The sequence below is a fragment of the Doryrhamphus excisus genome, linkage group LG13 (genome assembly GCF_037039965.1).
Source record: "Doryrhamphus excisus strain RoL-2023G ecotype Guam linkage group LG13, RoL_Dexc_Guam_v1.1, whole genome shotgun sequence".
In the NCBI taxonomy this organism is placed as follows: Eukaryota; Metazoa; Chordata; class Actinopteri; order Syngnathiformes; family Syngnathidae; genus Doryrhamphus; species Doryrhamphus excisus.
Window position 1 is genome coordinate 1,069,704 of NC_136369.1, and position 62,761 is coordinate 1,132,464.

Sequence of the window (62,761 nt, forward strand, 5' to 3'; positions counted from 1 at the left end):
GAGTGGGCGGGTGGGAAATGTACGAGGGATTCAGTGTGAAGACAAGCAGCCTGCCCCCCCCCCCCCCCCCCCCCCCCCACACACACACACACTTTCCGCCTTTTTAATTGCTCTAGATCATCTTGCAGGAATATTTAGGAAGAATGCTGCCCTCAACTTGGATTTGGTCTTCCTAGGGTGTGATGGACGGAACGCCAACGACTGACTGGCCCGGAGAACTAAAAGGGAAGATGAGTGACGGCACGGCGACTACCAATGATGACACACCCAAAATGGACGCGCTAGTGCAGCAGGCGGGTGGGCAAGCACGCATGTGCTCCTTTTTTCTCCTTCCGTACTTTTCCCCCAGCTCACTCGTAGACAAGCATTGACTTTCCGAGGAAGGGGATTTGCGTACTGATTGTCCCAAAAAACATGGCGGACACCAAAACCTTACCAGCCACCTGAAACGCCGGCGGTGCGGCCTTTTCAAGTGCTAGCGGTTAGCCAGAGACCTCCGTAGCCGTCGTGTCCCCGAGTACGGTGCACCCTGCTGGGCCACGCCAGGAGACTCCTCCCACTGTATGCCAGTTCCTCATTCCGACATTTTTATCTTTACTCGTGTAAAATGTCTGCTCATTTCTACTGTTAGCCTTTTATTTTGCTTGTCAAATGATATTTCTCCAACGTGCAGCATAAACTAAACTAACTAAACTTAAAAAGGTCCAATTAAAAAGCAGCCCTGGGCCTTTCGGACACCCCCCCCCCCCCATCCCGGTGTAGCCAATGGGTGAAGGGATGAGTATTGGGCAAAACAAAGCTTTGTTCTAAATAACTCATTAAAAATGACCTAAACATTGGTGGCCAATTCTCACTTCCTCCCCAGCAAATATAATAAAAGTGCATCATAATAAATGGGAATATTATGCAAAAATGTTTCCATTTCAGATGCTGAATTCAGACTAATAAAACCGTTAAAGGTGTGATACAAATACTGGAAACCATAACTGTTTTTTAGATTTAAGTCTGGTTTGTCCTCATCAAATATTTCGACATTACTTTGAGTACATCACTACCACCAGGAGAACCAGGGTCTAGAGGGGGAGGAGCCACCTGCTGTGGCCCACCAAGGTGCACCGTATTCGGGCACACGCTCCAAGTGGAGCATGGAGGTCTCTGGCAAACCTTTTGCACATTTCAAACACCACGACGCTGGCGTCTCAGGTGGCTGATAGGGTTGTCTGTTACACTTGATGACCCCCCCCCCCCTTCTTCAGAGCTTTAGTACAACTAATATGCAAAATGTCTTCCTCGGAATGGGAATGCTAACTAGTGAGGTCAATGCAAAAAAGGAGGGCTTGATTTGCTCACCTGCACAGTACAGGTCATCCCACCTCATTGGGGCATTAAAAATAAAAACTAATTGGAGGGAGTGATGAGATTTACGATGCGGTGATCTTTTCAAAGATCATTTAGTGAAATGCTGCAGTGGATTTGATGAACGAGGTTCCTCCAAAAACGTTTTTCCTGATTTATTAACAAGTTTATTTTTCCCAGTGCTGACAGCTTTGCTACATACTTTGGTTGGTACAGTGGGACATTTCCTTTTCTGTGGAAAAGGCCAACATTGTCAGGAGGAGCACAGTGTAAAAAAACTAACAAAAACCCCCAGTTTGATTCCTTTCAGCCTTCATGTCAAGTTGAGCAACAGCAGTTTTCGTTTGGCGTCTCCAAAGTCTCCCAGTTTCCACATTCCAGGGATATTGGTAAGACACCAAAGGGCAGAATGTTTCCCATGTCGGCCAGTAGTTCACTAAAGTCTTAAAGTCAGCTAAAGAGCACTTAGTCCTGACGTGCGCGCTCGCCTCGCTGCAGCGCTCCCGATCCCAACTGAGGTCCAAGGGTTGCGCAACATGAAACGCCCCCAGTCTCCAAAAACCAAAAAGGGGGACAGCTAGCACAGACAGAGCAGGACACAGTTTTAAAAATCTTCTCTAGATGATAGGACATTTACAACCATCTTGTCTCTTGGATCCGTGATCCGTGATCCGGGTCCGACGGCCGCACATCGGCCGTGATCATCTGGCACCGCACAAAGACAAGCGGCCGTTTCATTGGTGCTCAACGTACCAAAGTCCAGCCCGCTTCGAGGAAAGAAAAAACACTTGTCATCAAGGATTTGCTCTCCCGCTCACACGTGATCTACGAGAGCGGCAACCAATCAGCACGAGCCAACCCGGGACATGAAAATATATATATTTATAATATATATAAAATGTCTTTATTTAATCCCATATGTACACTTTTCACAAGACGTGTGTGGAGCACAGTCCGTGGGGGGTGAAGCACTGCTTCATGGGTAACGCTCAAATATGCGCAAAAATACCAAGAAAAATGTCAAAAATGACCAAAACCAGAACCCCCAATGTAGAAAAAAAGACAGAAATCAGCCTTCGTAGACGGATCCAGGGGGGCTGGGGGTGGACCCCAGTAGGGGTGTTCCCCAGTAGATGCATCCGGGGGTGGACCCCAGTAGGGATGTCCCCAGTAGACGCATCCAGGGTGGACCCCAGTATGGGTGTCCCCAGTAGTCGTATCCTGGGGTGTACAGCAGTTTGAGTTACCAGCTTTGCAGGCAGATGGCAGGGCGAGCGCCAGCAGAAGAGCCGAAGCGGAGCGAGGACTCCGGTCTAGTAGATGACCTCGTAGACGGTGGCCTTCTTGTCGCCGGACCCCGTCACGATGTATTTGTCATCCGCCGAGATGTCGCAGCTGAGGACCGAGGACGACTCCTTGGACTGGACAAAGAGAAGACGGCAGGACGTCACCATCCTTCATTCGTGTGCTCCAGTATCAGGCCAGGAGATTTCAGCTGACATGTCAAATCATGTGCAGTGGTGCCTCGGTTAACATCCGCCCCGGTTAGCACATTTGCCTCCGGTAAACTTTGCCTTGGTTTGCGTTCAACCTGCTTGTTTGGCATCCAAATTTGACACAGTTTTGGAAACATTTGCTTTGGTTAAAGTCTGTTTTGGTTTGAGTCGGACCTTGTGGAAGGGGTTGATGATGTTAACCAAGGCACAGCTGCTAAATCTGATGCATTGTTGGAAGTGAATACCTGGAATATGCTGGCACCATACGGAGTCCTCCATGCGTTCAGGAGATTGTCTTTCCCTGTGCTCACAAACCATTTGCCTGCAAGTACATCATGAATGTCTTGAGATTATAATCCACATTCTCAGCACGCAATCTGGTTTGGGCGTCTTCCAGAAGAACAATATGACTAATAAGACTAGCAAGGCCACAAGGACCTGATACTGCATACATGATGGGTCATGTTGTTTCCAGCCAATTATTCAGATCAGCTTGACATTAATTACCCAAACGACTGATGATGCTTGACTGCTGCTGTAATGGACGGCAGCAAGATCCCAGAAGAAGCATCGTGTCAATAAACCAGCTTTGTAATGGCTGAAACACCAAGTTGGTGGTCTTCCAGCAGATATGAAGAATTTGGGGTGGAGCTTGCAGTCTCTCACTCTCTCTCTCTCTCTCAATCCGAGTATCCAAGACTCAGTCTCTTTCAGTACCAGTCTCCCAGTCTCCCAGTAAATTCTACTACAATAGCGCCCTACATTTCCCCAAATGGTGAAAAAGTAATTGGCATGATGAAAAATTGGCAAAATGAAAATATTAGACCCATGGCTTGCCCCCACTTGAGTGTGGAAAAGAGGAAGAGCGTCGATGTTGCGGATGTCCGGTGGGATGGAGCGCTAAACTTTGGAAGTCGGCTGAAAGCTCTCCAAGCCATGGTGCCGAGGCGCGAAGGTGGGACGGCGAGGTGGACAGAGAAGATTGGAGAGAGAGGGGAGGTGGGGGGGGCAAGATGGTGGATGCCTTTGAATGTTTACAGCAGGAGTCCAGGTTTAAGCCCTAAACTTGGCTCATGGCCTTACTGAACACAGGAGAAAGGAGGGGGGCCATGTGGGGGCTACATGTGGATTACGCCTGAATTATCAGGAGTAAACTATTAGCATTTTGCTGGATGAGATGTTTTCTCCTGAAAAGCAGAAAGCTCGGTGGCGAGTGTGGAGGGATCTGCTGTACTGTAAAGTATAACCCCCCCCACCACAATACTGCAGCCGCGTGATGGCGGTCTGTCTTAGCACAGCCCAGCAAATCAAGCTAACGTGTCTCCAACAGTAAGAGAAGTTTTGGTACCACAGTAGGCGAACTTGAGTGAGAGGACGCAGCTTTCGTGCAGATGGAGCTGGTACTTGTCAGGCTTGGTGTGGTGCAGCACCTCCACGTTGCTGCTCTCCATGCCCACAGCCAGCCATTCTCCCGTGGGACAGTAGCCCAGGGAGAAGATCTGAAAGGAGGACAAAGTAGCGGATGATTAGCCGGTGAAGATCCTTGATCAGTTTGCAATCTGGAAGAAAAGACAAACTTTTTCAAGTCCTGCATGGACGACATGTCAACAAGCGTCAACGTTAACAACTTAGGACTCGCCCCACGTTCAAGGAAAAGCACACTTTTTGGCAATTTTACCATCATCCACTATCCTTATGTGACACATGAATGCATGTTTTTCTCATGTGTGTCATTCAAATGTAAAAAAAGCTAAAAAGAGGCAGCTAAGGATGCACGTAATGGGACGCACCCACTGATAAAACATCCAAAATGGCCACCAACGTTCCGTTTCCACGTGACCTGCCTATGAGCCAAGCTCCAGCAACATTGCCGTTGTTGTTCTTAACGTTGTTCCACCCAAGAAGTACGTGACTGGCGTAGTGACGCCTCGCCACGCCACGCTAGCCGCTAGCATCTCTGACACGGGTAAGTGTCCTCCATGACCGGAAGGCTGGTCTCTACCTGGGAGGTAAAGTCGTGTTGCTGGAGCTGCCGTCCTTCTCTCAAATCCCAGGAGCGGACCGTGTTGTCCAACCCCCCGGTCCAGAGCTTGGTCCCATCGTGGGAGATGTCGATACAGCTGGCTCCATCTGTGTGGCCCTGGAACTGCCTGGAATAAGACCACCATTCTTAGAAGACGTCCAAGAGCCTTGTATGGACACCCTTGTATGGGGGTTCTGACCTGACGAGGGTCTGATTATGGAGGTCCCACACGGCGATGTTTCCATCCGAGCAGCAGGAGAAGCAGACCTTGGCGTCGGGGCTGATGGCCAGTGCGTAGCAGGCCGGGGCGGAGGAGGTGAGCTCCGCCTTGATGCGTGGCGTCTGTGATGCCAGGTCCCAGATGGTCAGCGTGCTGGCCTCGCCGCCCACGATCAGGGTCCGGCCGTCCGGCAACAGCTTGCAAGAACGGATGTAATTGTCTCTGTTCTGGAGCACAACCACAACCAGGCCGTCAGCATTTCAGCAGTACCACAAAGCAGTACTAGCAGTACTACTACCCTGGGCAGTAATGTGTCATACAGAGTCGTAGTAGTACTGCATATAAGGCATGGCTACTGATTGATCCAGAATAGTAGTAGTACTGCATATAAGGCATGGCTACTGATTGATCCAGAATAGTAGTAGTACTGCATATAAGGCATGGCTACTGATTGATCCAGAATAGTAGTAGTACTGCATATAAGGCATGGCTACTGATTGATCCAGAATAGTAGTAGTACTGCATATAAGGCATGGCTACTGATTGATCCAGAATAGTAGTACTACTGTATATAAGGTATCACTACTGCCTGGAAGACAGTAATGTGTCATACAGAGTCGTAGTAGTACTGCATATAAGGCATGGCTACTGATTGATCCAAAGTAGTAGTAGTAGTACTGCATATAAGGCATGGCTACTGATTGCTCCAGAGTAGTAGTAGTACTGCATATAAGGCATGGCTACTGATTGATCCAGAGTAGTAGTAGTAGTAGTAGTAGTAGTACTGCATATAAGGCATGGCTACTGATTAATCCAGAGTAGTAGTAGTAGTGCATATAAGGCATGGCTACTGATTGCTCCATAGTAGTAGTAGTAGTAGTAGTAGTGCATATAAGGCATGGCTACTGATTGCTCCATAGTAGTAGTAGTAGTAGTAGTAGTGCATGTAAGGCATGGCTACTGATTGATCCAGAGTAGTAGTAGTAGTAGTAGTAGTGCATATAAGGCATGGCTACTGATTGATCCGTAGTAGTAGTAGTAGTAGCAGTAGTGCATATAAGGCATGGCTACTGATTGATCCAGAGTAGTAGTAGTAGTAGTAGTAGTAGTGCATATAAGGCATGGCTACTGATTGATCCTTAGTAGTAGTAGTAGTAGTAGTAGTAGTGGCAGTAGTGCATATAAGGCATGGCTACTGATTGATCCAGAGTAGTAGTAGTAGTAGTAGTAGTAGTGCATATAAGGCATGGCTACTGATTGATCCTTAGTAGTAGTAGTAGTAGTAGTAGTAGTGGCAGTAGTGCATATAAGGCATGGCTACTGATTGATCCAGAGTAGTAGTAGTAGTAGTAGCAGTAGTGCATATAAGGCATGGCTACTGATTGATCCAGAGTAGTAGTAGTAGTAGTAGTAGTAGTAGTAGTAGTGCATATAAGGCATGGCTACTGATTGATCCAGAGTAGTAGTAGTAGTAGTGCATATAAGGCATGGCTACTGATTGCTCCATAGTAGTAGTAGTAGTAGTAGTAGTGCATATAAGGCATGGCTACTGATTGATCCAGAGTAGTAGTAGTAGTAGTGCATATAAGGCATGGCTACTGATTGATCCAGAGTAGTAGTAGTAGTAGTAGTAGTAGTGCATATAAGGCATGGCTACTGATTGATCCAGAGTAGTAGTAGTAGTAGTGCATATAAGGCATGGCTACTGATTGATCCAGAGTAGTAGTAGTAGTAGTAGTAGTAGTGCATATAAGGCATGGCTACTGATTGATCCAGAGTAGTAGTAGTAGTAGTAGTAGTGCATATAAGGCATGGCTACTGATTGCTCCATAGTAGTAGTAGTAGTAGTAGTAGTAGTAGTGCATATAAGGCATGGCTACTGATTGATCCAGAGTAGTAGTAGTAGTAGTAGTAGTAGTAGTAGTGCATATAAGGCATGGCTACTGATTGCTCCATAGTAGTAGTAGTAGTAGTAGTAGTGCATATAAGGCATGGCTACTGATTGATCCAGAGTAGTAGTAGTAGTAGTAGTAGTAGTAGTAGTAGTAGTAGTAGTAGTGCATATAAGGCATGGCTACTGATTGATCCAGAGTAGTAGTAGTAGTAGTAGTAGTAGTACATATAAGGCATGGCTACTGCCTGGTGGATGGTCAGCGGATGGTCAGCGGATGGTCAGCGGATAGCCGCTAATTACCAGACAGTCCAGTTGGGACACGGGACTCTTGCTGCCCGGTTGGCTGATGTCCCAGATCTTCACGCAGCCTTTGCCGCCCGTGTAGACGTGGCGTGTGGGATTGCTGATGGTGACGGCGCACACGACTTCCCCGTGGCTCAGCGTGTTGATCTGGCGAGCGTGGCGAGGGATGCCTGGGCCAATCAGTGCGTCTGGAGGGAAGGGCACGGGCTGCATCTGACCGTCGGCACTCACATGAAAAGAATAAGCCCTGCGGGGGGGGGGGGGGGGGGGGGGGTTGGAGATGAACGTGAGGAAGATGGAGGTCTGTTGTATCAGTATACGTCCTGAAAGCTCAACCACTCACGGTTTTCCTCCTGAAATGGAAGTGAGGCTGGCTGGCAGGCCTGGAGCTCTCATGTGGGGGTGGGGGTCAAACCCCGCCTGCATGACAAAAGAAACACGGAAACCAAACCATTGGAATGTTATGAAAGTGAAATTGGAAATGAAACGTTTAAAGGCAGCAGCATGGATTCTACCACACGTCCTCTTGGAGATGTGATGAGATACCACCACACGTCCTCTTGGAGATGTGATGAGATACCACCACACGTCCTCTTGGAGATGTGATGAGATACCACCACACGTCCTCTTGGAGATGTGATGAGATACCACCACACGTCCTCATGGAGATGTGATGAGATACCACCACACGTCCTCTTGGAGATGTGATGAGATACCACCACACGTCCTCATGGAGATGTGATGAGATACCACCACACGTCCTCTTGGAGATGTGATGAGATACCACCACACGTCCTCTTGGAGATGTGATGAGATACCACCACACGTCCTCTTGGAGATGTGATGAGATACCACCACATCTTGCTTGCTAACACCAATGAAAACCTGGGATTTTCAAACATGAGATTTGTGGGAAGAGGCTTTTTCAAGCCTTTGGAATTCCAACCAGCAAACATCAAAGTCATGGCATTGAATACTTGGGGGCCTCCAAGTGGTCTGCAGCCACAGCTGATGGAAGAGCCATGAGCTCCAAGTCCACACGTAGAAGATGTGAAACAGACATCTAGCACAAATACCAAAGTATATTGAAGCTGAAATATTTACGATGGGTGAGCGTCCGTAAGCGGCGGCCGCGGCGGCCGCACTCATCTGGGGTGAAATGAGGCCAGGGTAGACGCCCGGACTGGTCAGGGAGCCGTTCATTTCATGATGGCCCATCATGGCGAAGGGGGCGGCGTAGGAACCCGCAATGGACAGGGGTGTGCGGAGGGCAGGGGCGGCTGGACGGGACAGAAGATCATTTCAGTCATTCACATCGGCTCCTTTTTCACGCTTGTCTATGTAACGTATGTCTATGTGGCACATCGCTGGGTCAAACCTTTCAACGCCCCCCCCCCCGGAAAGCTCTACTGTACATAAACATGACACCTCCAGGCCACGAGGAAGACCACCAGCTAGTTTGTTGTTATGTAAACGACGTTTGCACCCGAGTGTTTGGTACCTAAGGCTTCCACCATTCCGGGCGGTTTTCCCATGGTCAGAGGCCTGAGTCCAGGCGTGGTGCTGGTTCCTGGTGTGGGGGCCTCGTTCCTGGGCGTGGGGGTGTTGGACTTCAGGCTTGGTGTAGATGACTTGTCATTCTAAAACAAAACAAAGATCTTTTAGTCCTTTACTTCTTTAACGTGTCCTCAGTAACACACCGGGCTGAACGCTTTTGTTTTGAAGGGCCGGAATACTCCCGCTGGCGAGCAAATCCGGGCTGAATCTGAGTGGACGGCTCAGAGTAATCCAATCTAACTTGGACAATTCATTCCAGTCATGTTTGAGTGCCTGGCTCAGGGGTCGAGGCATAAACCTTTGCTAAGACGTCAAGCTTGTTAAACTTCGCCAGACAAACTGGAATAATTCAGCGTTTGCTTCCTTTCCCAATCCAGGGAAAAGCAGCGTCAACACCTGCATGCGTTTCGCCTCTGCCTTGTCCCGCAATTTGCGTGTCCTTCATTTTTTTATTTGTGGAACACAAGAAAAGTGGGAAGAGGGTTTGCGTTCCGTTTACGCACAAACAACCAAAAATGGGCACAAAATGACCACGCCCCCGCGCCGCTTATTTACACCGCGTTGAGTTCCTGTGTTCCACATGGGCCTACATTGCCGTCAAGCAGGCGTGGCATCACTTGGTCCCGTGTGGCGAGCCAGCAGGCCTCCCTCCTCAGCTTCATTGGCTCCTCCCTGAGATAGACGACGTGCAAAGAGCAAGATGGAGGCAATGAACTCGGAAAAAGAGGCCGCTGTCCGCCTGGGAGCGGGAATTGCTGAGTAGAAGATACGGCTTTGGGCAATAAGAACAGAAAGGATGAGGCTACCTGCTCCAAAAGTTCAAGGTGCATTCACAACCACTTGATGGAAATCAATGTGTACTACTCATTTTCAACATTTCTAAATGTTCCTGGTGCGCCATCACGCAGACCCACACATATTTTACAGGGGAAAATAAAAAATGAAAGTGGGAGCCACTGGAGTAACGAATGGAAGGAGGGAAGATCCCAGTTGTTAGCATCATCCAGTAATCAGCAGGTTTTGGTCTGACCTGCTAATTGTCCCAAGAATGGCTGGCATCGCTAGAAAATGTTTGGATGGATTCAAATGAAAAGAAAGTGGAATATTTAACTAATATTTATTTGTTATTTTTAACATTGTGCTAGGAAATATCAGAGCCGCAGGTTGCCTACCCTTGGTTTCCACATACTTCACACGTTTACCACCAAAGTGTAAGTCATGCGGACTACCAATCCTTGGTGGAATACTTGACATCAAACCGGTGGAATGGGACAATTTGCCCCCCCCCCCCCCCCATCCAGGTCACAGTGTCGGAGGGCGGGATGGTGGATGAGAGGAATCGGGGAAGTAAAGGCATCACGCCGCCGAGTCCTTTCTAGCGCCAGTGAGGAAGAAAGCAGCATTTATAGGCTAAGCCATAAAGGCGATTGAGAGGAGTAAACCACAGGGTTTGATTCCCACAGCGTGCATCGACCCAGTGGCCCCCCAAGCCCGTCATAGCAGCTAACTGCTAAGCCTCCTGGACACCGGGCCTCCACACAAACCCCCACTCCACTTGACAACAACCCTTTTTAAAGCCCTTTCACCCGTCCAGTTTTTAAAAGAGTGTCACTCACCGCCATGTGGGCGTGGTCCTTGGCTTTGGAGGATGGCGTGCTCCCTGACGATGCCACGGAGGCGGGGCTGTTGGGCGCCGCGTCCTTTTTCAGGACCCGCGATTTGTCCAGGCCGTTCTCCGGAGGAGAGTGAGCAGGGCTGACCCGAGGGGTGGCCGGGTCCTACGGAGTTAAACGAGGAGAGAGATTGAGCAAACAGAGCGGAGGAAGCGAGCGGCGTGCACATGTAGGTCAAACAAACTAGGCCTGGTGTGCAAACACGGATAATACATCCACTTGTGTGCTCAAACACGCCTCCTTCACCTGCTCCTTCTTATCCGTCTTACGGCAAGGAACTTTATGCTTGGCTGCCAAAAGAATTCCGACAAAGGATCCTCACACACAACATTAGCGCAGACCTACTGCCCCCCCCCCCAGGCAGCTGTGTTTAGTCTCCATGCAACATTCACACTAAGGAATGTGGCGGAGCAGCTTTGGCGGTCTCACCTCGTTGGAAACATCCACCACCAGGTCGTCGCTCTTGTCGCCGTCGCTGTCCTGAAAGGAAATGAATAGCAAAGATCCTTGAATAATCCCCAGAATCTGGTACAGACGTCCACCCAGTCCAGCCGGGCGGGGTGCGGTGCGTCCGAAGACGATGAAGGAACGGCAAATGTGGGCCAACGTCCGTGGATCTGCTGTGGGCATGCCCACGCGTTCAGCGTGCTACTCACGTATCTGCTCATGCTGTCCTTGTCATCCACTTTGCGTTTTTTGGGGTCAAGTCCGTAATCAGACGAGCCGCGGTGCTTCTCGCTGGCTGCCCGCAGGCTGTCTGACGGCGACACGGAATTGTTCTGCCGAGAAAACAGCACATCTGTATCAGCGTACCGTACACCAGAAGACGATGAAACCGAATGTTTGCCTCCGTCCTGGCACGGACGGAAAGTAAACAGACTTTTTGCGGAGGGAAGCGGCAGATGGAAGGGCTGGAGAACGCTCCGCTCTACCCAATTCCAGCCAACACTTAAGTCTAGACATGACTCTGGGATCTATTCTTCACTCCAAGCTGTGGCAATATTGACTAAAGCCAAGTGCGCACTGGCGCTGGACTGATTTGGGAGGGAAGGGGGGGACGGGGGTGGGGGCGGCGGGGGGGGCGGCTGAGAAAGCCACCATCATTCCTGTAGTAGCCCAAAGCAGAGGATGCCCGGGACAGATGAAGGACAGCCGAGGACGTGTTTGTGTTCAAACACATCCTGACTAATCCCAAAGGGGAATATTCCGAGACAAGCTTGGAGCAACGGGAACAAGTTGGAACCAAACAAGGATGTGAGAGAAAAAAGACATTATCAAATAAAGGCCAGAACCCTCAGAGGAGGAATCCAATGACCAAAGTTCTAAGGAGAGTGTGCACTGGGTGTGGGCCCGCCCCCGCCCCCGCCCCCGCCCCAGCCCCCCAGTGAAATGAAGGCATGGACAGGAAGCCATGGAGGAACGGGAGGAGACGCGAATGCATTGTGTCGACACAATGAAGAGGGTGTCGCCAACAGGGGAACGGGAATAAAGGAGGTGAAAAGAAAAGCAACTTGGCAAACCACGAGAGCGTAGCAGTGTGGCATTGAGCTTCTCCCCACGAGAGGGCATGCCCACATGAAGTGGCACGCCTTCCGCTGCTGGAAACAGGGTCTTTTAGTTCAAGCTGTTCTCTTTGTAAGTAAACAATGCTTATTGTCACGTCTTTATGTTGTGGCATGCTTGTTTAGATTTTGTTTTGCTGAAACGTAAGTAGAACCGTAGAACCGTAGTAGTACTTCTACTGCTGATTACTAAGGTGGTGACAGCTTTTGAAAAAGGGCTGAGATTGAGAAAGAGACGGTAAGCTGAGGGGAGAACTCCGAGGGCAGCCAGAAGCAACTCACCCTCGTCGTTGCAAAAGAAGGACGGACATGAAAGCCCTCGAAGGAAAGGTCCGACCGGGGCAAAGGTGGTGTCAAAATAACACTGATCCCCGCTTTCAGTACCAAGCACCCCTTTCCTGTTTGGAAAACTGATGGCTTAGAGTCGGACTTCCTTCCCCCACCAAGACTGCAATTCAATTCCAAATATTCCCATTTGTACAACAACTGCTCATTTGGAGCCGGAATACTGGAATAGGAAGCCATTGATTGACGGAATACAGAATCGTCATCGTATGCAAGCCGTCGACCTTAAAAGGGCCGCTTGGACTCAATCAGCCCGTCCTTCCCGCCTCACCCGGGTTGGGATTACAACAGACAGGAGAATAGGAAGCTTTGAAGCCCGAGTGGCTGCAGATGGAAAGAGGTGCGGCAAGATCGGGTAAAGCAGGAGCGGCTGCTCGTCACTAAACAAGATGGAGGGCACTCTGGGATCCCTTCAGAAAGGCCAGTCAATGGGAACTTAATCTGGCCCCTCACTCCAGTTCTCCGAGCGCTATAATCCAGTCCAATAAACAAGGACTTTAACATGGGGGGGCAGCAGACGGCAGGGTGGTGTAGTACGCTTGTGAGTAAATTGTCTAGCGGTGGAGATTCAAAGTCACTTTTAATTGTGACGCAATTAAAGAAGGTAATCCAGTCCCCTTCATTGGATTAGATGTCACTTTCTGATTGGCTGCTCAGCCTATGCTCTTCTGTAGGTGCTGACAACAATGCACAGTCAACCTCTACCGGCCTGTTTGGAGGACACATGCACGCCACTTATTGTGTGATTTATTTTCATTGATTAATTCATCTATTTGTCATCATCCCAGGTCAGGTGACCACGAGAACGACAACTCTCTTCTTAAATTCCATCATGTTTCTCACGCTCTTTATGGAAATGCTAACTTGCAACTTTCTTTGGCTCCATTTTGGGAAACACTCATCAGTTGAAGAAACAACTCATGGCAAAACAGGAAGGTGGCAGTTGTCAAGAAATCAATAGAAATATTTATCAAGAATCACGTCTTCCTTGAAGGTAAAAGTAGCTTAAATGTTCTTTTATGTGCATTTCATGTGGTTTTCTGCATGTCAAAGCATAAAGACGTGTTTTGTTTGGCTTCCTGGAAGGGATTCCTGACGCTAACCAGTAAGACGCCTCGTGGGCGTTGAGGCCTGCGTTGATGAGAACTAAATGAATTCATCACATAGAAATGAAAATGCATGTGTGCGTGTTTCCCCCGTCACTCGTGCATTGCTTTCAGCACCTTGGCGTGTTTCTTCCATAAAACAATGGCATGAACGAAGCGAGACCTTTTGTCAGTCATACAGTCTTTGTCTCAGAGGGTGGAGGCGGGGCCACTAGCATACATACAGAGTGCAGCAGAGTGAGGAAACGTGGATGAAATTAAATTAGATGGCACTACATTGTCATCTCTTTTTTTACTGTAAATGTTGAAATTTCGTCAGGACAGACAGTGGGTGGGGGCACACAGGAGAAGCGGGAGGGTAAACTTACCGTGCTGGACTCTCGTTCTTTCAGCGGAATAGCCAAAGGTGAGTGAAAAGATGAGGGGCCAAGAGGGTGGGGGGGGGGAAGCACAAATTAGTATGGGTGTCATAACGTTTCATGGCTTTCATCAGATACAAGTAATACATAATTCAGATCAAAGATTCATTTCATGTGCAACGTGAGCGACTGCATGCATAATTCATCTGAAGACCACAGCTAGCTATCATTTATAATAAATGCATAGGTTGTTATCATCATCTTTATTGCTGATTCATGGAATTGCGGATGAAAACGGCCACATGAAACCACGGCGTGCTGCGCTCCTTACCTCGGTGCTCCAGGTCGTGATGGTTCTTCTCGTCCTTCACGGGCAGGTGAGCCTGGCTTCCGAGAGCGCCGAGCGCCAGCAGGCCCGAGCCAGCGCCCGTCACGGGAGGGAGGCCGGGCGGCTGCAGACCCGAAGGGTGCGGGGGCAGCTGCACGGGGGGTCCGTGGGCGGCGTGGGAGAGGTGCTGGGCCTGCAGCTGCTGCTGCTGCAAGGAGAGGCAGACAAGAAGAGAGGACAAGTGGGTCGGCTGGGAAGGGAATCGGCGAATGGCTGCACCGTGCCTGCATCAGCGCCGGCTTACACCAACATGACAGTATTTCTAGGCCAATCCGTTTATTCGTAATAACGGGCTGACGGGCGGATCCAGCTCATTGGGTAACCTCTTTCACACGGAGATCCTTCAAAGCAGCAGCAGCCTGTTGCAGTCAACGCAGTATTTGTCTTCATGGGATAATTCTTCTACACAATGACGCCGCATCCTGCTATCACATTAGATGTGCAGCCACATGTACGAATCCCTCCTTTATGGCGGTTGATTGGTTCCTCACCCGACCGTGCAGGTGAAATTCCCCAAAGTAGGATTCCCTGTTTAGAAAGCTAATATTTGAGCAGTTAGAGCCAAGAGAACCTCTTTACAACCTTCAGGATGGAGGATGGAAGTCTAGCTCCAGGCCTGTCTCAATACTTTCGTCCAGATGAACTTCCATTTGGACAAAACTAGAGATGCATGATATCTTTTTTTCCAAACAGATACTGAAACATTCTGCTTCTTGAGGCCGATATTATAACTTCATTTCATCTACTATTAAAATGTGTAGTTTGAGTACACCTGGGGGTCCGTGGGACTGGAACAAATGTGACCAAGTGTACCTGCTGGTTTGTCCTAATGGAATATCATGACTACTAGCACATCACTACAATCTGGAGAACCAGGGTATAGAGGGGGAGGAGCCACCTGCTGTGGCCCAGCAAGGTGCACTGTATTCGGGCACACACTCCGAGCTGCCGGTGTGTTGCTAAATGAGGTCGCGTTTGAGATAGCTGATCAGGTTTCTTTTTTTTATTCCCATCATCACGTCCTTCCTCTAAAAGTGTTTGCTGACAAGGTCGCTCAGAGGAAGTTAGGACGAAGTTAAAAAGATGGGAGGTATTTTTCATTATCAGATTTCCCATAATCATGGTGCATCCCGAGATGAAACAATCTCCCGAAATGTTAAAACATCTCCCAGCACGCTCGTGAAAGGATTGACGAGGACGTGCCGAGCCAACTCCCAGGAGAGCCGGGAAGTCTGGCATCCGGGCTCCGGGCAGAGCGAGTGGCAGGCAGGAGTTAAAGAGCCACTCAGGCAGGAGGGAAGCAAGTGCTTTACAACAAGGTTAAACAGCACTTAGCACATCCATCAAATGTCTCTCCAGAAGAAAAAAAGTCAGGATTTCTATTCTGATGCTGGATACAACCTCAGTGACCTCATCCGTGCGTTCATTACAGTAAATAGAAAACGCTTGTACCGCATATAAAGCTTTATTTAGCAGTACGGAATTTTCAGCTCAGTACTTCAAGCTGGAACTAGAGGTGCACGATAATTACCCGACCAATATGACGGAATTATGACGTCTTGCCGTTAAACCAGATAAGCATCCAACGGGGCGTGTGTGATACTGTTGATTTCGTTTGTCATCCAATACCGATACGATACTTGGTGCAAATTCATCTGATGTATCTAAAAGTGTATTTCATATCATCGCATAGAGAATACATGACATGAATAAACAATGTGCACAAACGACTCTTATGGGTCAGTATTGGAAAGGTGGGGGGGCAAAAGCAAACCCGAGGTGGAAAACCAAAAGCCAAGAAAAGAGGGAAAGTGTCAGCGAGACAGAATGAATAAATAAGAAGAGAAAGAAAGAGCACGGGCCTGGGATCGGTCGGGGCGGGGCGTCCCTATTCAGGGGGCCTAATGAGGAAAAGCGTGCTGGGATCGTTATCAAGAAGCCTCATTAGCAAGATGCGCTTGGGCAGACGGCTGAGGGAGAGGAGTGAGAAAGAGAATTGGAACGGGGAGGACAAAAGATAGGGAAGGGGGGGGTCAGGGGTGGGAGGGGGCGTCTGAAATAAATTGCTTCCAATTCAATATTCATGGGTAAAGACCTAGCATCCTTTTACTCTTATCTTTTTTCATTATGTTTAAACGGCGTTGCAGCTCCGGCAACTTCCACAGGAAACTGGCAATTAAAGTTAACTAGGCAAAGCCGGCTCCCTGCAGAACAGCAACAGCAGCACAAAGCGGCTGGGGGGGGGGGCAATGATCACCATGTTACCCGCCTACAAACCCCCAAGTGATGACAAATACACAACGATACACGACGGGTGTCGCTGCTGATGAAGCTGCTTTCTAGTTCAACACCGATGACACCCCCCTACCGTATGTCACCAAATATTACAACTATAGCTTTTATTTTTCAAAACAATAACCATAGCATTCTGCGTCCCAATATTGCCGTTGAAATTTTACAGTTTTTCTACGTTCTTTTAGGGGAAGAAAATGTCATTCATTCACAGGCCGTGAATGAATGAATGAACCCCCGGCCACCCTGTGTTTAGAGTTCCATCTCGGGCAGAAGGCCTCTTGTTAAAAGTCCTGTAAAGCCAAAGCAGCACACGTGCACAAGCCTCCAAAGCCGCACATTCAAACGGTGGAAACATGAGCTACCCCATAAACCAAACCATGCAAAGCTTCCAGAAAGAGATTTGTGAGCAGGAGCCAGCAAGGACGACACGCAGGCACGGTAGCGGTGATGGTTTGCACCCGCTGGAATTTTCTTATAAGGAAACTGTTCAACAATTATCGACTACAATCTTGCGCTACGTTCAGGAAGTTAAGTAAATTATGACAGCAGCGTGTGACAACACCGCTTTTTATGTGGCCAAAGTTCTTTGATTGCAAAGATATTGATGTGCTTCACAAGAGCGATACAGTACAGATAATTGATATCTATGTTTTTATTTCCATTGAACTGTAGTTTGTGTACATCTGTATGAGTATGAGAGTATGAGAACAAAGTAGGATTTGAGCGAGTTTACCTGTTGACGTTTCCTAAAGCACCACCATGACACTGCTAACACATCACTGTTAACCAGAGAGAACCAGAGTATGGAATGGAGGGAGCCCAGCAAGGTGCACTGTATTCGGGTACATGCCCCGAGCAGCCGGTGTGGGACTGCAGAGGTCAGAGGAACCAGACTGCCGAGGAGGAGCCCCCTGGCATGGCCCAGTGAGGTGTGCTGTATTCAGACACACGCTCCGAGTAGCTGGTCTGCCGCCATGGAGGTCTCTGGCAAACATTGTGTACTTTCAAACGCCACAGCGCTGGCCTTTCAGGGGGATGATGAGGTTTTTTTCCTGCCTCATTGTGGAACATTTGGGACAATGCCCTTCTGAAAGGGAACGTTTGTTTACAAGGGAGCTCAGGGGACGTTACAGGCCGTTAGCATCGCAGGCAGGAGGAAAAAAGAAGCACTTGAATTGCTCACCAGCACCGTACGGTTAACATCGCATCATCAGAGCGTCATAATTCCAATAATCTATAGAAATCCAAATACTTGTTCTTAGCCATCAAGCTATTATCTTGCCAATCACGTACGCCTCCCATGCACACATACTAGTTGACATAGTAGCCTGAATTAGTCCATCTTGTGGTAGACCACAATCCATGTTTTGATTGGACTTCAGTCTGCCAGTCTTTTAATGTCAAGTTCCACAGGCTCTCTGCGGGGAGATTGATTACCTGCCACATGTGTAACCAAATAATTAGGCCTTGCTTTGGTCTGCCGGCGTTCTGCTCTTCCTACCCATCTGCAATTAAAGAAAGGTCAGTCCTCTTGCGGACAGTCTGACCCTTCTCAAGGGGGAAATAGGAAGTAATTACCTTTAAAAGTGGGGGTTGCGCTCGTGGCTCATTTAGTTTAATCAAATTGTGCTATCCAACTCTCATTAGGCTTGACCCCCTGCCAGTGGGACAAGCTAACCACCGGCTAACCCCTCCTACAGAGGACTAATCAGAAGGGTCACTTTTACATCTGGGTCCAAGCTGCTATTAGTAATGGTCTAGTGTTTAAATAAAAGCAGATGGAGGACCAACATCAGTAAAAAGCTCCATTTGGCAAGAGCCAAGCGGAATGTGCATTTGTTGGCTTGTCGCTATTAAAAGACCAATTAGGAATGTTTAAAGTGCACTTGGATTTCTCCACTTGAATCAAAGCGAGGGGAATCGTTTAAGTTAGACGCCAAACGCTGCCAGAGATTCAAACCAAACACAAGCAGACGCAAAGCGTGTAGCTGAGAAACCGCATCGGCTGTTCATCCCGGACGGACCAATCCACGGGGGGGTTGACTGTGGGGAACACTTGCAGCACCAAAGGGGAGGTCAAATCAAGGCACAGTAACCCACCACTTTTCCACTTCTGATTCGATACCGATATTGTAGCATTTCAAAGACATTGCAAACCGCAAAAAAAACAATAGCACCTCACCGAAGACTGGGGCAAGTCTGCACAAGTGAAGAGGCTTTGGCGATGCCAAATAAGAATGTTCAAATATCACAGATGGGAAGATGGATGATGAAGACTACAACATCCTTTCAACCATTCTTCATCTTCAATCTATTGCCCTTCCCCAGATTGTCGTCCACAAAGAAGCCTCTCAAAACAATGTCTTGCTAATGTAGCACGCTTGAATAGCGGCAGCATTTGAGTTTAGGGCGCCAGCCCCCCTCAGGGTATGCAGCTTTGCCCTCGTCCTCGGGTCAAATGAAAAAGGAATGAAAAAGGGGTATACACACAGTGAGCGGCAGATTGGGAAGTCCACGTACCCCGATGATCGCATTCAGCTCGGTCATGGTCACCTGCTTGGCTCGCTCAACGGCCTGAGCCACCTGCTGCTGATGCTGAAATACACACAATCATGGAAAACAGCTGCTCTTAAACCAGGCCTTTCCCTCCACTCACTCATCTAGTCCTGGTCTCTGCAGTCACATCCAAGACTTCAGACTTCACAGATTTTTCACCATCATCCTCAATCCTTATGTGAGACATTCGGTGTGTTCTAAAGATATAAAAACAGCTAAAAAGAGGCAGCTCAGAAGCCACGTAATGAGACGCACCCATACTGCCTTCTGAAAAATGTGTTTTTGTTTTTGAGTTTAAGGCAAGGTGTAGCGTTCCTTTCTATGTTACGACGTGAAATCAACGAACCCAGGAAAGAAGTTGTGCTAATGCTTAAAATTCCCAAAATACTTTAAGTATTACGTTATCATGAGTATACCTGCTACTACATGCTCACAGCATAGATATGAAACCATAAAAGCTTCTTGGAGGTTTTGGGGGGCGTTTTAACATCTAGCTTTCTGGGCGGAATAGATGTGTCCCGTTTACATGCATAAATGACCTGCCTCTTTGAAGCTGTTTTCATACGTGCCTTAGACAGAATTATATTTGAACTGCGGATGTCCTAAAAGTAGCATGTACAGTGAGAACATAAGTGGTCCTGGTAGAGATCCCTGCGGCACACCACAGGACATTTTGATATCACTCTGGATACTTGATCAAACGTTTCAAGGACAACTGTATTCTTATAGGCCGCTTTCACTGAGGGAGTATGATGGACTGATGAATATCAGAAAAAAGTCTTCACATAAATCATGAGAACAATCGGTGACAAGTCTTAGACGCCGCCACGGTCATCCACACTGGAGTTGTTTGCAGCGACAGCGGCACTTACCTCTTGTGACAAGAATGGCATGATCTGAGCCAGGATTGCGTTGAGACGTTTGGCAATCTCCGTCTGCATGACAACAGGAACAAAATATCAGAAAGGCAGTCAAAGACTGCAAACAATAAAACCTAAAACCATCCAGCTGGATAGACCATGTACCCCTTAACTAAATTGGGTTCGGCCAAAACAAAATTACGCCCCACTCTCCCTCGCCTCAATTAGACTGGGCCCTTATTTCATTAAGAGGCTGAAATATGCTAATGCCATCTGGCGGAAGAGAAACTAATGAGGCTCATACTTCATAATTACTGCCCGTGGAGGGCTTGGGGCAGGCTGAAGCGGTCTTCTTAACTCTCTGGCTCTATCTATCACACGCATCTTTGGTATCGACCACAGATTATTAGCTGGGAGAGCAAGATGATCCTGCAGGGTTCCATGCAGATGGACTACTTTACAATTCTGCTTCTGGACAAATGGATGTGCTGCAGTGCCGGCCTGAAGCACTTGGATGTCCCGAGATATTCCTCCCAAGCCCATTTACGGCTTTAAATCGGTATTTTCCAGAGGAGGAGGAGGGGTAGAAGACAAGCTGAAAAGCTTTAAATAAAAAGCTGATGTGAAATGCTGTGATTTGACACTAAGGTAATGTGGTTTGACTGAACCAGGGGAGGTGAACTAATTGATTCTGAGAGATTAAGGGTGGAAGCCCAGCAGGTGTGTGCTGCATTCCACTCATTTCCAACCTTACATTGCTTAACTGTGAAAGAAGTGGAAAGGAGGGGCCACTGGCCTTTTTAAAAGCTGGCTGTGTCACTCAGGACAAGAATGACGAAAAAGGGTGGGGGCGGAGACCATCCATCCATTCATTACTCTTCTGCTTATCCAAGGTCGTGTCATGGGGACAGCAGCCTAAAGCCCAGACTTCCCTCGCCACGGCGAAGCAGCTCCTCCAGGCAGTCCTTGAGAGGTTCTCTGAACGCCACCCCTGGGCATATCCGAACCACCTCAACGGTTCTACTCCAGGTTTCACCCAGATGACAGCGCTTGTCATCTTATCTCTCAGGGAGAACCCAGCCACCCTACAGAAAAACCGATGATTTGTCCTTTCAGTCACTACCCGAAGTTCATGACCATTGGCAAGGGTCAGAAGGACCAGTAAATTGACACGTTTGCCTTTCGGCTCAGCTCCCTCTTCACCACAACAAACCGATGTAGTCCACATTACTGCAGATGCCGCATTTAAACTCCTCACTTGGGGAAGGAGCTCATCCCCAAACACGGTCGGATCGCCATTATGGACCCTGCCAACAGTTGGTCCACAGTTCCACAACCAGGTCAAAAACCACACCGTTACTCCTGAACAGGAGATTCAGCTATCTGGTGGAACCTTCTCTCCAGAACCCCTGAATAGACCTCACAAGGAAGGCTGAGAAGTATGACGCCTCGATAGTTGGGACATGCCCTCAGGTCTGCCAATCTAGAGGCACCACCCCAGATGTCCATGCGATGCTGCAGAATCGTGTCAACCAAGACAAACCCACAGCATCCATGGCCTTATGGAACTCTTATCCATCCCTGAGGCCCTGTCACCGAGAAGGTTTTGCCCCCTCGGCAACCTCAGCCCCAGAGATAGGAGAGCCCATCGTGGAGTCCCCATACCTGGTCGTTCTCCACGGAGCAGACCAGCAAGGATTATCTCTATTCTCCGTCTGACCAAAGGCTCACTGTTGCCTTCTCCATTCAGCCTTCCTCCTCCTGCCAACGCCTGCTCATAGCCCCCCCCCCTTCCTCACTTATCCACGACCTCTCCTCCTCCGTTGCTGGGGCAACGCTATCTGGCAGGGATGATGGTTATGTAAATGAGGCTGGGGGTCCTGACCAGAACAGCCTGTAAAATCATATTAGGCGAAGCACAGAGACAGGTCATTAAATTGAATTTTCAGCCTGTCGATGTGATCGCTACAGGAAATTAATGAGGGATAACAGGGTGCGGTTATGTGAGGAGGGGGGCTGAAGAAAGAAGGGGGTTCTTTGGAGAGTCATAAAGCATCGTCATTAGCGGGGGCTGGATACAACGGCACACAATAAGCGCTGGAGTCCACTATACTTGCGCTTACTTGGAAAATGGCTACAAGGGGAGCCACACTGGAAACGGAGCGACACTTCAGTATAAGAGCAAGCAAACATTCCGAACAAAGGACATTCCGAAGAAAGAGCAACCATTGGTTGACCACAAGAAGCCACAACAAAGCAACCATATGCTGAAGAAATAGGGACGCTCCGATCAACCGCAGACCCGCCGCAAAAGCAAAACAAAACATGTCCGCCATGTGGAACTTACGTGCCATTTGAGAGGGGATGTAAAGTTTGCATCCAGCAACACATGCCATGAAAAATATCTCACAGGGGTACTTTACAGGAGAAGTACACTTTTGGGGAATTTTTCCCATCATCCACAATCCGTTCTAAAGCTATAAAAACAGGTAAAAGAGGCAGCTAATTAAGGAGATCGGGTGAAAAGAAGGTTCTTGGCTTCTTTGTTCTTCTTGCCCATTCCATTTGAAACGCTTACGTTTAGTAAATTGGAGGGGCTAACTAGTTAGCTTGCTAGCTTCTCATGCTGGTGGTGGCCGTCTGTTATGTCCCTGCAGTGATCGTAGCCTGTGCAATGTGGTGTAAAAGAATAATAGGGGTGTAAAGGTGACCACAGGGGTGATGTTGCATGTCAGGGCTCTAATGTTAAAACCCGTATTTAGAAAGTCATAATCAGGTTATTAATATTGAATCCTACTTTGCAGAAATACACTTATTGTGTTGGGTCTTGAGTTAATTACAGTGATAAACAAGGGAAGACTATTTTTTGTGCGCCCTGGCAGATCTTGGGGCCCTTGGAATTGTCCTAGCTTTTCACCCCCATATGGGGACGGCCAATAGCAGCCATCATAAATGCATTGAAAAATGGACTGTTGATCCATGAGATCTGGATCAGCCGATTTCAATCATGGATGATCAGTATGTGAACCATCAGCATCCCTACTAACCACATTCATGGAATCTATCTAACCTGAGCTGAAGCACACGGGTTTCTGTGGCTTCCTGATAGAAGGTACCACAGCTGTACTACGGCTGTATTCGTTAACTAGATCCTGGAGCATTGCCCATGAGATCGGGAACTTAAAACACCGATTGTCTTTGTGGACATTCTCTGGAACACCTCCACCCTCCTTTTCACCTCCCCTGGTGCAAGTCTTCAAGTTCTTATGTTGTCAAGTGTCCTTATTTGTTGATGAGTGAACACCACACCCCCCTGGCACCAGGGTTTGTCAACCCTGCCATTTCACATTTTGTACTTGAGCAGCAGCGCTTTCAAATGTGCTCACGGCCCAGGCCTGCCATCTGAGTTGTGAAGGGTGAACGGGCACGTTTAATTAAGACGGCCATTTTGAAGGTAAAAACTAGCACCACAGCTCTCATACAGCATTACTCCACTTTAAATGGGACAAGTTTTTGCTTTTAGCAGCCGAGACGGGCACTGCAAAGGGTTTATTATCGCTTAAAACCATTGAAAACACAAGCCTTTGAGCTGACAGGCCTTTCAATGCAGCGCCACAATTACAGGTACTCAGGGTTGTTTAGCAGCACCACAGCATGGAGAGGTGCTCGCTCCATCCGCCGCATCCCTCTATCAATGGTGCGTTGAAAGCCATTTGGCCGTTTGTCGCTGCAGGCATTAGTCCCCAAGTGGAGAGCGCCGTCTCTGACGAGGATTCAATTGCCGCGGAAAACAAGTGGCATATGATGTGGGGGTTGTTTGGGAATTATCTTCTCAGCCAGAGAACAGACAGAAAGAGGCACTTGGAGTCGTTGGATCCAGTCCATTACAAATGCATGAAGCATACTTTGCATTTGGAGTACATACACACCAAATTCAAGTGTCGCCGTCCTTCCGGGGGAGCAAAAGGATGTTGTCGTTATCGCCCAGATTCTTTTGTTGGAATCATGCCATAGGACGGTGTGCCCAAGTGCTGCTCACGCATCTCCCGACTGTGGCCAACAGGTTAGCCACTCGTCCACCGTGCGACATGCATGTTGGATTATGTAGCCATTCTAAATTGTTCATAGGTATGAATGAGACTGTGGATGGTTGTTTGTCCATATGTGGCCTGCCAATGACTGCCGACCAGTCCACGGTGTACAGCATGCTTAATTAGAGTATTCATGAAAACTTTACAATTCACACATGGCTCCATTCACACACCAACATTACCTCAAATGACCGGAGCATTCAAAGTATCCATATTTTGATTTGAGTATCAAATTTGAAGAGATATTTTCGTTTTGTTCCACACATCACTAGTGCTAACACACACACACACACACCCACACACGCACACACACAGCTGTGCCTGCCTAGCTAGCAAATAAAGCTCAGAGAAGCCCAGTAACCTCCTCCACCTCCCTCGAGAAGAGCAGGCTGCGTGTTGGCAGAGTTAGTTTGTTTTGGCTTGGAGACAGGTCAGCCATCATCACCTTGGCAAACAATTCCAGGAATCCCGTATAAATGATTCATTTGCATAAGCTCACTTTCTGCCGCTCCTCTCGCCCTTCTCCCTCCATGCAGGAAGCCAACATCCTTTGTGATAAAACTCCACATTCCTTCAGCAAGTCAGGACACGACACGACACATGCACAACACGGCCACCCAGCGTGCAACAAAACAAGCCAGCAACAAAAGCCACATCTAAATCCGAGCACGGGAGACCGGGGGGTGTGGGGGAGTGGGGGTGTGGGGGGGTCTGCGGCAGAGAACAGCGGTTGAGCGGAAGGAGAGCCACCCACAGCAAAGATGCTGAGGCAGCCTAATGAGCTGCACTAATCAAAATCACTGATTGACGGCAAGCGAGGGCGATTACCTTCAGCGTGCAGTCTTCGCCGTCATAGCAAACATCGTTAAAACAAAGGACCCCCCCCCCCCCCCCCCCCGGCAAGCATCTACAGCAGACGTGTACGTCCTACGAGTGCCAGCCGCATGACCTCGAAGACTAAAACGTGACAAGTGACGATAAATAATACATGAATTAATCACACAATAAATCCAAATGAAATTACTTGAAAGTACTTAAAAAAGGTGAAAGTACTTATATGCCATCATACGCGTGTCCGTTTCCCTCGTCTCTGGCTGCCAAACAGGCAGGATGATGGTTCACTCTGTGCATTGCACAGCGGCGCATGAGCATGGGCTGCCGGCGAAACGGTTGGCGCACATGCTCAGTAGTTTAGAATGACGAAGATGAGCGTGGATGTAAACAGTAACAATGCGTACATTATAGCCGTGCCATTTATCCTCCGTGTATTCACTACTGCGTAAAACAAAGACAGGAAAAACATCACAGGAAAAGCACTGAAAGAATCCAGAGCTATCATCCACCAGTAGGAGCCTGGATAAGATTATCCATCGTTGTTGCACACAAATCCAAACAAAAATGCACGTTAGCACTCCACAAGGTCATCGCATTTGACCTTGCTGCATTCCCACACAGTATCAGCACGTGGGGTGCAGGAACTACAGAATAGACATCTGGGCAGCATGGGGAAAGTTAGATGGTGCATTCAAAGACCGTGGAGTCCTGCCATCAAACAACACACCCGACTGTGGGATGTCTGACAGTGGATTCTTTCTCGAGTGGAATAATGGCCCTTATTTCCGACATTTCAAATGTTATCATCAAGCCGTAAATGTAACCGTAGACTCTATCAAATCAAATCCTGTTGTTATTGTTACACCATATCGAATCGTCTTGGTTTGAAAATACATCTTTCTACAAAAAAAACATCTACATCTTTTTTAAAAAAGCGGGGCGGGGCGTCTATATATAGGTTGCATCAAGCAGAATGACACACTTGCTCAAGGTGCAATGAAACAAAAACACCACAGATCCATAGCCAATTACAAAACTTATTTCCAAATGCCCGCAGGGCATGCTGGGTAGTGCAGCTGCAACAACAATGCAAGCTACAAACAATAAAAGGTTGGCTAATAAGAGTATGTTAGCTCATCCTTGTTTACTTCTGACGACTTCAACAAATTTTGCAATCTAGCAAGAATGCGACAAAGACGGCAAAATGTTGGGAGAAAAGCTGCCCAGCATGCCTTGCGGTGGGAATACATGGGTGTGGTTTTTGGCTGGGTATGGTGGGCCACATGATGCAGTAGGCGGGTGGCTTTGTGTCGTTTGGATGGCTTTTTCTACAAGCTACAGATTGCAGCCAACTATTTTGGTGGCTGAAGCGTGCCGCAAGTCATGTTGAAGCGTGCCACAAGTCAAGTTGCTGGCTACACTTTCCATGTTTTAAAAAAAAACGGCATTTGGAAATGTTTGGGGCCGCATGAAAACGCTTGGTGGGCCGCAATTGACCCACCCCTGGTCGATCAGAGGTTTACATTCCTAGAAGATTGTGATATGTTGCCGTATATTTTCATACTTTTCTAAAAAATCATGTTAAAATCGTGTCTCATTGTCGTGTACCCAATCTCGTGTATCACCCGTCTGGTGACATCATAACGGCGGTCATGACATGACTGACATTAGCATTTATTTACAAGTCCACGAGCTGTGAATGAAGTCATTACTCTGCTTCTCAATCCTGCTTTGTAGTGATAACTAGAACGTCACTTCATGGCCTTTTCCACACGGCAATAAATCTTCCAGCACGGCAAAGTAATATGGCTGCCGACATCCAATAATCCCAGGCCAGGGGCTGCCCATTTACCTCTGGCTGATGTCATCACAACACTCGCTCATCAAGGCCGGGATAAGGGAGCTGGTGGGAATCATGCATTATTCAGAGTGCTCCGTTGACACCAGCAGGCTTATTGATAAAATAAAAGGACACGCACACACACACACACACGCACGCACACACACACACGCACAAGGACCAGTCGATTAACCCATTTAGCCTGAAGCCTCTCACTCCTTTCCTGTCTCCTTCCCCACTTAAACCCTCTTGTTTTGTCCACCGCCACCAGCATGCAGACAGAAGCACCCCCCCCCACCTGCCCCCACCCCCTTGCTGGTGGTAAGTGCCTAACAGACAACACTCAATACGGGAAGGAGAGGACAGCAAGCTGTTTTATGAAACAAAAAAACACCACCAAAAAGTCTGCCTGATGAATTGTGCAGTTGGCTGCCGTTCCAGCTGGGTCAGACCCCCCCCCGCTGATGCCATTAACCTTCCGGATGCGAGGGCCGTGACGTCGCCACACCTCTCTCTCTGACCGCATCCGACTGTCATTCATCATATCGCACGGCTAATGACACCAGGGCCATCATTCACTTCACATGGGTGTTGGTGGGGGAGGGGGGGGGGGGGCACGAGCATGCAGAGCGCAACAATCAGAGAAAGTGGAGATAAATTGTAAGGGTGTCACGAGGGGCTCAGTTCACCAGATGAGACAACAATCTACTCATTTCATTTCTAAATTACGAGGCCACGCCTCCACCCTCCCAGGCAAAGAGCCTGACAAAAGGACTCACTCCGTTCATGCCGTAGTTCAATGGAACAAACACACCAAGGTGCCTGAAAGTCAACTCTCTTCCTGTTTGGTCAAGAGGGACGAGTAAAACAAACATGGCGATATATTAAGCCAGTTCATTTTCATTTATTGTGAAATTCATTCATTCATTCATTCATTTATTTATTTATTATCATCCCAGGCCGAGTACAACAGACTTTTTTTTTCCTGGAATGAAAAGTCACCCCCAGAAATAAACATGGAAAAATATGAGGGAAGTCTGGCGAGACAGTTGTTTAACAAGGATGAGTGCCTGAGAAGGCCATGAGATGTAAAAAAAAGTCAAGTAGATTAAACAAGGCTGATTAAATATCATCTGGTTGGAGCTCCAGGCCAGGATTAACAGATTTTGTCTTACTAATCCACATATTCTCCTCCAACCAAGCCTTGACCTGTCAAATTAAACCTTCTTCATTCAACCGACTTGCGTTCTCAGTTGGGTAACCAACACCCGGTACACCCCGATGACAAGCAGCAATCTCAGGGGATGCAACTACAGTACACGGGCAGGATATCGTACATGGGCAGGATATAGTACATGGGCAGGATATAGTACACGGGTAGGATATTCGCTATCAAAGTCACTTGTCCTCAAATGTCAGCTTTTTTTTTTTTAAAGTCCACAATCCCAATGTCAGACATGAAAACACATCTGTCATTTCTTGTGTTCTAAAGATATCAAAACAGCTAAACAGAGGCAGCTAAGAATGGGACACACCTATTCCGCCTATAAAGCCTAAAAACTCCAAAAAACTCCAACAAAACCATGACCTGCATATCGACCTACATGACCCAAGAACTACGTTACTGCATAGTGACACTTTGCCACACCACACCGGCTAGCCACTCGCAGCTGGCTTCACCTCCGGAAAGGTAATGCTACATGTGGGAGCTGCTTTGTGATGCTAGGTGTAGCCTAGCTTTCCTTTCCATGTTGAAATCAAGGAAGTTCCACTTGTACTTACACTAAACTATACTACCGCTAATACTCCTCAGTATGACCTGATATCATGAATGCAGCCGTTACTACATGCATTCATTACCTGACACTTTTTACCTGTTCTTATACTTTTAGAACGACGTGTTCCTGTCTCACATCAGGATTGTGGATGACGGACAAAATAAGAGTGCACTTTTCCTTCGGAGACAGATTCCATCTCCTCATTACTTCCATCCGGCTGTTGATGAAAGTGCGGCTCCGTTTGTCCTATTCACCTTCTGCAGCACTTCCCTTCAGCAGGAAGCCCACGGCGGGGTGGCGGCTCAGCTAATGAGCTTTTTGTGCAGTTGGCACAAAGGAGGAAGACTTCACCGCCGAGACGTGCGCACACACACACGGAAGCATTCAGCGGCCACACTAAAACACATCCTCTCGGACAGGCTGCCAAATACTTCACTTTAATCTTATCAAAGCGCCCCCATCAGGCAGCGTGCCCTTCATGTTGTTGTTTAGCCTGTCAGCATTTTCACTACAGGAAGTCGGTGTTTGGGCCTCCTGAAGGCATTTCAAGATGAGGGTAGAAACTGAGGTCAAGTGTGTGTGTGTGTGTGTGTGTGTGTGTGTGTGTTTAGTCCTCAAAGACTGGAGGAAAAACAAGACTGTTTTGGCTAAACACAGACCAGAGCCAGATATGGCTACATACCTGTTTGTGCATTTCAATGTTGAGCCCGTAGGACATCTCATAGTACTGCAGGTTGAAGAGAAGGAAAATATTAGTGCATACTAATGGCGACATGACTTATATCAAGCAAATGTCTGACAATGCGAGGTTCAAAACAAAAATCTCCACCGCCTGATTTAGCAGTTCTCATGTTGCCCCACGATGAAAACTTGGATTATTCCATGACGGGCTATTGACCTTTATCATCTTATGGCCTGATGAAAAACTCACCAAGTGGCCCTCGCATCTCAGACCCCCCCCCCGTCCGTCCGTCCCCCCAGGGTGTATCAGAAGTGTCCGGTTAGGATAGTTAGGAGAAAAAGAATACGGGAAACCCTTTGATTCCTGCACAAAGCCAGCAGAGCGGTCATTAACCCCCAGCGGGTCATGCTGGGCGTGTCGGGAAGGGTCACACCAGGTCATAAAGAGGACCCCGGGGCCATGAAAGGGGGTGGTCACAGCCCACAATCAATACTTGGACATTTGACCCCTGCTGGAGTTTCCCCGCCCTGCCGCTTCTTATCCAATCAACACACGGACGTGGTGAGTCAACAACCGACTCTAACATGGCGTCTGCAAAACATCACGGCTCGGCAACACCTGTGACTGCTTACCTGAGGCTAAAGGGAGGGTACGGCATTCAGAGCAAGTAACAACTTTACAATGATCCCTCTTACCATGACGTAGTGGCGCTGCATTTCTGTCTTTTCATTGGCCAATTTGTCGTACTCCACTTTAAGACTTGAAAAAGAGGGAGAAAGAAACGCCAATCAAGGTCTGGTCTGGTGGTCACACGTGGAATTGTGTTTATTTGGGACTACAGGTCGACGCTACCTGTGATACTGAGCTTGCAGGAACTGAAATTCGTCTTTGATTCTGTCACAGGACTCTGCCACCGTGAATTTGAAGCCCGGCTGCCCTGGCTGGTGAGGTGCCTGCAAAGCGGGTGGAGATGTCGTGGGTGAAAATAACACTCTCGCTTCCCGCTAAACTCAGCAGGGACGCTCCGATCAGGGGTCGATGCTGCCGATTCCGATACCAACCATCCATGAGTGAAATGGTACGATACTGATCACATGGATTAGTTATAAAATGGTCTATTTATTTATGATAAGTGCTAATGGCCAGGCGTGCCGTGTAAGGGGGAAACGTCAGGACAATTCCAAGGGGCCCGAGTAAACAGGTCATTCTCAGGGGTGTCATGGGACAAGACGATGCACGGGATTTTAACATTAACTTTAAGAAAAGAGTCCAAAAACATGAGTGGACAAACATTTTTAATTTGGAAAGTTTATTGTCCACAAATAGACGCTAAACAATATTATCATCAACATTTTGGAGACTGAACAAACCACTAATGCTAAGATAGATGAATGTCATCATGCAACATTTCCATTCATGGTGACATTCATTTTCTCACATGCAATTTGTACTGTCCAACATATGCAGCATTTCTTGAAATGCTGCTTTTCAACTGTATTAAAGAGCAGCGTTTCTGACATGATTGCGTTGAAGCTTCAAATTAAGAGCAGCACATTGGTTGAGTTTCTGATGTACTTTCACGACAAGCAATGGCTAATCAGTGGAATTCCTTTCAATTATCAGTAACCAAAGAGACGCGTTTCCAGCAACACTAGCTAGGAGGGGTGTTGGCATTTTATTTTCCAATAACCATCACAGAATTAAAAACCTGGTCCTGTAGTTCCAGTATCACTTCATATCTCTACATGTGTGCAGTCGGGAATGTGCACATTCCGACGATGGAAATGAAATGAGGCATTTCCACCCCGTTTGGCGTGAAGCTACTCATGTAGCTTCACGTAGTTTTGCGAGATAACGTTCTCCCGTTTGCAAGCTCTTGCTAAAATTAATATTTTCTTCTAACCAGCCATTTTATTTTTCCTCCATGTCCCCTCGGGCCAAAGGACGAAGCCCAAAGACGTTAGAGAGGGCAAGAGACTACACTTCTACGCAGGCATCGCGACAGGCAGAAGCAGTCGAGCTACAGGTGATCGGCGTTGAAATTAATTTATCGACATGCCGATCACGTGCTTTTTCAAGGGAATTGGACCGTTGTGACCGATCGGAGCATCCCTACTTTACAGTTCATCATGGATGTAGGCTACTTTACAAATCAAACAGCTACTTACCGGATGCCGGCCTTGTGGATACATATCGGGTCCTTCACACTAGGAAGGATCCTGGCTTTTCCTTCAAGTAATCCAAGTGTCGTAAATCACCACCACCACCACCACCGCCGCCCCCTCCCCAGGTCGCACAGGATGGCGGAGGACAAAGCACCGCTTGCGTTCAATCCCCGAACATCGGGGCTTCTAGTTCTCCTTACACCCCTAAACACACACACACACACAAAGAGTGAGGAAGTGGATCACAGTGGATCCATAAATTTGTCACTTTTCAAAATGAGCGCCCTTGTTGTGAGTATCAGTGAAAAACAACTCTCTGTAGAAGTTGATGGTTTTTATCACACGCTCAGCAAACATGGTGGCGCTTGTCCCTCGTAAATCTAGACGGACAAGAACACACACACACACACACACACACTTGTTCTGGTGGTCCAAACACACACAGAACAAAGTCGGCTGTCATTACACACACACACACACCTATATAAAAGCGCCACCCTTCTTGTTAGCGTCTCTCTTCGTGTCGCCCGCGTTACCTTTTGTCTCCACCGCCTCCCCCCGTTGCCCAGGTTCAATTGTAATATCCACACGGGGGTCTTAGTAGTATCCTTCACTTGCAAAAGGCACCGTGGAAAAACGGGAAAATATCCTCTTCCCCCAGCGTCGTTTCGCCTCGGCGTGGAACCCCCCCTTAAGATATGACCGAGACTCTATTAGATCCAAGAGTGCCTTCCGACGAGTCCCGTGGATAAATGGAGGGCAACAGCAGCGGGTGATTAAAAAATGTCGCTCGTTGTGAAATATGGCAGGAGCTAGCATAGCATGCAGCCACTTCCTCCGTCGCGAGCTGAACCACACACACAGACTGAGCACTGACACGCGGACTAGACAGCCGAGAGGACCCCTAGCTAAGCCAATTGGGTACTTGGACCAATCAAAACACGGGAGCCCCACGTGGTGGGGGGGTAAAGTAGTCAACCGTTGCTGTGATTGGACGGTGAGGATGTGACCTCGAACGTTCGCCATTTTGGATCTCAAGTGACAAGTCGACGCGTTCAACAACTTGTTCAAAACAAAAGGCAATAATTTATATATCAGTGCACTGTAGCCGTTGGCTCCCCGAGGTTAAATACGCACAACACAGGGAGCGGTTTCTCGTTCAAACCGTCCGTACAAAATGGCCATATTGCTAAGGCATAGTTCCGACTCGGGTGAAGAAGTATAAGCTTCATGTACAATGTCAACTCGAATATGAAACTCATTAAACCATAATCAAATCATGAAGACAAATGACAATAAAAGGAAGACTGAAAATGCAAGCCCTTATTCCAAATTGATCGACCCATTTCTAAGGAGACCTCAAGCTTCGTGGGCTTTCTCTGCCAGCAAATCAGCAGGCCACTACACTTCCGGGCTTGAGGACATCAGCCTATCACGTGTTGCTTTCAACCTCCAAACCCACGTGGGTTGTCCCACCCCCTAGCAATAGACCTTATCCAATAGTATCCCAGCTGTCTTCCGTCGCTGCTTGTAATTGGCTCAGAGTAGGAGAAGCTGTCAGTCAGGTCGCCGGGACGTCAATTAAACCCACGTTGGGTACGGCGCTGACAAATGCCGGCGCTCCTCTCCCCGCTGCCTGCGAATAGAGGCTGGAATGGCTGCTTAATTAGCTTCGAATGGCTTTTCCTTTCAGCTCAAACAATCTGTCACTACCATGTGGTAAAAAGAGCTTTGCATAAAACAAAAGCAGGGAAAAAAGCCAGTAGGGGCTAAATATCAGTTTGATTCCCCTTCCCTCCCTCACCCCCATGAAAATGTTTGCTGTAAAACAAAGCTTTTACCTGCAGGCTCAAACACTGCCATGTTTTTTTTCTCTTTATCTTTGTCGCACATGTATGTGATTTTATGCTTTTGTTTGCGTTTTATGAAGCCACAAGCTTCTATGGGATATTTGAAATGAAAGCAGGATAAACAGTATATATGATGTCGCATCATTCCCAACTGTAGTCGGAGATATTCTGCTCTGACTTGCAAAGCGCCTTTCAACGTGACAAACAAGGAAAAGCACCGGGCTAATTTGGGCACATTTCAGTCCTTTTTCATGCGTGGCCAAAAAGGGACATGGGGATTTCTAATCTGATACTTTGGGCGGGGCGGGCAGCGTCTACGTGTTCTTGAGGGCATACTCCCACGTGCCGAAAGCCGAGGTCACCACCGGACGGCCATTTTATGGGACGTGCCGTTTGTGGCCTTCCCCAAATGAGTACCATCAAATACCTATCGTGACTATAGGGGTGTTATTTCATGCCTTGAGGGCTCTAATAATGGTACTTAAGGTCTTAACCAGGCTAACTATGACAATATTGCCTTTATTATTAGTGAATCCTATTTTGCGGAAGGTCACTAATCACGTCCGTGCACACCCTCGGTACGTTTCCTGCGTTATTTTAGGAGCCCGGTTAAGACCGAGGTTTAAGGCGAAGTTCTTGCTGCAGGGTATGACGGCTAATTCGGATTCTTTGATTAAGTCTAAGCTTTTTATGTGGTTGTTCGTATTAACAAAAGAAGAGCGGGAAGTGACGCACGTGAAACACGGTCCCAAACCGTTCTTTCAGTCCAGGCACATTTGTGGCATTTTAAGGATTTGATTGCTGTAACTAGATCGTTTTGAAGTAAAACAACACGTTTTTGTGTTGTTTATGTTGGTATAGTTGTTTAGATATCTCAGCTGTCACCAAATATTTGTGTCAAAGTGAAAATGCATCTTTGTGTTGTAGTCAGAAACGGATATTTTCCTGAAACTTACCTTTGTTCTATACTGCTGATTACTAAAGAACAGAAAAAGGTAGAAACAAACATTTTTTTTGCTGAACGACAGGCATCTAACCTTTCTTTTGGTAGGTTCCATGTTTATGAAGCCAAACAACACAATTTTCTGTGTGCCTTGAAAGATCAGTCAAAATAGTTTAAAATGTCCGCAACTGTCTTTGGAAAAAAGGCTGGCATTGAATGAGAGGCGGAGCCTGATCTTTTGCCCCGCCCTCGGCCCGGCATGGGATAATTCTATCGGACCACATAACAAAAACGGTGAAACGTTCGACTTATCCAGGGACGAGATGAGTCGGACACATTTGTCGGTATTTTGATTCTTTAGTGAAGGAGGTGTCACAAAGCTCAGTGCTGTCAGAGCAGGAGGAATAAGCCTCCAAACCATACACCTGCCCCCCCCCCACAGTGTTGGGCCCACTCCCCCATGTGTATCAGTGGTGTGTGGCTACATATGAGTCTGCTTTTAACTGGACGGCGAGCAAAATTCCCTAAGAAAGTGCAGTTTCCTTTAAATGGCAAATTTTTTCAGAGTATATCCCCTATATTGGGTTGATATGAGTATAATTGTGACTATAGGGGTGTTATTTCATGCCTTGAGGGCTCTAATAATGGTACTTACAGTCTTAACCAGGCTAACTATGAAAATATTGCCTTCATTAATAGTGAATCCTATTTTGCGGAAGGTCACTAATCGCGGGTTGGTCGGGAACCAATTGGCCGACATGAACGAGGGATTCATGGTAATGTGGAAGCAATGGTGATGGATATGTTGTAGCTTTTAGCAGTGTGCTAATGATGATGATGATGATGATGATGATGATGTTATTTCTAATGTAATGTCTTCCACATTCTGGACGTTTCCAGACATGATCATTGATTCCAGCAGATATGAAATGGAGTCAATTAGCTCTGATTAGAAGAATTCCAAGAAACAGGAAGTAGCGGCTGCCCGATTCTCCTGAAATGTCATTTTCCTTCAGAATAATTTGCAGACACAAACCAAACATCCATATCATGGCTTTCATTGAAGCGCCACGAGAAGCAAACCGTCAGTAAAAGTCAGGAGGTAGATGACATTTGGCACATCACGTCCGCTTGTTGCTAAGCAACAAATGTATCCCTCCTGGAGATGAGGACATGACCGGGGGCGTTTCAGCCAAAGATCTGCCCAGTCACGATGACAAGTCAACTGGAAATGTTACTACGACTAATTTGCTTCTTCTTTCTCTGGGCACAAAGTGAGTGGTTTGGCGACATACTTTCAGGAGCACGTGCCGGAGAACGCGGATAACCTCATGATGTGGAAATCAAACCATCATCAAGTGGAGAAACGGGAGGTCAGCGGACAGCGACAATATTGTTTTAGTTTTTTCTTCTTGGATTTCTCACCCTCTTGATCAGATTCCTGGCGTTTGAGACTTTTGGCCCCATGATGATGGAGCTGCACTCAAGAATAAAGAGCACAGACTAAGTCAGCAACACGTTGGGCAAACACGCTAGTTTGTTACACACAATAATCCAGACAGCCCACAAGAACTACGGCACAATCTTGCCAAAAATGTTCACTGAAAACGGAATTATTTGAAACTTGAGGCTTGGCTGTAAAATGGAAATATATTTTTTTTTTTACAAAAAACTGCACTGATGGCAGGGTCCCAATGTGGGAGTGGCAATGTCGGGATATTTTTCCATCCACCCATCCATTTCCGATGCCGGAGCCTATCCCAGCTGTTTTCCGGTGAGAGGCGGGGTCCACCCTGGACTGGTGGCCAGCCAATCCCAGGGCACATATAGACAAACAACCATTCACACTCACATTCATACCTATGGACAATTGGGAGAAATCGGGAGAAATCCCACGGACAAGAAGAACATGCAAACTCCACACAGAGATGGAACCCAGGGCTAGCATGCTAACTGCTAATCCACCGTGCAGCCTTTGCCCAAACCTGACACCAGCGAAACGTATGCTAGACACACCGTGTCCGTACGGATTACGCAGGAAGATGTACAAAGTGCGTACCAACAAAAACTGTAGCACCCGTTGGGTTTGTTTGACCTGATAAAGAACCTTACGGCGCCCTTTTGCCGTACTTGCGTTTTTTGCACATTGCGGGCCGTAGCCATGACCGTCCTGTCGGCATCCATGTCCAGGTGAAAGCGTTGTGTTCAATGTCCCTTCCACTTGTCAAGCTGGCTTCAACAGCAAGAAAGACCACAAGGAACCAGACTACGTTTTGTACCCATGTAGGAGTACCTGGTTATCGCTCCTCAGGAAACAGGAAGCAACTGGACCGCCATGCAGCCGGTCGTGCCAACGTGTCGGTTTGCTCAGCACGAAGGATTTGGGGATTGTTCCGTGTGAGATGTCAAAGCTGTGGATTAGCTCGCCGGCGGTACGCAGGTTTGAGACGCTGACTAGAATCCCACAGAGAAAAACATGATGTGTTATCTGATCAGCTCTCCGTGGATGCCCTGATTAGGGAATAACAAAGAAGTGGGCTTCACCCCCCCTCCCCGGGCTGCAGGGGGGGCTTCTACCCTCCGAGACCTCTGCACTGTTTATTTGCACTGGAAGCCCAGACGCTGTGAACTCCTCACTCTCAGGAACTCTGCAAATACCGGAGCTATTTGCAGAGGTGCTTTTCATTTTTGACAGCGCTACGATTGGTTTGTTTGACTCCCATCCATCCCAGAACTTGGCCAAAGAATTCCTTCAGCCGCCTCGCTTCCCTTCCATCAAGTTGGCCGAAAACAAATAGAAGTGAGGGACATTTTTATCGACTTTGGGGGCCTAAAGACTCCATCCCTTCTCTCCTGCTTATGGGATCACATTCTCACCTCCGACTAATTCTCCGTGCTTAAACTTCAGGGAGCGGTCCCAGATCAAGCCGTCTGCAGGGACCCTGATGGGGAGACCATGGACCATGTCCACTCACCTTCTGGAGGCCTGCAGGGGGAAAACAGTCCCGAGGTTGCTTTTCCAACGACGAGGCTAACATTGCTTGATACTTTTCCTGACACGTCCATCCATCAATTTTCCATACAGGGTCACAGGCGACGGGCGCCTATCCCAGCCAGGCGTGGTCTCCTTTGCCCTGTAGACCATCTATGACAAAGTCCAACATTGGCATCATCCCTACGATCTACGATAGGACAGGAAGTGGAGGTCCTTTGTCGGGTCTCGGCATTGGGCTTGGGAATGCCCAAGTGTGTATCATTGGGGAAAATCACCTGGGAAAAAAAGCCACACACGCATGAGGGTCGAGGGTGGAATTGCACTTTGGTCTCCGAGCTGTGTGGCCTGCACGCTAACCACTTGTCCGCTGTGCAGCCAGCCATTTTTAACATTTGATTTCTATTTTGGGGAAACGTTTGATCAGCTGATGAACAGCCGAATTCCCTTTCAGGCTTGCTGGCTTTTTGTCCGACTCCCATTTTGTCTTTTGTGTTTTGAAGCTCTATTGAGAACCTCCTTAAGATCCAACCTCCTGAAGATCTGACCTCCTGAAGATCCAACCTCCTGAAGATCCAACCTCCTGAAGATCCAACCTCCTGAAGATCTAACCTCCTGAAGATCCAACCTCCTGAAGATCTAACCTCCTTAAGATCCAACCTCCTGAAGATCCAACCCCCTGAAGATCCAACCTCCTGAAGATCCAACTCCTGAAGATCTAACCTCCTTAAGATCAAACCTCCTGAAGATCTAACCTCCTGAAGATCCAACCTCTTGAAGATCTAACCTCCTGAAGATCTAACCTCCTGAAGTATCCAACCTCCTGAAGATCCAACCTCCTTTCAGGCATATTTTCAGGTATTCCAGGTCGTCTTATATCCAGGATCCTTTCAGCCATCCCAGTCGGAGAGCAAAACAGAGCATCCTTTTTGGTTTGGTGGGATGATCACAGCCACGCTAAGCAGCAGCCGCTGATTCGAGATTATTGACGTGCTTTGGAGGAGGGGGGTCAGGCCATGAAAGGAGACGTTGTTGTCCACAATGGAAGCGTGCAGACATGAAAAGGACGTTGAAGAACATGTATCAGGGCGACCAATCAGCCTCAGTCAGCGCTAACGTGATGAAAGGACCAAAGGAAATCAAACCAAGTGACATCGCCCGTCTGGACAGGAAACAACAAAGGCCGTCCAGCTAAAGCCCCCCCCCCCCCCCCCCCCATTCCATCTATTTGTCTCTCTTTTAGTGGGATGTTCTGAGGAGCTGAAAAAGAATAATGTTCTACTGTCTGAAGCAAGGGTGTCCAAAGTGCGGCTCAACTCATTTGTTGGCCAGTGTGTGTTTCAGTGTGTGGGAGAAAGATGGAGATGTGATTATTTATTTATTGATTATTATTATGATTTGGTGGTGCTACAATGACAATAAAGGACTATTGATAGATGAACGTCACACCTCACACTCACCGCCGATGGGGACATTCAACAAAGATGACTTTCCATCCATCCAGCTTCTACGCTGCTCACCCTCACGGAGCATGCTGGAGCCTATCCCATTGGCCTTTAGACTGGACCAATAGAATCTTAAAAATAACACCCCCTCAACTCGCTTGTAAACAAATTTCTGTTTCAGAGGAAAGGCGTCCGTGCATCTCTCATAAATACGTTTCACTTGTTTTTCTCTTCCCGCATGTGCTCATGAGTCCAAGAAGATGAAGCCTGCAAACATTTGAGCATAGATTTCATGTAAAGATGATCACCTGGGAAGTGCAACGATGCTTTCATGCAATTTCAATATTCTGCGTACACGCTGTCAATCTGAAATGACTCCACGAGTCATTGTGTTTATCCCCTGAACGACTCTGCTCTGTTTGAATGGCGAGCGCCTGCGCCTCCGGCGAATGGTGCGCTTAATAAGCTCATCTAACACGCACACGGACCAGGTCCGCCGCTACGCCACTACGCCACTACGCCGATACGCTCACTGAATGGCTCTTCCCAGCGGCTGGTGTCATTTCTGTGATTTCAGTTCAAGTGGCTGCTAGAAAAAGGAGGTCAACCTGATGACCTTCTCACGTCCTTGAGCTGGAGAGTGAAAGGCAACCCACCGCTGATGCGGAGGCCCACTTTGCCACTACACAGTGAATAGCAACGCCAGGGAATGCTAGCTACTAGACATGCACCATATTTGTTCATACAACTCCATACCGATAACTTCATGCTTCTTTTTTTAATTTGCCTTTAAGCGTAGTTCGTGTACACCCGGACGTACCAAGGACAGGTGTACCTATTGATTTGTCCTCATCAAATATCACATTCCGACTTGCACATCACTGTCAGGAGAAGCAGAGTACAGAAGGGGAGGAGCACGGCACGTATACCACAGACCATAGTGTACCACAGCACATAGTATACCACAGCACATAGTATATACCACAGCACATAGTATACCACAGCACATAGTATATACCACAGCACGTATACTACAGCACATAGTATACCACAGCACGTATACTACAGCACATAGTATACCACAGCACGTATGACACAGCACATAGTATACCACAGCACCTATACTACAGGATGTATACCACAGAACCTATACCACAGCACCTATACCACAGCGCGTAGTATACCACAGCACATATACTACAGCACATAGTATACCACAGCACGTATACCACAGCACCTATACTACAGGATGTATACTACAGAACCTATACCACAGCACGTAGTATACCACAGATCATAGTATACCACAGCACCTATACCACAGAACACAGTATACCACAGTGTGTATACCACAGCACCTATACCACAGAACACAGTATACCACAGTGTGTATACCACAGCACATATACTACAGCACATATACTACAGCACATAGCTTACCACAGCACCTATACCACAGCACCTATACCACAGCACATAGTATACCACAGCACCTATACCACAGCACATAGTATACCACAGCACATCGTACACCACAGCACCTATACCACAGCACATTGTATACTACAGCACCTATACCACAGCACCTATACCACAGCACATATACTACAGGATGTATACCACAGAACCTATACCACAGTGTGTATACCACAGCACCTATACCACAGCACATAGTATACCACAGCACACATACCACAGCACACATACCACAGCACATAGTATACCACAGCACATAGTATACCACAGCACGTATACTACAGCACCTATACCACAGCACATAGTATACCACAGCACATAGTATACCACAGCACATATACCACAGCACATAGTATACCACAGCACCTATACCACAGCACATAGTATACCACAGCACCTATACCACAGCACCTATACCACAGCACATAGTACACCACAGCACACATACCACAGCACACATACCACAGCACATATACCACAGCACATAGTATACCACAGCACATAGTATACCACAGCACCTATACCACAGCACATAGTATACCACAGCACATAGTATACCACAGCACATAGTATACCACAGAACATAGTATACCACAGTGTGTATACCACAACGTGTATACCACAGCACCTATACCTTAGCACGTATACCACACCATTAAAGAATTCAGGGTGTCTCGGGAGTCCAGTTTGGGGGCCTAAGGATCTCCTCTCTGCTGTTTGCAGACGATGTGGTCCTGAAGGCCTCCTGGGGTTGTGACCTTCAGCTTACTGGACGCTTTGTCCGAGGAGTGTGAAGCTTCCGAGATTAGACCCGGCAGCTCCGCATCCGAGGCCATGGTTCCCGGTGGGAAAAGGGTGGAGTGCTCCCTGCGGGTTGGGAAGTTCTAGTATCTTCGGGTGTTGTTCACAAGCGACAGTCGGTCGGAGCGTGAGGTCGATAGCTGGATCGGCGTAGCGTCTGCAGGGATGCGGTCGCCGCCCCGGACCGCCGTGGTGAAAAGAGAGCTAAACCGGAAGACAAAGAGATGACGGAAAGTCTTCCCAGAAACTATCTGGATGGCTTTAACATCGGAGCCGCATGGTGCCTTCAGGGACCACACACGGCACGTCCATGTAAAACTATTTCCAAACTAGAAGTGGGAAAATGATGATTTTTGTGCTCCTTCCACAGCCGGGGAGAAAAAAGTAATAATCCAAGCATGAAGGAGCGTCCTTATAACTTTGTAATATTTCAGATGTCTTCTCTGTGTAATGATCTTTTTTTCATCAGCCACTCAGCAGGCAACCTCAGAATGGAGTTCATTTGGAGAGGAGAAAAATATGGTTTCCAAGGGAACGGCCCCTCCACGTCGCCCCTCAGACTGGAGGCGAGATGAGGTGTTTGCACTCGTGCACGTTTGCTGTACAGCATTCATGGACACTGGTGGAGAGAACCAAACGCCGCGCCCGTGCGCGTCGCGGCCTTGCGTGTGCTGTTTTTGGTCACAAGGCCCCCCCCCCCCAGCCTTGCCAGATAAATGGACTGAGATAAGTCACCAGGGAGATGGCGGCCAGGTCTTCCATTTCACGGGTCATCAGATAGAAGCGGCTGAGCACGTGACCTTCAGCTATCATTGAACCTGATCAATAGCGCTAATTCCCGTGCTCCTCCCATAGCTGAAACACGGACGCTACCGTATCGTTTGGACAGGAACTGGAATGATGAACCATCAAGTGATGTAACTGCATCACCCAATCAGCAGAATGGAATATCAAGCATATGAGGGAATTATGACGACATACGGAACAACCCCATAACATTGATAACAACCTATGATGGAATCATAGGTTGGGATCATGGCAGACTTTGTTGCTGATTTCACAAACCAGGAACAACATCTGCAAACCCTTCAGCAGCACAACAGCCTGACTTGCTGGTAGTTTCATGCTGTGTTCTCGTGGCGAGCTGCAGGCTTCCACAGTGGTGCACACAGACTGGGCTTTTGGAGGTGTGCTGCAGGTCCAGGTCCGCATGAGCAGGACAACACCGAGTCAGATGTCCTGCAATGTTTTGGTATCCATCTGATGACACCAGCGAGTGCAGCTGCACAAGCTAGCTTGTACGGCTATTGAGCGTCAACGCAAGTATCTTTGCCAATTTCTGGGACATTTTAGGTAAACTCAGTATATTCCAAAATATTCTATTTATTAATATCGATTCCTATATCGCAGAAATGAATTCATCGTGATTGGGCCTGCAGCTAATTAGCCGCAATAAACGAGGGATTAACATGTAGCATTAGCTCCCGAGCAGCTTTTCAGTTCTATTCCATTTCTGGGGCTGGTTTATTTGCCTTCCTAGGTTTCTGCTCATGTGCTCCTGTTAGCGAGCGTTGCTGTTTCCACCTCCCGTGGCGAGTTCTACGTGAGACCCGGCTGTGCCTGCGAGCTTCCTTTGCTGGTGTGCTACTTTGCATTTGGGCGTCTCGGTGGCGCTCTGCGTGAGCTCATCTTTTCTTTAATAAAAGCCTGTATTGATTGCACTCCTATGCTGGGGTAACGGCTACGTGAATTCATAGTGAAAACATAACAAAACTGATAAAGACAGGCATCAGAATGGCCGACCAATGCCGCTACTCAATATGACTGCAGCATATTATTCATTGGAATTTAGATTCAACCTGGAGGTTAGAAGACTGGAGCAAACGTTCCAACCAGCACATCACCACTACCAGGAGAACCAGAGGATAGAGGGGGAGGAGCCACCTGCTGTGGTCCAGCAAGGTGCACTGTATTCGGGCACATGCTCCGGGCAGCCGCACTGAAGTCTCTGGCAAACTTTAAGCACTGTTGCATCACTGTTTTCCCGTCATGGCGGAGCATTTGGCATAACGAGCATGCAAAATGAAGTGACCTCAGGGTCGTTGACGCCACGGGAAGTAGAACAGAAGGAGCGCTTGATTTGCTCACCTGCACGGTCCAGGTAATCTCGCCTCATTGGAGGGTTTTTTTAAACCATGGGTTATCGGATCTATTTTTAATACCATGGAATTTATCGGTACGACATCATGACTCCCTCGGGGGGGTCCGATGGTGCCCCCCCCCCCAATGGGAACGTGCAACATCCTTACAATGCATCCTTGCTATCAACACTCATTTTAATAGGTCATCATAAAAATGATCTATTTTTGATCATTATGAGCATGTTTGTTTTGTTACGACACAGGCGCTCATATAAACATGCAATAATACAGTAATAATACAATAATAATAATAATAATAATACTAGCTAGCTGCTGGCCTCAGGGATAGAGTTGCTGTTTGGCCGTAATTAGAATAGCAGTGGGACGAGTGGAGCCAAAGCGTTTGTTGACAGGAGATATGAAGCAACGTGGGAAGTCCTGCCAGGGAATCGATGATGTCATCAGAGAAACATTCGCCTTATTTACACCGCTTCCCTCCACGAGCTCAAAGCTAACTATTGGGCTGAGATAAGGCTGGTGTCAACTCGCTCTTTTGGGGTTCTTGTCGTCGGGGGGGGGGGATTCCAAACAATGCTGGTGCCAGCAAATACCAAAATAACAGGAAAGCACGGTGGTTAAGTGACACTTTAAAAAGTACGCTAGCACGTACCTTATGAACATGATAGCCACTCGTAGCTTCCCCTGTGGGACAAAACGAGCTCCAAACTAACCACCTCGCTTGTCCAAGGAAAAGTATGTCGCGAGTTGACTGCCGCCAGTGAGGCTGAGCGACAGCCTGGCAAAGGGTGTAAACAAAGATGGCCGAAGGGAATGGACGGTGAGCGATGGTGACGATCAACTCCACATTTTCCAATCCGATCCACTTTATTGATATTTTATAAACACATTTTATAAACAGTTTCCAAAGTGCTGCAGAGACTAGTAAAATGAAAATAAAAGTATAAATTGATCAAATAAGAACAAAGACATTGAAGAAATATTCAAAACAAGAACCAAAGCAGTAAAAGTATAACAAACAAAAACAATGAAAACTAAAAGACTAAAAGACCCAGAGGACCACACCCCGAGTTAAAGACCAGAGAATAAAAGTGGGTTTTAAGACGAGAGGGGGGGATCCATAGCTTAGGGCCGACTACAGAAAAGGCTCGGTCTACCAGTTGGAGCTGGCCCTCGGACTTCAGTGACCGCTGGAGTGTAAATTTGGATGAGGTCCGAGATGCGTTTGGGGGCCCGCCCATTCAATGCCTTGAAGACAAACAATAAAACCTTCAAATCAATCCTAAAACGTACAGGCAGCCAGAATTGCCAAGCGTTGGCTTTTGTGGTGGCTCAAACATCTAGCCCGTTGGTTGCCTGGCAACCTTATCAATGACCCGTAGGCTACCGCACTATGCAGTAATAATCATTTTTTTGTGGTAGAAAATGGATTAAAATGCATAAGTTTGATTTTTTCAGTGTTATTTTTCACATTGTGATTTTACGTTAAATCACAAGTGCCGTATTTGGCCCCCGAGCCGTAGGTACCCTACCCTTGCCATAGTTGTTTACATATTTGAGCTGTGCCAAAGTGAAAGTTATGCTTAAAATGGATATTTTCATGAAAAGCTGCTTTTCTCCCTTTTCTAGTGGGGAACCGATATTTGCCTGAAACTGACCTGTGTGGTACTGCTGATTACCAAAGACGGAAAAAGGTCAAGGTTGTCTTTGTGCTGAAAGACGGGAGTCTAGCCTTCCTTTTGGTAGGATCCATGTTCACGTAGCCACAGAAGACAATATTCCGTGTGCCTGAAAGATCAGCCAAACGAGGTAAAATGGCCGCTGTTGAAGAAAAATGTCAGGACAGAATGAGTTGATGAGGTCTGGGCGGTGTTTGGGGAAATGCCATGTCATTGACGTTTTCATGGCCAGAGAGCTGTTAGCGCTTTGAAACATTCCCCGAGGGAACCATCCTTCAACTGCGATTGCGTTTCCCCGTTTGACAAAGTGCCGCCGACGTGTAACGACTTGCTCTTCCTGCGACAACCTTCTGCATCTTTCAAACGACCTTTGGTCGCCGGCTCTGTCGGCTTTCAGGGACGTCAGCGGCGGAACGTACGGGCTGCTCGATTTGTGCGAGAGGAACATTAAAGATGAATTCTCTCTTGCTTACATTATTCATGCGGAAAAATGCATTTAGCGCCAGTCTTTTCCGAGCTAATGTTATGCTAATAGGGAGAACGTGTCGTGCCAGATGTGGCAGAAGACGACACGCTTCAAACATTAAAAGGAATGTAACGCACTTCGCCCTCCTCGTCCTCGCGTGCAATCGTGTCTCGTGTTAACGCCACATTTCAATTCATAGCTGGAAGGTGGAAGCGGCGAGCGCCACATTGCATGCGGACGATGAGACGCGCCGCCGTCGAGCCAAATGCCAAAGACGGAAATCCATGTGAGGATGGAAAGGCTGGTTGATGACCGGCACATCACAGCACGTGAAACGCTGCAGACTCTGGATCGGGAGTCTGACACCGTATTTTGTAGCGATGCTCCGCCCGACGTGGGGCGATGTCCCTTAAAAAACACGCCTTTGCCATGTTGGTCGCCAACAAAATGACTCCCTTATTCAACCTATTGGCGTTGAACCTTTCTTCATCCATTGTTGTCTCAAACCTTCGTCTTTTGGAAAAGAAAAACAAACATTATCACTGAGATAGGATGAACATCCAGCAGCAACACAACATTTTGGCATAACTCAATAAACTGAAGCGAGTCCACCAGCTACCCAGAGACCGACCTCTGCTCTATCTGGGTGGCGTCACCGCGATGATGTCACTTCCGGAATGAGGCTGAACTGTGAGAGTTAATTGGCCATGGGTGGCGCCATCAACTATAGGATTACACTTTTTGGGAATTTTGAGTTTGCTTTGGAAAATGGAACAACGTAGAACATGATTCCAAAGAATATCTGTACAACAGATCCAAGCAAAGTCGCTGAATCATGTCAGGGATTCAAATCGTCGCCTGCGATTGGCTGGCGAGCGGTTCAGGGTATGCCCCGCCTCTCGCCAGAAATCAGGCTCCAGCTGACGTGTGACCCGAATGAAGACAAGCTCCAGAAGTTGGTCTACATATTTGACGATATTTGTACGATATGCCAAAGTCGAACGTTATGCGGTGCAAAATGGCTGCCAAAGGAACGCCAAAGGCTCCGTGGCGGGTGGCCACGGCGCCAGCACGAGAACAGGAGTGGACTTCCATTTGCTGAGAGAAGCTCTCGGCGGAGATGTTTTCCAACGCCACGGTTGAAAATAAACGTAAATGCAAAAGAGGAGCGTTGAGTTCAATCAGGGGCGCGGCGCCGTCAAGGAGAGGAGATTGGCGCCAGAGGGGCCTTTGCAAAATTACAATTAAAGCGTCACGACCGCAGTCAAGAGCCGCCACTTCAAACCTTTTTCTTATTAATTGGGATTTGGGGAGAGCGTGGGTTTCCTTGGTAGCGGGGGTTCAAGTGGTGGTTAGCGAATGATAGAGCGACTCCTTGAGCCGTTGCGCCTTCCAGGCCGGCGAAGATGAGATGGCTGCCAAACGTGATCAACAGCCTCTCAGGGGTCACGATGCGGAGCTTTGTAGGACCTGAAGTGTTGGTGCTTTAGTCTCACGCTCTTTGTTGCCGCGCTCACAAATATGTTTTAGGAACCACTGAAGGGCCTCTCAGACTTGCAGTTCCTCCTTCAAAGATCCAACACAAAGAACACCACCTCAGCGTCCTCGAGTGGCCTTGGCGTTTCATGTCTTTCCAAAAGAGGCCATTCTAGGGCGAGTCCGAACTGCCTTCTAGAACGGTGAACTCACCTGGCACGGAAACGTCCGACGTGTGGTGGACTAGGCAAGGTCGCACAGGAGAAAACGGAAGCAAACCCACCTCATCTGGCATCAGTGTAGCTTTAGCTACAGACGCCAACGTGATGGGAGCATGTGCAGGTTTCAGTCATCCAGCTCGCCGTGATCCGTCAGGGTAACAATTCAAATCCAGGGGGGCTCGCTAATTATTGGGCCGATATGAGGGAATTATGACATGCTGACAAATCCGATAACGTTAAATAGCTCGGATAACTGATGATAACACGACTCACAGCTGGCCTGGGAACGCCTGGGGTGGGGAGGGGGCCGGGGCCCGGAAGTTGAGGGGAATGGAATGGGATAAAATCATGAGAAAATGGTCTCAAGGAAAGTCGATTGCCAATAATCGTCCAGTAACATTTGTTATTATTGTTCTGGTCCCGCCCCCCAACGCTGTCGTCAGGTAAACAGTGGCCAGGTGGAGTCTCATAACCACGTAACGCAAATAGCCACTTCAACGTAAACACAACTCTGCTAAGACCAATTCCTGACGGATGCAACACAGATTCCGGATGCTAAGCCGACCCCAGCAAACATCAGTTTGCATCCCGTCTTCTTCCCAAAGCTGACTTCGCCGAGTGGCGAGGACGCCAACGTGCTCATGATCCCGTCTCAGCCCGCCTCTGGCGAGACTCTGAAATCACCATACTGTAAATAACCGAAAGGAATAAATCACGGCGTGCACGTTGTTGATGCTAAAGACGATTTCGACCACGCCCAACACCTTCGAGAACGTCTAAACGCCTTGAGGAGCTTCCTTCAGGACAAACGATGCATACAGCTAGCGTGGGGGGGGGGCGGCTTCAACTCCGCCTGTTTAGAAATCATTTACATCAAACCTTGAAGGGGCTAAATCAACAAACATCAAACATGCACACGTTTTTTTTTGCGTTTAAGTACACTAGAACCTTGGTTAGCATCATTCTGTCCGACTCTAACCCAAGCGGACGTGGAGCAAGGTCGTAGTAGCTTGGTTTACATGCAGGTCACATGATGGAAATGGAGCATTTTGCATTACATGCATTCTTAGCTGCATCTTTTTAGCTGTTTTTATATCTTTAGAATGCACATAAAACGGAGCCATAGCTGCGTGTTCATGTCTCACATGAGGATTATGGATGATGGGGAAAAATGACCCCAGCAGTGCGGTTCATATCGCCATAGAAGACAATATTCTTTGTGCCCTGAAAGCGGCCGCTACTGAAGGAAAATGGCTGGGATTGAATGGGTTAAGGTTGAATCCTACTTTGTGGAAATCCACTTATCCCAGTCGGGTCTGGGACAAATTAACGACAAAAAAATGAGGGACGAATGGGCTCCAGATTACACGCAACCGTAGCGAGGATAAGTGGCATAGAAAATGGATGGATGGATGGAGGGAAATGAGGGACGACTGTGATGTACTTGGTGTCAACATGCTATTAGCATATTAGCATAAACACCATGCGGCTGTAGTTCATGGATTTGCTAATTCATTTACTGCAAAAAACACTCCTGTTGCCTTCAGTCCTGTTCCTGTTAAATGAGTCATCTTGGCATGACGGTGCCCGGTTTCCTTGGTTTTTGCGATAATCTAAGCCATCTAAGTTCTAAGGTTCTACGGTTCTGTACTGCAAAAAACACAACTTTTAGGGGTTCCATGTGTTCTTCAGGGAACGTGCATGCAGTGGTACCAGCCTTTCAAATTAACAAGACATCAAGAACCAAGGCTGCTCTAATTATTTTTCACCAAAAGCTGCTTCTCTAGTTGGGAACCAATATTTTCCTGAAACTTACCTATGTTCTACTGCTGATGACTAAAGAATGACAGGAGTCAATCTTTCTTATATGGTCGGTTCCATGTTGACGTTATTCTGTGTGCTTTGAAAAATGAGTGAAAATGGTTGTCCTTAAAAATGGCTACTGCTTAAAAACCCTGGATCAGTAGGAGGTTGATGGTTGATTCCCGTTTGCTTTGTTTTTCCTTGAATGGCATGCCCAGCGCTCCTGGCTTCCTAATGAAAAGTGTAAGCACTTTTTCCTGTTGTGTCTGACGGGATCCGTCATTGTCTTTGTCATTCACCCCCCCCCCCCATGGCCCCCCCTAGCAGTCAGACGGTGGCGTGGCGGTGACGTGATGAGGCTACACAGACTGTCAAGATGGATTGCAACCCTGGCCAACAAACTCACACGGACACACAAAGGACGTACGAGACAGTCACGCATGCGTGCGTTCGGCCATGTTGCATGACCGTGCAGTCCAACACGGCTTCATGCAGATGCTCAAACACGCTCCGGTGGCCTGTCAGCCCAAGACTGCGTTTCAGATGGAAACACGGCTGGGTGGGCATGGTGGCGTCACTCCACCACAACATTACATCACACGCACTACCTTGACATAAGTACTTCACAATTACACTTACTGAAGTCATCCACTCAGGTCACATGACCAGCGACCAGGATGGGGGGATTCGCCAAGGACAAGGACACCGGAATTCCAGGGACAGAGGTTATGAAAAATGCAAAAGGTTTGCCATAGACCTCTGTAGCATCACACCGGCTGCTCGGAGCTTGTGCCCAAATACAGTGCACCTTGCTGGGCCAACCAACAGGTACACTCGGTCAAATCCTAATTTGTTCCAAGTGTGAACAAACTACACTTTCCTCTTCAAGTCAAAAGTAGATATCAAAGCGTTACCAGTGTCCTATCTTCTTGGGAAGCAGAAATGTTTGGCATCGCTTTGGAAAACAAAGATTGTTTACCTCTAAATAGCAATAAAAGTATTTTGGTTACACTGTGTAAAAATATCATATTATAATTTGTTATGACTGATACGTAAAGCTGTGTAAAGTTGTGTTGTTAGTGACACGCGTGCCGAAAAGGTCATTGCTGTTATTATCAGTCATGGGAGAAAACATGCAAAAAACGTCTGGAATCAAACAATCTGGGATCATCCTTCATTCCTGCTAATCCCAATCCAGGCCAAGATCTGAATCAACCATCAGACACCCGATAGCCGATAAACCTGTCAGCAGTGTGGTTCTACTATGATACACACTTTGACTGGGACTTCAAACTAAGCTTTCCACCCCGACGCACACACACACACACACACACACACACGCACGCACACACACACGCACACACACGCTAACCCCAAAGGACAACATGTCAGCCAAAGATCTGAACACCTTCTGGCCTGACTGAGCTGAGGGATCAGGTTGGGATGTTTGGCCGGGTCAAGCGTCCTCGCCTGGCCCCCCTTTGACACGTGTCCTGGTGGGAGTGCACCGACCCGTGCCCAGGCCGGACCGGAAGAGGCGAGCCAGGGCGCGGCACGATTCCCCACACGTGTGCAACGTAGGCCGGCGGTAGAATGACTGGAATGTGGTCGCTCCTTCGCCATGACACACAAAGCCTCGGAACGAGCCGAAAGGTAAACCAACCGCACGATCGCTTACCTCCGCCCCGCGTCCCCCCACTAAAAGACAAAGCAACTGTTGTACTGACAAGAGGTCTCACTCTGTTGTTCTCCAGGAAGCATCTTTGGAGGCCACAGACGAGCTTCAATTAGAGTCCGTGTGTCCTTTCCTATTTTTCCATTGTCCTTTTCCTAAAATTAATGTTCAAATTCTGGTTGTTCTGGTTCCGGGAGTTGGGTGTCTTGTGACCCCCCCCCCCCCCCGTAAAACGGTTCTAATAAAAGACAAGCACAGACCTGTTGCCTGACTTGGATGATAGCGGTGTCACAGGACGCTTCGTCACGCACGCACGCAACACGTGAACAAGACGGGATCTACGAGACCACAGTTACTTTTAAGAAAAGTACAAGCAAACAATATGAAGGATGAATATGCCAATATACTATATATATATGTATATATCATATTCTACTGCACTCTGTGTGTATGCTAGCGGCCCCGCCTCCCCCCACCCAGACAAATGTGAAAACTGTAAATAATTCATGATGTTATATTTGTAAAAAAATGATTTTTTTCAACCATGTTTTGTGTTCATGTTGTGGCAGAGCATGAAATACTCTTGTGTGAAATGTAGTATCATAATACTAATACTACATAAAGTGTATCTTTCTGAAAATCAGATTTTCTCCTTTTTTGTTGGGAACTGATATTTCCCGAAGCTTACCCATGTTCGACTGCTGATTACTAAAGAAGCTAAAAAAGTCAAAACTTAGCTCGGTAGCTTGCTATGCTAATGTCGGCCATCTTATGTCCCTCAATGTGGTCTAAACAAAAAAAAAAAAAAAACAGGAGCATAAAGGTGACTGTAGGGGTGCTATTTCATGTCTACAGGGCTTGATTAATATTAAAACCCGCATGTTCCATTTATGAAGTCATTCAACACCAAAGACATATTTATGTTATTATAAACCCAAACGCAACAACATATTTATACGTCTTTTACGTTCATTGCCCAAAAGGCACAAATAGGTGATGATGCAACACTCCACTAATGCATTTGGCTGCAGAGCAATTGGAAGCCATAAAAACGGCCACAAGGGGGCAGGCGTGTATTTGATAGGAGCTCGGCTGGGATCATGTGGACGGACAAATCACACGTGACAGGAAGGAGGAAGTGAGAGCGTGGAGAAGATCAGGATCGGATCCAAATGGGAAAATGGTTGCTCCAGTATATTAGTGAAAAATTTGCTACTTTTATTTTGTTGTTTATGTTGGTATTGTTTAGATATTTGAGCTGTCACAAAAGCTACAAATATACTTTTTACAAAAAATGCTTTTCTTCCTTTAGTTGGGAACTGCTATTTTCCTGAAACATACCTATGTTCTACTGCTGATTACTAAAGAATGGAAAAAGGTAGAAACAAACTTTTTTCCCTGATGAAAGGTGGGAGTCTGGTCTTTCCTTTGGTAGGTTCCATGTCCACGTAGCCATGGAAGACCAGAGTCTGTGTGCCGTGAAAGATCGGTCAAGATGGCCGCCACTGGAGGGTCTTGAGAATGAATGAGCCGCTGAACAGTCTGCTGAGTGCCGAGGCGGGGACCTTCTCACAGGCGTGTCGGAAACAAGAATCCACCACGCCTCCGCCGGGACCTCCGGCCTACAAGTTAGGCGTCCCCCCCCCCCCTCCCGTGGGAAAATGTAAGCTGATGGGATCTTATTAAATGGCGCTTCAAAATAACGTCAGCCGAGACTTCAATATTGCATCATCATGTTGTGCACCATTCAGGCCCGAGAGACTAATCAGATCCTGGAGGATCCTGGGGGGGGGGGCGGCACGTCCATGCAAAGGTGCATCTCGGTAGCAACGGGACGGTCGTCGTCGTGGCTATTCGGGAACGACGCATGTAGCGGCGTACGGATATTTCCTGGTACGCGACTGGAAAGACACAAGTTCGGGAATGTCAGAGCGCATCCAATTACCGAGAACGGCCCGGCGACGCCCACACCTGCTGCTCAGCCCCTCCCCGGCCCCCGGTGCTAATGGATGGGAGGCTAATTGCTCCTCTCACACCCAGACGCCCGTCTCACAGGACGCGCATGAACGTGTTCGCTACTGTGGCTCATTAGCACGCTTCCTGTCTTCTCCTTCCGACTTCCGAGCGTGATTGTCGCACAGAACGAGCCGGCGCTGACGTGCGGGAAGGCTGTTAAACGCCGCACAATTTTTAGCTGCTGTCAAACAGCGTAGCGGCGGTGTAGCGGCGCAGGCGTGTTTTATTTTCAGATATTCTTTTTGACTCACAAAAGGAGGCGGAAAGAAAGTCAGTCAAAGATCAAAGCAGGCCGACGCTTCCTCAACTCAGCCGCCGCACTTTAGCTTGGAAATAGCGGCGACGTCGCTCGCGTCTCTCAAACCCAAAACTTTACACTTCTCAAGACTGATGGAACTTTTTGATATCTACTTTGTATGAAATGGAGATTTCAAGGGGAAGTGCACTTTTTGGAATGTTGCCCATCATTCCCAATTCTTATATGAAACATGAACACATTCCTTTCCCTTTTCTTTGCTTTCTAACATGAAAAAGGAGTTAATATGAGCTAGCTAACAATGCTGTCATTGGGACACGCCTATTTCCACTATGAAAATAACCTCTACCAAGGTCGTAGTTGCGTATCCTGGCCTATTTTCCAGATTTAAACACCAGCCTAGCGTCTTTATCGGTATGACGCCATGACAGTTTATGGTATGACGTCATAGCGGGGGGGGGGGGGGGGGGCATCCATTGTCGCTGACAGAGCTGCCTGTCATTTGTGTAAGCGTTGCCGCACTAAAATGACCTGTGCCAATACTTCCTCAGCGTTTCCATGGCAACCACGAGCCGCAGCGAGGCCTACAGAGGGAACGTGGCTCAACAAAGACGGAGCTCTCCTTGGTGCTGGTCCCGGTCTGTGCCAACAACAAAGCCCTTACCCTTGAGGCCCAATTAATCCCGCGGCTAATGTGCTGCTAATTGTTCTAAATGGGCCTCCTGTCACTCATTGCCCCATCGTGTGGCTGTGTTTTAGTTGGGGGGGGGGGACACGGTCACCCTGTGCTTGTCCTGTTTAATGTTGCATCAAAACTCTTAATGATGAGCTTTTAATGGCGCAATCACTGCAGCGTCCTCACCAGATGATTTACAGTCCATTTATGTTTTGGCTGGAGGAGCTTCATGCACGGATGAAGAAGCAGCAAGAATGATGGGTGTCTGGTGACCCCCCCATGACCCCAACTCCACGCAGAGGTTGGCTCTACCAGACTAACTTTACTTTGAAGAAAAGTAGAATGAACAAATATATGGTAATATCATTTCTACTAGTTACACCCTGTGTGTATGCTAGCGGCCCCGCCCCCACCCACCCAGACAAAGAGATCATATCACTGTCAAAAGGGCTCACTCTGTTCATGCCGTTGTTCTATGGAAGAAACACTCGTAGGTGCTGAAACCTTCTTCCTGCCGTTGGAGGCGAGGAAAACAGACAAGCACAAAAAGTAGCTTTTCTCTCTTTTCTAGTTGGGAGCTGATATTTTCCTGAAACTTACCTCTGTTCTACTGCTGATTACTAAAGAACAGAACAAGGTGATGAAAGATGTCCCACAAATTGATGACAAACAATATTTGCGTCTACATTTTTTGAGGCCTAATAAATATATACTATGATCATCTATATTCATAATCATGTGATCACATGATGTCACTGGATTTAAATGGAAAAGATTTCTCATTCAGAAAAAAAAGAGTCAGAAAAATACTTAAAACGATTAAATGATGTAAAAAATGTCGGGATGTCCGATATTTTTGCTAAAAACTGATATGCCGATATTGTCCAAGTTTCTCTAAGTTTCTGATATCGATATCAATACCGATACATACTGTATGTTGGACACAGTGATTGGGAAAAATACGATACTGATATCAATCCATTTTTAAAACAATTTTTAAGCCGATAATTATCAGTACCTATAATTAGGGATAATTAAAATTATTTATAAATACAATTAAATTATAAATTTATTGACTGACGCAAGCAAACACGCAATCTGAGGTGAAAACAGAATTGAAAAAAAGACGGAAAACAGACTTGATTGGGCCCCAACTGCTCGGATTTCATAACGTGAAGACTTTTCTCAAGTTCTCACAAGCCGGTACAGATCGCAGCGTGTGTGTGTGTGCGTGTGTGCGTGTGCACGCGTGTGTGTGCGTGTGTGGGAGCGAGAAGAGAAACTAAAGCGAGTGTTCGAGTACGCTGCATGCAAACCGCAACCGTGCTCTGCGCTGTAATTGAGCCTTCCATGGAAACCGCAGCTCCTTCTGCCGCCGAGCTTCTCGGGCCATCTTCACAGGCGAGGTCTGGCCGCCAGGCGCAGACGGAGGCTACGCTAACCCCGCCGCTGTTTGTTTGTCTTGCAGCTGAAGCCACCATTACAGTCAGAAGCACAAAAACAGATGCTTGTCATGTTCGAGGGCTGTAATTGCAGGCCTCGCGTGATGTTTTTATTTTCTCTCTGACCTCACTGGATAAACTCAAGAAGCCACTTAACATCGGCCTGGTCTTGCCAGACTCCAGAGAGGGAATTATACAGCTTTCCCTTTTTTTCATGCTACTTTGGACTTTTTCTTTCATTGGTGGCCTTTTCAAAGTAAAAGTGGCTGCTGCTTCATCAAGCGTAGCCGCTAATTTTAGGCTTGGCAGCCATAAACTGATGCTAACGGATACCTAGCGCCCAATTAATGCAATTTATTGACATCATTCATCAACTTTGCTTAAATATGTTGTATAGTCTTTGGAATTATGCTCTTTATTGTTGTTTTTGAAAGCAAACAGAAAATTAGCAAAAATCTTTCATTCATTCATCCTTTATTAAACCAGATAAATCTCATTGAGATTAAAAATCTCTTTAACCAGAGCGACCTGGCCAAGATAGCAAGAGACATAAAAGTTTGTGACAAGACATTTCCAACATGCAATAGACAAAAAAAAAAATACTTTGACCACGCCCATGCATTTCACCATCCTTTAAAATGACTTTCAATTCTCCAAACGTAATAAGTTGAGGTAAGTTTAGCTCATTTTGAAAATCATTCCATGGAATCCGTGGAATTGGAATGCTGTCCTACCTAACTGTGTTCTGACTCTAGGAACTACCATTAGTACGTTTTACCATTAGAACGGTATTTACGCATGTATGCAGTGGTAAGATGGTAGCAGCCCAAGAATACATTTATCGATAAAAACCAACCAATGAGTCCACCTGCGAACGACCAGGGATGGAAACTAATTTGCCTCCTCCTGGTCCTAATTTTCCTCCTCCTCCTTCTTTCCCAATCCTATCCCTGCTCTTCATCTTCATCTTGACATGTACAATTAAAGTCCCATAAAGGCAGCGGCCATGACGTTTCAGCCGTCAGCGAGGACAGAGAAAAGAAAGACGACGACGTCGCAGCCAAAAGACGACCAAGCAGTTTTAGAGAAACGGCGAGAGGGAATTGGCGTGGTTACCTTCTACTGCGTGACAGGCGTAATTGACAATGTGGGCGGAATGGAGCGAAAAGCAAGGTAGCGACAAGCTAGTTATTACGACAAGACGTCCACGCATGGGCAAGGTTGGCGGAATTGACCGTCTGGCTGCTTATTTTAGAGTGGATGAAGCGCAGGCTGTGAATAGGAGGCGTGATTCTCAAATACGAGGAGTTAGTTGGGAAATCAGTTTGGAAATCAAGATAAGTAAGAATAATACATAACACTGAAAAATATTCCGATGATCCATGAGTGAAATCACGGAGATGTAAATGTTTGTAACGTTTGTTTTCATAGCTAATTCCAAGCCAACAAAGTCAATACGCTGGTTTTTTACCAGGACATGAACAACCTGCTGGTATCTAAAACTCACCTTTTCTATTTCCTGGTGCATTTATTCCTCGTCTTCTCACATTATTCACTGAAAACCTGAATGAAAAGCAGGTTTGCCCGCCTCTGCTGGGCCCCTCAATTCGCATCCGCTGAGGGGACAAAATTCTGGCACTCGACTGCACCATAAGAAAGAAACAAACCCCCAACCGTGTATGAAGTTTTTATAACCGCATCTCTCCGCTGTGCCCGGCGTGGGCAAACAGAGCCCAACTCAGTGAAGGTTTTTCCAGTGCCGTGTGAACTCCCAAGACGAGGGGAAAGGACAGGAAAGGCCACCTTTGCCCGTTTGTGGCAGAAAATAAATGACGGCTCTTGAGGGTGTCCCACAATAACCACATCTGACCAAGCTTTCTTCAAACCTCCACCCTCGCTTTGCCGCATTAGCTCACCGGACCATCCCACCCACCGGCTGAGCGTTAAGGCCGAGCCAAGCCACTAAGGCGAGATGGTTGTCTGAATGAGACCACAAGCCGTCTTGGCCGACTGCACCAGCCTCCTCGGTAGACCTTCAGCAAAGCTTCATGGCTGTCCTCCGAGCCAAGACGTGGACCACACGGCGCGCATGCATACGTTTTACTTTTTGTACTTGTTTGTTTATGTCTGACTTGGTGCATGCGTGGGTCTTCATTCGTCCGTGTACATCTGTGCCCTCAGATTACATGTTGAACGTAACATACGTGTTCTGCTTTGCTTTGAGCACGCTCCCCACATTAAAAGGCAAATTAAGAGGGAAAAAAGTCCCTCCACTTGGAAGTCCCCACAACTAAGAGACACCACACTCGCTCAGACGGACCCTGGCTTTTGAAAATAGAACCAGCAGTCAGGGACGGACCCGGGTCTTTCATGAAGCAGAAAAAGGGAGCGATCCTTTTTGGTAGTTCAAGGAACGTCCCAAGACCGTTTTAGCACATTTCTCACATGCCAGCTCGGGACATCTCCATTCGATTCCCCCAGCAGATGTTGCTACAGCGTAGGTCAGGACCGCCTCCTACAGCCGCTGTTCCTTACACATGCCGGTTTTCCAAGCGTCGACAGGCCGCAGAGGTTCTTGGTCTTGTCGAGCAAACTTGACGGGCGCTTACAATTTCTTCAGGTGGTGAGGTTGTCTTTCAAATGTTTTGCTGGTGTCAGGTTTGGCCAAAATTTCTTTTTTTTTCCATTGTTTGTCATGTGTTATGAATCCATTATAACTCCATTACTAAAGCTTTGGGGCTCCAGCAAACCACAGTGAGAGCCATTATCCACAAATGGCCAAAACATGCAGTGGTGAACCTTCCCAGGAGTGTCACCAAAATGACACCAAGAGCATAGAGAAGACTCACCGAGAGGTCACAAAAGACCCCACGACAACATCCAAAGAACATCCACCATAAGAAACGACCTGCGAGGCAAAGTTCCAAGACCAGAAGCACCGCTGGAGAAGAAGATTAGGGCTGGTCTCCATTTGGCCAGAAAACATCTTGATGATCATCAAAGCAAGAGTAAAGTATGGTGGTGGTAGTGTGATGGTCTGGGGCTGTTTTGCTGTTATAGGACTTGGAAGATCAATGGAATGTCCGGCCATCTGTTTGTGACCTCCAGCTGAAAGCAACTTGGTTTGTGCAGCAGGACCGTGATCCCCAATAATGACCTCGGGTGTCGGACGCATGTTAACATGGTTATTGACCATTTCTGTGCATTAATTGGAAAAAAACAATCACGGTGTGTGGCGTCGCAGAAGCTCTGTCGTAAAAATAATATGAGTAGAGGAAGTGACGGAGGTCTCGCACATGTGCAGAACCAATCATGTTATGGATCGCCTGTCGTTGGTATTCCCAACGTCCAGCTTTGTGTAGTCCATGCAACCTTCATACGGAGCCGGCATGGAACACAAGGTCAGGACTTTATTTCAGGTTTGTCGGGTGTTGGTCAACAACTCGTGTTGGTTTTACACGTTTGACTTACAGGTTGTATGTTGGGGGCGTGGCCATTTTACTACTTCAGGGTCACCATAACTATGTTCTCCTCAAACAAAAAAAAACACGACACAGCTACTTGAGGAATGCCACAAATCACATGGCCCCAAAAAATCGTACATCCGGGGTGTGACGGAGACTTTAGCTTCCAGGCTTCTTCTTCATTTTCCTCCAACGCATCCCACCAACTACTCATCTTTTCCAGTTCTTCCGCTTCCCTTTGCTAGGTCTCATCTCCACTGCCAGTAAAGCCATGCAGATGCTTGTCTTTCTGCTGCTACCGTCTCCATGAACACCCACGAGACACACACCTGCACACCTACACAACTCCACACCTCCACCGCATGGACACACAAAAAGCCATCCTGGGAATTGCTTCCTTGCTTCTGCTCATGCTTGTGTAAGATGAATGGTTTCATCCTCCCACGTTTGTGCTGGAATCCTCGATGCTCCATTTTTTCTTTGGCCAAACCCGGACGCCATTTGTTCTTACAAAGCTCCTCCTATAGCAGCCTGAAGTCTAAAAGGGGATGGCTTTACTCTGCAGACAGAAAAACCTTTCCCAGATCCTGTCCAAAGCTTTAAATCACTAGCTTATTGCTTTTATGATGATAAGTCGTGTGAAATATTGCTAATGTTGCAAGAGTAACCAGTGGAAAGCCGGGTAATGGGGCAACACGTAGATTGGGATTGACTACATGGGAAGCATCCAGGCCACCCCCTCACTGTTATTTTATGGCGACTCATAAAGTAGCCCAAGCAGCACCACAGCGGCAGGAAGCACATTAACATCAATGCTAGCGTTGCTACTGGACTCCTGCTAGCCTGATGGTCGGGAATCGGGACTGGAGCAATCCCATCCATTCCGCTCGTGGAAATAAGCTCATGAAGAGAGTCAGGTAGAACTGCACTGACAATATTTTAATCATTTCTAGCTTGTCTGAGACAAGCACGGCTGCACGGTGGTCTGGTGGTTAGCATGGTGGCCACAGTCAGGAAGATCCTGGGTAGAATCTCAGTTGGACATCTCTGTGTGGAGTTTGCATGTTCTGCCCGTTAGGTGAACCGGTCGCTCGGGTTCCCTTGAAAAGGACTCCTGTGTCTGGAGCCCATCACATCATAAACCGACAGGCGCGTTCAAAGCCAATACCGACCTGAACATCATTGTTCTACATGCATGGGAACCGGGACTAATGCTCCGATTCTGCTGAGATCTTATTTGGATTCCTGGTTTCAGGGTAACCTGGGGTCTCAGGATGCTAGCTGATGTGGAAGTTGGGTATAAATAAAGGACGGGAGCTACGACTACTTTATTCATCAGCAACACTCAACCGACCTGATGGCATGTCTGAGTGATGCCGTGACTGTCAGGTGGAGCACAGGAGGCTTTGATTTCAGTGCAGACCTGCCAACATGTACTCATTTACAGTACTCAACATGCAGCTTGAATACTCTTGAAACGTATGCTCTCCGTTTTCTTGCATTTTGCTGGTTTCTGCTTCAAGTTGAGTCAAATTGGGGGGGGGGTGTAAAAACATTTGGCCATTAAGGTGAAGCAAGCGTGACGAGCCGACACTTTGCCATATTTGTAAACCTCATGCCTCACACGTACAGTAACGAATCAGTAAGCAATACACGTGACTCATATCCATACGCAAAAATGGAAGGTGTCTTCATGGTCATATAAAGACTCGAGTCTCCATGGAATCAAAGGGGCCGTGTGATGCGATGCATCAATTCCATGTGCGGCTTCTCAAAGCGCTGCGGTGTAAATGTTGAAGACAGCGTCTAATTCAGTCCCACTCAGAAGGAAGCCAAAATGTTTATGGGTGGTCTCGTCTACTCTGCAATTTGGTCTTCTAATGTCACATGTTTCGATTTAATGCTCAATCTGCTCCCTCGCCGCACACTGACAAGTACATGTGCACCAATATAGCATCCAGCGTAGCATCCAGCGTAGCATCCAGCGTAGCATCGGGTACGTGGCAGCCGTCCACACACAGCACGTGTCAAGATGGTTTAGGATACACAACATTTCAGGGCTGTATTTAGCTTTCAATTAACCGTGACTAAGTTACTCCGTTCTTGGAACTCAAATAAGATCTTTCTGTGCCTCAGAGAAAAAAATATTCACTGAAGAAAACACGCCATCATCGGTATTAACTCATTCCATCCCAGACATTTTTCACAAGCCATTTGGACGGATTTATCAAAGCACGCAGAACATTGTGTTGTCTAGATTTAGAAACATGGAACCTACCAAAAGAAAGACTAGACTTCCGTCTTTCATCAGGAAAAACAAGTTTGTTTCTACCTTTTTCCGTTCTCTAGTAATCAGAAGCAGCACACAGGTAAGTTTCAGGGAAATATCAGTTCCCAACTAGAAAAGGGAGAAAACCAGATTTTTGTGAATATTTTTTGCTTTTGTGACAGCAATATCTAGCCAACTATACCAACATAAACAACACAAAAATTGTGTGGAAATATGGGCTAATAACTATAAAAGCAATCTTCACTGGCTAAATGTACTGCAAAAAAGGCCAGTAAGGATAATTCATAATGCCGCCTACAGAGAACATACTAACTCCTTATTTGTAAAATGACAAATACTTCAACTTGCTGATATAGTTCATCTTCAAACAGCTAAAATAATGCATAAGGCTAAAAATAAGCAATTAGCTAAAAATGTCATCCAATACTTCTCTACAAGAGAGGAGAAATATGATCTCAGGGAAGAAGTACATTTGAAACACTTCTATGCTAGGACTACGTTATGCTAGCCATAGCATTTCAGTATGTGGAATCAAACTATGGAATGGATTGAGTAAGGAAATCAAACAATGCACAACGATGAGCCAATTCAAGAAACAATACAAGCAGTTGATGTTTGCTAAATACAAGGATGAAGAGTCTTGAACCAGTCATGATGTGCTATATATATCACTATATTGACACGCACTATGGTACCCATTATGGCATTGGATGCTCATATCACACAGTACTTTGGTACGGGACAAAAAATAAAAAAAATTAAAAAATGTTTAAAAACACCCAAAAAATTAATAAAAAATAATAAAATAAATTAATAAATAAAATAAATTAGCTAAATACAAGGATGAAGAGTCTTGAACCAGTCATGATGTGCTATATATATCACTATATTGACACGCACTATGGTACCCATTATGGCATTGGATGCTCATATCACCCAGTACTTCGGTACGAGGTACATTATTTAAAAAAAAAACAAAAACAAAAAAAAAACTGTATTATGGAAAGCAGGAAGTGAACAAATGTAACAGTTAGTGATTGTAAAAGTACCAGATGGAGGGGTAGGATTTAATAAGCTTTGCTTCTTCCTACTCCTTTTGGACATGTGGAACTGGGAACTGATTATGGGATGCACTCAATTGGAATCTGATGCATGTTCAAATGAAATTAAACCATTACCATTACCATTACCATTACCATTACCATTACAAAAAGGCTTGTTTTGTATCACAATAATGTCAACTCTTTTGAACCATGAACTACAAAATTCACGTTGGGATCAGAATGGAAAACGTAAGGCAGAGGGAATTCATATTTCCAAACTGCTGAAGCAATAATCAATGTTGGTGTTGGCAACTTGATCTACATTGCTGGTTTTCAACTGGTTTGGCTGTGGGACCCACCACGAAAGACCAGTGGCGACCAAGATGGCGGCCATTTTCCAACTCAACTTCTCACACACTCCTGATCAAAATGTTAGGACCAAATGAAAAAGTACAAAAGCTTTGCCAGAGACCTCCGTGGCGTCACAGCGGCTGCTCGGAGCGTGTGCCCGAATAAGGTGCACCTTGCTGGGCCACGGCAGGTGGCTCCTCCCCCTCTATCCTCTGGTTGTCCTGGTAGTAGTGATGTCCTGGTAGCCATGTTATGATATTTGATGAGGACAAACGGGTACACAAATGTTTCAGGATCAGTTGTAGGTATTTCAGTTTTGAAGGTATGTCCAGTTATCCAGAAATAAACATTGTGTTGTAAACAGGAAATTAACTGGGAAGTACTGGGGAGCATGTGCTTCTGCCTACTCCTGTTTGGACATGTGGAACTGTGAACCGGTAAGATGAGTCACTTTGCATGGTGCTTCTTCTTCAATTGACAATAAACAAGAAAAGACTCCTCCAGCGTAATGTCTTACAGGTTGCCATGACGACCCACCATAACCTCGTAACCCCTGGAAAATCCACGTGTGCGGCCATCATTCTCACGCACAGGAGCGCTGCATGGCCTGTGGTTGGAGGCCAGAACTAAATCTAGTTTACAGCACGCACACACACACACACACACGTGCACACACACGTGCACACACACACACTGTATGGAACTACGTGCTTCACCACAACAGAAGTGTGAAGCAGCTCCTCCGCCGCATCCTGTGTTGATGTGAGCCGCTTGGGTACAGGAACCCCCCCCCCCCCCAAGTGTACGCCATGTGAAGACTTCTTGCGTCAGACATCCGGAATTGAAGAATCTCA

At 47.2% G+C, this 62,761-nt stretch overlaps 1 protein-coding gene across 4 annotated transcripts; it reads right to left on the reverse strand.

Annotated features, from left to right (window-relative positions):
* Positions 1-1,319: 1,319 nt before the first annotated feature.
* Positions 1,320-32,285, reverse strand: LOC131139241 (transducin-like enhancer protein 3-B). Of its 4 annotated transcripts, none has more exons than XM_058088637.2 (21): positions 31,920-32,285; positions 31,387-31,587; positions 30,071-30,171; positions 29,914-29,977; positions 29,219-29,263; positions 20,006-20,068; positions 19,068-19,172; positions 14,226-14,427; positions 13,904-13,920; positions 11,179-11,301; positions 10,952-11,002; positions 10,466-10,627; positions 8,794-8,932; positions 8,397-8,572; positions 7,636-7,712; positions 7,290-7,539; positions 5,075-5,322; positions 4,855-5,002; positions 4,201-4,351; positions 3,098-3,174; positions 1,320-2,777 (listed from the first exon to the last, which is right to left on the reverse strand). In XM_058088637.2, the coding sequence occupies exons 2-21, from the start codon at positions 31,408-31,410 to the stop codon at positions 2,670-2,672; spliced, it is 2,331 nt and encodes a 776-aa protein (XP_057944620.1). In that variant the 5' UTR covers positions 31,411-31,587; positions 31,920-32,285; the 3' UTR covers positions 1,320-2,669. The 4 variants fall into 4 exon arrangements, with proteins under 4 accessions (XP_057944620.1, XP_057944622.1, XP_057944621.1 ...); XM_058088639.2 differs by having other exon boundaries at positions 1,321-2,777; positions 19,098-19,172; XM_058088638.2 differs by having other exon boundaries at positions 1,321-2,777; positions 14,226-14,430; positions 19,098-19,172.
* Between the last annotated feature and the right edge of the window lie 30,476 nt (positions 32,286-62,761).

Coding starts and splice junctions, on each gene's coding strand:
- LOC131139241 (XM_058088636.2), bottom strand. CDS start 31,410: ATGTATCCACAAGGCCGGCATCCG. Junction 30,172..31,386: donor ATCCACAAGGCCGGCATCCG/GTAAGTAGCTGT, acceptor CCCGCTTTGCAG/GCACCTCACCAGCCAGGGCA. Junction 10,628..10,951: donor TGGTGGATGTTTCCAACGAG/GTGAGACCGCCA, acceptor TTAACTCCGTAG/GACCCGGCCACCCCTCGGGT.